General features: G+C 35.2%; 2 protein-coding genes across 2 annotated transcripts; one reads left to right on the top strand and one right to left on the bottom strand.

Moving 5' to 3' along the window:
• The first annotated feature begins 33,297 nt into the window (after positions 1-33,297).
• LOC135114419 (uncharacterized) lies at positions 33,298-36,800 on the top strand. Its single transcript, XM_064030322.1, has 2 exons — positions 33,298-36,524; positions 36,656-36,800. Exons 1-2 carry the CDS (start codon positions 33,298-33,300, stop codon positions 36,798-36,800), a joined length of 3,372 nt encoding a protein of 1,123 aa, XP_063886392.1.
• Positions 36,801-57,794: 20,994 nt separating this feature from the next.
• On the bottom strand, positions 57,795-67,621 carry LOC135114298 (uncharacterized). The gene is made up of 2 exons (XM_064030207.1): positions 67,250-67,621; positions 57,795-61,563 (listed from the first exon to the last, which is right to left on the bottom strand). Exon 2 carries the CDS (start codon positions 61,559-61,561, stop codon positions 59,894-59,896), a length of 1,668 nt encoding a protein of 555 aa, XP_063886277.1. The 5' UTR covers positions 61,562-61,563; positions 67,250-67,621; the 3' UTR covers positions 57,795-59,893.
• Positions 67,622-72,089: the final 4,468 nt, after the last annotated feature.

Raw genomic sequence — 72,089 nt, 5'->3', positions numbered from 1 at the left:
AACGGCAAAATGTATAAAAGCAATCTATATATATATATATATATATATATATATATATATATATATATATATATATATATATATATATATATATATATATATATATATATATATATATGTATATATAAACAAAACGAGATTACCAGAGAGTCTTTTAAGTGTTTTTCATCATGTTAGGTACGAAAACGCTAAAAAAAAATCATGTGAAAAAAAAAAACTTCCAGAAACAGGTAAAGACAAACATAAATAGAAAACATGTGAATAGAAAGCAGGTAGACAATCAGAATAACATTACAAAAAATGTGCATTTTGGGTGTTCTGAGCTTGTTATTTAAAGAAACAACAAAAAGTACGCATGCCATATATGGTGAAGAAGAAAAAAAAAAAAACGATATTACAGGAAACGTGCATTATGAGTGCTGTTGACCTTTTTAAGTTACAAAATGCTAAAATGCGTGAAGAGCACTTTCTTTCTAGAGACAGAACAACATTGCAAAAAACGTGTTTTTATTATTTTTCACATTGTTAGGTACCAAAACGAACAAATGCAAGGAAAGCACTCTCTAAGAAGAAACGAAACAACACTACCAAAAACGTGTCATTTAAATGTTTTTGAGCGTGTTAGGTACCAAAACGCTAAAATTCATGTGAAATAAAATTATTTTATGATTGTTTTTGAGATTCTTGAGTACCAAAAAAACAAACAAACATGTAAAAAGCACTCTATATAGGGAAACGAAACGATATTACCAGAAACGTGTCTTGTTAGAGTTTTTTGGGTGTTTTGGGCACTAAAACGCAAAAATGCACAGAAAGCACCCTATATTGGAATACAAAGCAACATCACCAAACTCATGTCTTTTGAGTGTTTTTGAACTTTTTACGTACTAAAATGCTAAAACGCATACACCTTTTATGGAAAAACAGAATAACATTGCCAAAAAAGGGCATTTTCATTGTTTTTGAGCTTCTTACGTACAAAAACACCAAAATGCAAAGTACCCTATGTGGGAAACAAACCGTTATTACGAGAAACGTGTAGTGTTTCTGAGCTTCAAAGGTAGCAAAATGCTAAAGCGTGTGAATAGGACTTTATAGGGAAAAACAGAACGTTACCAAAAACGACTGTCTTGAGTGTTTTTTTTTTTTTTTTTATAGGGAAACGAAAGGAAAGTGTTTTAGAGCTTCTTAGTTATCAAAACTCTAAAACGCGTGAATAGCACTTTATATGGAGAAACAAAACAGCATTACCAAAAATGTTTATTTTGAGTGCTTTTTTTTCACATTATTAGGAACTAAAACGCCAAAAGCATGGGAAGCACTTGATATGGGGGAACGAAACGAATTTGTCTTTTTTATTTTTTTTTTTAGCATTTTAGGCACAAAAAAAGCTAAAATGCATGGAAAGCACCCTATATTGTAATGCAAAACAACATTACCATAAACGGGTCTCGAGTGTTTATGAGCTTGTTAATTATCAAAACCTTAAAACTCATGAATAACATTCTATATGGAGAAAGAGAACAACATAACAAAAAAAAAAAAAAAAAAAGTTTTTGTGTTGCTCATATTCTTAGGTACTAAAACGCCAAAATGCATGCCAAAGACTTGATATGGGAAAACGAAACGACATTAACAAAAAGGTGTTTTTTCAGTGTTTTTGAGTGTTTTAGGCAAGAAAACGATAAGAAGTGCATGGAAAGCACCATAGATTAGAATAAAGAACATTACAAAAATCGTGTCTTATGAGTGTTTTGAGCTTCTAATCTACCAATACTTTAAAACGCATGCAAAACACTGTTTATTGAGAAACAAAATATTTTTGAGCTTGTTAGGTACAAAAACAGCAAAAGGCATGCAAAACACTGTTTTTCGAAAAAAAAACGTAATTACCAGAAAAGTGTATTATCAGTGTTATTGACCTTGAGAGAGTCATACTTAATTCTGCCGCCGTTCACCGGCGCTTGTTTACCAAGCAGCCGGCACCGGCGGCGAGAATTACCCCTTTGGAGGGGACGATAGGGTAGCGGGCTAAAGCCAGCACTACTCACGCCTACCGTCTTCAACGGCACAGGCGATGCGAAACCTACCTGCCGAGGTCGCCCCTGACAGGATTCCGGTTCTGAGGACGCCACCCTCAGCCAGACGGTTGGCTACCTGAGCTACTAGGCCCACCGCAGCATGACAAACCGTTCGCAGACTACGAGCTCTGCTAGGACGCTCTGGGTCCTAGAGGACGTGCACGGAGGCTCTATGCACGCCCCTCGGACCCGAGGGGGACTGGGACCGCATCCACCCCGTGTACCCCATTTCAAAGCCATGAACCCGCTGGCCCTTGGGGGCAGGAAGAGCGCTACCCCCCAAACCAGCGGGCCGTCATCCCGGAAACGCCAGAGTGACTACCGCTGTCGAGGGTTAGTGGGTTTAGCCCACCGACTCGGCAAATCACCCTGACGGCCCACCACCCAACGAGGTAGAGAACTCGAAGGAGCAGAAAGGACTCCGGACCAGTGAAGCTGTTCTGGGCTCCGAAGCCTGGCGGAGCCCCATTACTCTATGAACATTTATTGAGAAGGGAGGATGGAATATTTGTCCAACTCCCCGCCCCACATTCATCTCGCGGGGTAAGCACTTTAGCCGTAGGCCCAATCCCTCGGGCTTGTGCCTACGTTACCAGCGGGCGCCACTAGGAGGCAGGCTTCCCCTGTAACTAAGTCTCAAAGAGGTTTTTCACGTCACTCGGGGAGTCACGGCATGACACCATCCCGGGACCTCAGAGAGTCATAGTTACTTATTGACCTTAGGTCAATAACACTTAATAACGCTAAAAAGCCTAATAACAATCTATATATAGAAATTTAACAATATTACAAAAAAAAAAAAAAAACGTGTGTTTTGAGCATTTTTCACATTGTTAAGTAACAAAACGTTACAATGAATTAAAACACTTTTTATAGGGAAACAAATTGACATGCCTTTTCAGTATCCTTTTTTTTTTTTTTTTCTTTGCGTTTTAGACACCAACACGATAAAAGGCATGGAAAGCACTCTATATTGGAATATAAAACATATCCAAAAACGGTTCTTTTGAGTCTTTCCATCTTTTTTACGTACCAAAAACGCTAAAACACATGCGAAACACCATTTACGGAGAAACAGAATAATATTACCAAAAACGTTAATATTCAGTATTTTGAGCATCTTACGTGCAAAAATGCCAAAAATGCATGGAAAGAATCCTATACAGAAAACAAAATGACATCACAAAAAACCTGTATTACAAGTGTTTCTGAACTTAGTAGGTACCAAAACGGTAAAACGCGTGAATAGCACTATATATGGAGAAATAGAAAAACATTGCCTAAAATGTCTGTTTTTAATGTTTTTTACATTGTTATATACTAAAACACCAAAATGCATGCAAAGTGCTCTATATGGAGAAAGGAAAGGTCATTACGAGAAACATGTATTGTTAGTGTTTTTGAGTTTCTTAAGAACCTACACTCTAAAATGCGTCAATAGCGCTCTAAATTGAAAAACAAAATATTACCTAACACGATTTTTTTTTTATCTTGTTAGGTACGAGATCACTAAAATGCATGCAAAGCACTATATATATATGGGGAAACAAAACGACATTACCAGAAACATGTGTTTTGAGGGTTTTTGAGCGTGTTGGGCACCAAAACGCTAAAAATACATAGAAAGCATTATATAATGGAATACAAAAACACAGTAGAAAAAGACTGTCTTTTAAGTGGTTTTGAGCTTCTTACGTACCAAAACACATGTAAAACACCCTTTGTGGAGAAACAGAATGACATAAAAAAAAAAAAAATGTGTATTTTGAGTGTCTTTGAGCTACTTAGGTACAGAAACGCATTAAATGCATGCAAAGTATGGTGAAAGAAAATGATATTACCCGAAACGTGTAGTATAAGTGTGATTAGGATAAGGGGAAACGAAACGACATCACCAGTAAAGTGTCTTTTTGTATTTTTCAGTGTTTTAAGCATCAGAACGCTAAAATACATTGAAAGCAAAATATATATGTATACAAAACAACATTACAAAAAAAGTATCTTTTAAGTGTTTTCTGAATTACGTACCAAAGCGCTAAAAATTACGCAAAATATAGTTTATAAAGAACCAAATAGCATTAATAAAAACGTGTATTTTCAAGTTTTGAGCTTATAACGTACAAAAATGCCGAAATTGATGAAAAGCATCCTATTATGGAAATGAAACGATATTACAAGAAACGTCTATTATAAGTGTTCCTGAGCTTCTGAAGTACCAAAACGATAAAACGTGTGAACAGCACTTTATATTAAAAAAAAAAAAAAAAAAATAAATAAATAAATAGATAAATAAATAGAGTACTTTTTACTTTGTTAGTTACCAAAACGCCAATATACATGCAAAACACTCTTTGTGGAAACGAAATGAGAGGACCATAAACGCGTCTTTTGAGTGTTTTTGAGCGTGTTATTCACCAAAACACTAAAAAGCCTGTAAAGCACCCTATATGGGAATCCAAAATAAACATAGACAAAAACATTTTTTTTTTGTGTGTGTGTTTTTAAACATTCTTTCATTACAAAACGCTCAAACGCATGCAAAACACTCTTAATGGACAAACGGATTAACATTACCAAAATCGTGGATGTTCAGTGTTTGTGAGCTTCTTAAGTGGAAAACGCCAAAATGCATACAAAGTACCCTATACTGGGAAACGAAACGTGTTTAATGAGTGTTTTTGAGCTTCTGAAATATATATATATATATATATATATATATATATATATATATATATATATATATATATATATATATATATATATATATATATATATATATATATATATATATATATATATATATATATATATATATATATATATATATATATATATATATATATATATATATATATATATATATATATATATATATATATAACACTAAAACACGAGAAAAGTACTCTATATGGAGAAACAAAACAAAATTACATAAAACGTGTGCTTTGAGTTTTTCCACTTTCTTATAATATTATACCAAAACACCAAAATGCATAAAAAGGAAGTGATTTGTTAAACAGAAGAACGTTACCATAAACGTTCATTATAAATGTGTTTGAGCTCGTTAAGTAACAAAATGCGAAAATTCAATGAATCTACTCTATCTGGTGAAAGGAAAAGACATGATGAGAAACGTGTATAATAGGTGTTTTCGAGCTTCTTAGGTAACAAAACGCAGAAAAGCGTGAATAGTACTCAATATGGAGTAGCAGAACAATACAAAAAATTGTACTTTGAGAGTTTTTATATTGTTAGGAACGAAAACGCTAAAATGCTCTATATAGAAAAACGAAGCGACAGTAACAGAAACGTGACTTTTCATTGTTTCTGAGTTTGTTACATAGAAAAACAAAGCACCTTATATGGGGAAACGAAAAAGACATTATGAGAAACGTGTATTGTGATATATATATATATATATATATATATATATATATATATATATATATATATATATATATATATATATATATATATATATATATATATATATATATATATATATATATATATATATATATATATATTTTTTTTTTTAGATTTTTAGGTACCAAAACTCTAAAACGCGTGAATAGCTCTCCAAATAGAGAAATAGAACAACTTTACTAAAAACGTTTCTTTTGATTTTTTTTTTTTTTTTTTTTTTTTTTTTTTACTTTATTAGGTACCACAACACCAAAATGCATGCAAAGGACTCTATATGGTGAAACGAAATGACACTTGTCGTTTGAGTGATTCTGAACGTGTTAGGTATCAAAACACTAAAAAGCATGGAAACCACGCTATATAAAAACATAAAATAACAAAAATGTGTCTTTGGAGTGTTTAGGAGCTTCTTACATACCAAAATCCTTAAACACAATGCAAAAACATTCTAATGGAGAAATAGAATAACATTACCAAAAATGTGTATTTTGAGTATTTTTAACTTCTTAGGAACAGAAACGTCAAAATGCATGCAAAGTACTCTATATGATGAAACAAAACGATATTATCAGAAACTGTGTTTTTTGAGTGTTTTTTTTAGATTCTTAGATATGAGAATGCTAAAACGCGTGAATAGCATTTAATATGGAAAAACAGAACATTACGAAAAACGTGTATTTGGAAAGAATTTTACATTGTCAGTAACAAAAACGCCAAAATGTATAGAAAACACTCTATAAAGGGAAATAAACAACAAAACAAAACGTCTTTTGAGTGGTTTTGAGGATATTAGACACGAAAACGTTAAAAAGCATGGAAAACACCCTATTTGGGAATACAAATCAAGATTAACAAACATACCTTTTTAAGCTTCTTCCATATCAAAACGCTCAAACGTATCAACGCTTAAACCCTTTATGGTCAAACGAAATAACATTAACGAAATCGTGGATTGCAAGTGTTTTTTTTTAAGTTCTTACGTAGAAAAAGGCCAAAGTACATGCAAAGTATTGGCAAACAAAATTATATTACCAGAAACGTGTATAATGAGTGTTTCTGAGCTTCTTAGGTACCAAAACACTAAAACGCGTGAAAAAAAAAAAATTATACGGCGAAACAACATTACCAAAATCGTGCCTTTTGGGTGTTTTTCACCTAGTTAAGTATCAAAACACCAAAATGCATACAAAGCAAGTGATTTGAAGAAACAGAAAAGATGTTACCAAAAACGTGTACTGTAAGTGTGTTTGAGCTCGTTAGGTACTAATACAGCAAAATGCATGCACAGCACTCTATATGGGGAAACGAAAAAGACATTATGAGAGACGTGCATTATAAGTGTTTATGAGCTTCTTAGGTACCAACACGCAAAAGGCTTGAATATCACTTTATATTGAAAAGCAGAACAACATTATAAAAAAAAAATATATTTTGAGTGTTTTTTTTCACATTGTTAAGTACCAAAACGTAAAAAAAACGTGCGAAGCATTCTATAAAGGGAAACAAAGAGGCATTTCGACAAATGTGTCTTTTAGTGTTTTGAGCTTTTTACGAAAAAAAAAAAAAACTTCAAAATGCTTGCAAACAACCCTAGCTAGGAAATAAACAGATATCATAAGAAACATTTATCATGTGTTTCTTAGCTTCTTTGGTACCAAAACGCTTAAACGCGAGTATACCACTTAATAGGGAGAAACATAACAAAATTACCAGACAAGACTTTTTTTTTTTTTTTTTGGTACCAAAACATGCATAAAAAGTACACTAGGAAAGGAAATAAAAGAACATTACGAGAAACGGAAATTATGAGTGATTTTGAGCTTCTTAAGTACCAAAACTATAAAACACGTGATATGGAAAAACAGGACATCATCAAAAACATTTATTTATTTTTTCTTTTTATTTATTTTTTTCTTTAAATTGTTAGATACCAACACAACAAAATCCATGCAAAGCACTATATAGAGGAAATAAAATAACATTACCAGAAACGTGTCTTTTGAGCGTGTTTTAGTTTTAGTGTGTTAGGCATGAAAACACTTAAAACACTGTAAAGTACCATACATTAAAATAAAGCTTCTTACGTATCAAAGCACTAGAACGCATACAAAAGAGCCTTTATAACTGGACAGAATAACATCAGGAAAAATGTGTGTTCAATATCGTAGAGCTTATTAGGTAGGGAAACGTCAAAATGCATGCTTAATTGCCTTGTATGATGAAATAAACGATATTATCAGAAACGTGTATTATGAGTGTTTTTGAGATTCTTAGGTACGAAAAGTCAAAAACACGTCAGTAGTATTCTATATGGAGAAACAGAACACCATTACCAAAAACGTGTAATTTGATTGATTTATTTATTTTTTTCACATTGTTAGGTACCAAAACGCCAAAATCCATACAGCGAAACGACATTACCAGAGACGTGCGTTTCATTTTTTTTTTTTTTTTTTTTTTAACGTTTTATGCAACAAAACACTAAAATCCAAGGAGAGCACCCTATATTGGAATTCATAACAATATTTCCAAAGAGAGTCTTTTCATTGTTTAGCAGCTTCTTACGTATAAAAATGCTAAAAAAGCACGTAAAAAAAAAATTTATGAAAAACTGAATAACTACCAAAAATGCTTATTTTCAGTGTTTTTTTGACCTTATTAGGTAGAAAAGCGGCAAAATGCACGCATTGTACCCTATGTAATAAAAAAAAAACGTAATTACAAGACACATGTATTATGAGTGTTATTGACCTTCAGTAACTAAACTCTAAAACGCGTGAAGAGCACTCTATATGTAAAAACTGAACAACATTACAAATAACGTGTGTTTTGAGTGTTTTTTTCCACATTGTTAGGTATCAAAAAGCCAAAATGAACACAAAGCAGTTTTTGTTTTTTACAGAAAAACAAATCATTACCTGAAACGTACTTTTTCACTGTCTTTCAGCGTTTTCTGCACCAGAATACTAAAATGCATGGAAAGCACTCCATATTGAAATACAAAACAACATAACCAAAAACTTGTCTTTTAACGCTAAAATGAATACAAAACACCATAGCGAAACAGAATAACACGAACAGAAAACGTGCATATCCAGTGTTTTGAGCTTACGTACAAAAACGACAAAATTCAAGTGAAGTACCCTATATGGAAAAAGAAACGATATTAAAAGAAACATGTCTTTTCAGTGTTTTGAGCCTCTTAGGCACCAACCAAACCGCTAAAATACATGAAAAACAATGCAGAGAATAAAAAAAAAAAAAAAAACTACAAAAATCGGATCTTTTGAGTGTTTTTGAGTTTCTTACGTATTGCTCAGAAACACTTGTAATACGTAATTACGTATTACAAGTGTTTCTGAACTTCTCAGGTACCAAAAACCAAAAAATGCGTAAATAGTATTTTTTTTAATAAAAAAAAAGCAGAAAAAAACTTTATCTTGAACGTCTTTTTTAGGTGTTTGTTAAACCCCAAAAAGACCAAAATGCATGTAAAGCTCCCTATATGGGGAGACGAAAGGACATTAGGAAAAACGTGTATTTTTAGTGTTTTCAGCTTCTTCAGTACCAAAACTTTAAAATGAGTCAATAGGACGCTGTATGAAGGAACAAAACAACAATACCAATAAAGTTTACTTTGAAAATTTTCATATTGTTTGGTACGAAAGCGCCAAAATGCATCCAAAGAACTCTATATGAAGAAACGAAGCAATACCAGAAAAATGTGTTTTCAGTGTTTTTGAGCCTGTTAGGCACCAAAACGCTTTAATGCATGGAAAACACTATATACTGGAATACAAAAATGCTTTACAAAAAGTTTCTTTTGATTTTTTTTTTTATCTTTTTACGTACCGAAACTCTATGAAACATTCAAAACATCCTTTGTGGAGAAACATAATAACATTGCCGAAAATGTGTTTTTTTTTACTTTTTCAGCTTGTTATGTACAGAAACGGAAAAATGCATGCAAAGTACCTTATATGGTGAAATCGTAAATAACGTGAAACGTGTATTATATATATATATATATATATATATATATATATATATATATATATATATATATATATATATATATATATATATATATATATATATATATATATATATATATATATATATATATATATATATATATATATATATGTTACGGCCATTTTGGAAAATTGGTCGTTTTACAAAATTGCCGGTCATTATGCAAAGAGACCAAATTCGTGGTCACATTGCAAAATGACCTAAATTTCTCAACATTTTGCAAAACGATCAAGATTTTGGTCAGTTTACAAAATTATCGTTGGTCAGTTTGCAAAACGACCAAGATTTTGGTCAGTTTACAAAATTATCGTTGGTCAGTTTACAAAATGTCCATACAGCAAGCAGGCAGATGAAAAAAAAAGCGAGGGAATGATAAAACGTAGTGAACATAACTAATTTTATTGTGTGTCGACCTTGTTGGAGCAAGAGGCACTGCATTTGCATCTGCTGTTGCATAATACAGAGTTTTTTAAACACTTGCAGCGTCTGGTCATACATGACTTAGTGCAAGAGCATTTAGCGAATCCCTGACCTTGTCCCATTGATTCTGCAATTGCTACTTCCCGCAGACTTACTTCCCGCTCCTGTACAACATCATCAAGAGAAAGGAATTTTTCTAGACATGGAGTAAATTGGTTGCGAGTGTACACTTGTTTAAGCAGGCCGTGTTTTGTACCAAGCTTATATGTGCCATTGTCCAATGCCTGAAAAACAACTGCCTTCACATTAGGAAACTCTGCACGTCCGCGGTCAACTAATGGAACAGGAACCATCACAGTTTCCCCTACCTTGGCTGGTTGAAATCTCTTCACACTTTGTGTGTGTGTGTGTGTGTGTGTGTGTGTGTGTGTGTGTGTGTGTGATGATTAGCTGAACCTAAAATAAGGACAGTTAAGCATACTCATTGGTTATGTACTGCAACTGTAACGTTTTATCATTCCCTCGCTTTTTTTTCCATCTGGCTGCTTACTGTATGGAGATTTTGTAAACGGACCAACAAAAATACTGTTTATTTTGTAAACTGACCAAAATCTTGGTCGTTTTGCAAAATGTTGAGAAATTTAGGTCATTTTGCAATGTGACCACGAATTTGGTCTTTTTGCATAATGACCGGCAATTTTGTAAAACGACCAATTTTCCAAAATGGCCGTAACATATATATATATATATATATATATATATATATATATATATATATATATATATATATATATATATATATATATATATATATATATATATATATATATATATATATATATATATAAACTTAAACGCGCAAATAGCACTCCATATGTAGAAAATGAACAATATTACCAAAAACGTGTCTTGAGTATTTTTTTTTTTTTTTTAACAATGTAGGTACCAAAACGACAAAATGCATTCAAAACACTTTATATAAAGTAACGAAACATTACCAGAAAGGTCTCTTTTCAGTGTTTTTTGAGTGCTTTAGGCACCAAAATGTAAAAATACATAGAAAGAACCCTATATTCTAATACAAAAGAACATTACAAAAAAATGTGTCTTGAGTGTTTTGTGTTTATGACTTTCCTATGTAGAAAAACGATGAAAAAAAAACAAAAACATGCAAAACACAGCTTATTGTTTTTAAATTTATTATTTAAACAAGCATACCAAAACAAAAAAAATGTGTGAAAAGCACTCTATATATTACCAAAAATATGTGTTTTAAGTGTTTTCATCTAGTTCGGTACCAACACGTCAAAATGCATGCAAAGAACGTGATTGAAGAAAATTAAAAGTTACCAAAAATGTGTTTTGTGAGTGTTTTTGAGCACATTAGGCACTGAAACGCCAAAATGCACGGAAACCATCTTATAGGGGAAACGAAGGGACTTAATGAGAACGTGTATAATGAGTGTTTTTTTTTAGTTTTTAGGTACGAAAACTCTAAAACACATGAATAGCTCTTTATTTCGAGAAAAAAAAAAAAAAAACATTAGCAAAAACGTGTTTTTTGAGTGTAATTCACACTGTTAGGAATCAAAACGCCAAAATGCTTGTAAAGCCACCTATATGGGGAAATAAAAAGACACTACCACAAACGTATTCTTTTATGTGTTTAAAAGCGAGCTAGGCACCAAAACGATAAAAAGCATGGAGAGCACACTCTTTTTGGAAAACAAAACAGTTTTACCAAAAAACGTCTCTTTTTAGTGTTTTTGAAACGCATAAAAAATAAAAAAATAAAGAGAAAAAGTATATCTTTACCAAAAAAACGTGTATTTCGTGAATTTTTTACCTAGTTACATATAAAAACGCCAAAATGAAAGCAAATTTCCCTATATTGGGAAACGAAAATTCATAACGAGAAACGTGTATTATGAGAGTTTTGATATTCTTAGGCGTCAAAATACTAAGATATTTGAATAGCAATTTATAACGAGAAACAAAACAATATTAACAAAAACGTATTTTAAGTGCTTTTCACATTATTATGTATCAAAACACCAAAATGCATGCAAAGGAAAAGACATTACCAGAAACGTGTCTTTTGAGTGTTTTACAGCGTGGTAAGCATGAAATCTCTCTAAAAAAAAAAAATGGAAATCGCCGCATATGGGAATACAAAACAACATTACGAAAAAAAAAGTGTATTTTGAGTGTCTTTGAACTTATTATTTACCAGAACACTAAAACTGATGCAAAACACCCTTTATGGAGAAAACACAATAACATTACCAAACAAGTATGTATAATGTTTTGAGCTTTTTACATACAAAAACTCCAAAATGCATGCAAAGTACCCTGAATGGGGAAATGATAAAACATTACAAGTAACATTTATTATGAGTGTTTTTAAGCTTAGGAACAAAAACGCTTAAACGTATGGATAACACTCTATATAGAGAAAAGAACATTACTAACAACATGTATTTTGATATTGTTTTTTATAAATGAATGGAAAGCAACCTATATGGGAAAAAAAAATCAGAAAAGTTTCTTTTTAGTGGTTCTTAGCGTGTTATGAACTAAAACGTTAAAATTAATAAAAAACACCTTATTTGGGAAAAGTAAACATTACTAAAATTGTGTCTTTCGAGTGTTTTTGAGTTACTTGCGTACGAAAACGCTAAAACGCATATAAAATACCATTTATGGAGAAACACAATATCGCAAGAAAAAAAAAAAAAACTGAGTATTTTTAAGCTTGTTAGGTACTAAAACTCGAAAGTTCTATATGGAGAATCAGAATAACATTACTAAAAACGTCTATTTTAAGTGTATCTCTCATTGTTAGGTAACAAAACGTCAAAATGCATGAAAAGCACCCTTTACAGGGTAAGGAAACGAGGTTTCAAAAGCCTCATTAATTAATTTATTTTTTTTCGAATGTTCATGAATGTGTTAGGCACCGGAACGCTAAAAAGCAAGGAAAGCACATTACACGAGAAAATAAAAGTTTCAAAATTATTTCTTTTCAGTGCTTTTGAGCTACTTGCGTACAAAAACGGAAAAATACGTGCAAAACACCCTCAAATGGAAAAAATAAATAAATAAAAAAAGTGTCTTTTGAGTATTTTTTGACGTACTAAAATCTAAAATACATAGAAAAACATCTTTTATGGAGAAACAGGATAGCATTACCTAAAACAACTATTTTGAGTGTTTTTAAACTTGATACGTACAAAAACGAAAAAAAAAGCATGCTAAGTACCTTATATGGGGAAAGGAAAAGATATTACGAGAAAAGCGTATAATAGGTGGTTTTAAGCTTATTAGATAGCAAATCGATGGAAGGTAACAATGCGACTCTATATATCATGAGCGAAAATTTGTATTTTGAGTGTATTTCATAGTTAGGTATGAAAGCGCCAAAATTCATGCAAAACACTCTATATGGGAAAAGGAAACGAGATTTCCAAAAACGTGTCTTTTGAGTGTATATGAGCGTTCTAGGTACCAAAACGATAAAAAGAAAAAAAAAAAAAAACACCGAAAGCACCGTGTATGGGAAAAGAAAACAATGTTACAAAAAACTTTACTTTCATTTTTTTCAGCTATTTATGAACCAAAACTGAAAAAAAAACGTAAAAAAAACTTTTATGGAGAAACAGTATACCTTTACCAAAAACGTGTATTCTCAGTATTTTTGAGCTTGTTATGTACAAAAATCCCAAAATGCAATGCAAAGTACTCTAGAAACTGAAACGAAAAAAAAAAAAAAACATTACGAAAAAATGTATTATGAGAGTTTTGAGCTTCTTAGGTATCACAAACGCTAAAACGCATAAATATGACTGTATTTGGAGAAACTGAATAGAATAAGCAAAAACATGTATTTCGAGTGTTTACACATTATCAAGTACCAAAACGCCAAAATGCATCCAAAGCCTCCAATATTGGGAAACGAAACGACATTACGAGAAACGTGTATTTCGAGTGTTTTTGAACATTTTAGGCACCAAAACGCCAAAAAGCATGGAAGTCACTCTGTATGCGAGTACAAAACATTACAAAAAAACGTATCTTTTGAGAGTTTTGGATCTTCTTACGTACCAAAACTACAAAATGCATGGAAAACACACTTTATAAAGAAATATAATAACATTACCCAAAAACAAGTATTTAGAGTGTTTACAGCTTCTTACGTTGAAAATTGGCGCAAATATAAAATACTCTATGTGGAGAGAAAAAAAAAAAAAACTACGATTAACGTGTATTATGAGTGTTTTTCAGCATCTTATTTACCAAAATGTGAAAAAGAGTTCATACCACTCTATATTTAGAAAAAAAAGAACAATATTGTCAAAAAAAAAAACGTTTAATTTGAGTATTTTTTTACATTGTTTGATACCAAAACGACAAAATGCATACAAAAAGCGAAACGACATGTTAGGCACCAAAGTAAGGAAAGCGCCATGTAAGGAAGTAGAAAACATTACCAAAACCGTTTCTTACTTACCAAAACGCTAAAAGGCATGCAAAAACACCCTTTATAGAGAAACAGAATAATATTACAAGAAACAAGTATTTTGAATGTTTTTGAGCTTGTTACGTACAAAAACGCCAAAATGCATGCAAAGTCCTTAAATGGGAAAACGAAAAAACATTATGATAAACGTTTATTATAAATTTTTTCGAGATTTTTCGGTACCAAAACGCTAAAACACTTGAAGAGCACTCTATATCGAAAAACAGAATAACATTATAAAAAACGGGTATTTTCAGTGCATTTCACATTGTTAAGTGCGAAAACGCCAAGCACCCTATATGAATAAAAGAATCGACATTTCTAGGGACGTGTCTTTCGAATAAATATGAGCGTGTTAGGAACCGAAAGGCTAAAACGGAAGGAAAGCACCCTATATAGGGAAAAAAAGCAATTTTACACACACAAAAAAAAAACGTATTCTTAAAGTGTTTTTAGCAATTCAAGTACCAAAACACTAAAGCACATGCAAAACACCGGTTATAGGGAAATAGAATAAAAATAATGCTTGTTTTTAAGCATTTTGGGTGTTTTGAACTTCTTACATAAAGTAACGCCAAAATGCATGGAAATTATCCTATATGGGAAACGAAAGAACATTTCTATAAACGTGCATTATGAGTTTTTGAGCGTCTTAGGTCCCAAATACTAAAAGTAATGAATAGGACTCTATATAGAGAAACAGACGAACATTACCAAAAACGTGTATTTTGAGTGTATTTCACATTGTTATGTGACAAAACGCAAAAATGCATGCAAACCATCCTATATGGAGAAAGGAAAAGTGATTTCCAGAAACGTGTGTTTTAGTGTTTATGACCGTGCGAGGGTCAGAAACGATAAAAAAGGCACCCTGTATTGGAAAACAGAACAATATTACCGAAAACGTCTATTTGAAATGTATGCAGAAAACTCTTAATGAAGAAAGAGTATAATTAAATGAAAAACGTGTATCTTTATTGTTTTTGAGCTTGCTACGTAGAAAAATGCTAAAATGCATGCAATGTACACTATATGATAAAACGTAGATATGAGAAAAGTTTTTGTACTTTTTAGGTATGCAAATGCAAAAACGCATAAATAGCACTCTACATCGATAAAGAGAACATTATTAAAATCGAAAATTTTGTTTTTTGCATTGTTAGGTACCATAACGGAAAAATACATACAAAAGGACCTTATATGGAGAAAGAAAATGAAATTTCCAGAAACTTTTGAGTCTTTTGAGTGTTTATGAGCGTTATAGACACCAACAACGTTAAAATACATGGAAAACACCCTATAAGGGAATACAAAACAACATTAAGAAAAAAAGCGTGTCTTTTGAATGTTTTTTAACTTATTTTGTTCCGAAAGGTTAAAATTCATGCAAAACACACTTTGTGGAGAAAGAAAATTATGTTACCGAAAACAGGTATTTTGAGTGTTTGAGTGAACATGTTACATACAAAAAACGAACAATGCATAAAAAATACTTTATATAAAGAGCCAAAATGAAATTACCAGAGACGTGCATTCTAAGTATTTTGAGCTTCCTATGTACCAAAACGCTAAAACACATGAATAGCACTTTATATGGGGGAACAAAGCAACATTACGAAAATCGTGTATTTTGAGTGTATTTCACATAGGTTCCAAAAGGCCAAAAAACATTCAATAAACCCTACATGAGAAAAAGAAAAAAAAAAATTCAGAAACTTGTCTTTTGAGTGTTTTTGAGCGTGTTACACATTATAATGCTAAAAAGCATGGGAAAACAAAACAACTTTAGAAAAAAAATGTCTTGAGTGTTTTAGAACTTCATACGTACTAAATCGCTAAAACGCATACAAAATAACCTTTATAGAAAAACAGAATATTATTACCAAATATATATATATATATATATATATATATATATATATATATATATATATATATATATATATATATATATATATATATATATATATATATATATATATATATATATATATATATATACATTCTTATTGTTTTTGAGCTTATTATAAAAAGAAAAAAACACACCAAAATAGGGAAACGAAAGATCATTAACAGAGTTTCGTATAATGAGTGTTATTCAGCATCTTGGGCACGAAAATTCGAAAACGCATGGATACCACTTTATATGGAAAACCAGAATATTACCGAAAATGTGTATTTTGAGTGTTTTCACATCGTTAGCTACCAAAACGTAAAAATACATGCGAAGCCTCCTATATGGGGATAGGTAACGACATTACCAGATATGTGTCTTTTGAGTGTTTTTAGCATGTTCGGCACCAAAACGCTTGAAAGCATGGAATTCATCCTGTATGGCAATACAAAACATTAATACAAAAAACCTGTCTGTTAGGGTGTTTTTTTTTATCTTATTACGTACCAAAATGCTAAAACACATGCAAAACACACCAAAAATAAATATTTTTGAGCTTCTTGCGTACAAATGTCAAAAACCACGGAAAGTACCTTATATAAAGAAATGGAAAAAAAAAAAGTTACGAGAAACGTGCATTATGAGTTTTTTTGAGCATCTTAGGTACAAAAACTCGAAATCGCTTGAATAACTCTCTATATGTAGAAACATAACAATATTACCAAAAACGTGTATTTTGTGTGTATCTCGCTTTGTTGGGTGCCATAACAACAGATTATATGAGAGCACACTATATGAGGGAAAAAAGACATCCACAAACGTGTATTTTGAGTGTTTATGAGCGTATTATGCAAAAAAAAAAAAAATAAATAAAGAAAATTAAATAAAAAAAAACCTGTAAAGCACCCTACATACGAAAAGTGAAAAACTTGACCAAAAACGTGTCTTTCGAGTGTTTTCATCTACTTACGTAACAAAACGGTAAAACACAAAACCTTTTATAAGAAAATCATTAACATCACCAAAAACCAGTATTTTCGGTGTGTTTGAGCTTGTTACGTACAAAAACGTCAAAAAGCATAGAAAGTTCCTTATATGAGAAAACGAAAAGACTTTACAAGAAACGTGTATAATGAGTGGTTTTGATGAAAGGTAGAAAAACTCGAAAGCGCTTTAATAGCACTCTATAATTATGAAGAAAAAGGACATTACGAAAAACATGTATTTCGAGTGTATATATATGGGATTACAAAACAATATTACGAAAAATGTGTTTTCTCAGTTTTTGAACTTCTTACGTACCAAAACGCTAAATGGCATGCAAAACACACTTTATCGAGTAACACAATAACATTATCAAAAAACGATTATTTTTTTTTTAGAGTTTTAAGGTTATTACGTACAAAAAACACCAAAATGCATGCAAAGTACCCTATATGACGAAACGAAAAGAAATTACGAGAAACATGTATTACTCGTATGAGAGTTTTTGAGCAGCTAGGTAACAAAACACTAAAAAGGCATGAATGGTATTCTATATTGAGAAACAGAACAACATTAACAAAAACGTATATTTTGAGTATATTTAACATTGTTAGGTAAAACGCAAAAAATGCATGCAAAACAGCCTATATCGGGAAAGGAAACTAAATTTCAAGAAACGAGTCTTTTGATTGTTTATGAGCGTGTAAGGCACGAAAACGCTAAAACGCATTTAGAGCACCCTATATGGGAAAACGCAAGCAAAACACCCTATAGTAAAGTCTTTTAAGAAAAGACTTTACAAGAAACCTGCATTATGAGTGTTTTTGAGTTTCTTAGGTATTAAAAAACGAAAAAAAAAAAAAAAAAAAAAAAATATATATATATATATATATATATATATATATATATATATATATATATATATATATATATATATATATATATATATATATATATATATATATATATATATATATATATATATATATATATAACTTGTATTTTAAGTGTATTTGTCACTGTTAGGTACCAAAATGCCAAAATGCATGCAAAACATCCTATATGGGGTAAGGAAACAAAATATCTAAAAAGAAAAAAAAAAACTTTTTTTGAGTTTATGAGCGTGCTGGACACCAAAATGCTGAAAATCATGGAAAACACTCTATATGGGGAAAAATATCAGAAAAGAGTCTTTTGAATATTTTTGAACACATTACATAGCAAAATGCTGAAAGTCGTGTAAAACACCCTCTATAAAAAAAAAAAAAGAATATTATTTTTGAGATTCTTATATAGATAAACGTCAAAATGCATAGAAATTACCTTAGATGGGGCAACGAAAACACATTATGAGGAACTTGTATTAAGTGTTTTAGAGCTTCTTAGATTTCAAAAGACTGAAAAGCATGAATAATACTATAAAAAGAAACAGAACATGGCCCAAAACGTGTACTTTGAGTGTTTTTCACATTATTAGGTACCAAAACGCCAAAATGCATGCAATTCCTCCTATATGGGAACATGGAACGACATTACCAGATATGTGTCTTTTGATTGTTTATGACCGTGTTAGGCACCTAAACGCTGTAAATCATGGAGTTCTTACATGGAAATACATTAGGGAGAACGTGTCTTTTGAGTGTTTTTGAACTTCATACGTACAAAAACGCTAAAACACATGTAAAACACACCTTATGCAGAAACAAAATAACATTACCAAAAACAATTATGTTTGAGTGTTTTTAGAGTTTTGTTACGTAGAAAAGTAGCTAAATGCATGTAAATTACCCTAGATGTTGAAACGAAAAGACATTACCAGAAACGTGTATCATAAGAGCTTTTGAGCTTTTATGGTAGCGAAACCCAAAAAAACAGTTAATATCACTTTATTTGACGAAGCAAAATAATATTACGAAAAAGGTGTAATTCACGTTGTTTTGTACCAAAACGCCAAAATTCATGTAATATATTCTATATCTAGAAAGGAAGTGAAATAAAAAAAAAAAAATATATATATATATGTTTATGTGCGTGTTAGGCTCCAAAACACTAAAAATCAAAACATTACAAAAAACGTGTCTTTTGAGTGTTTTTGAGTAACAAAACGCTAAAACAAATGCAAAACACCCTTCATGGAGAAACAAAATAACACTACAAAAAAACAAATATTTTGAGAGTTTTTGAGCTTCTTTCTTACCGAAGGCATAGATTGCACATATATGGAGAAAGAGAACAAAAATAAAAACGTGTATTTGAGTGTATTTCACATTGTTAGATACCAAAATATGAAAATGCTTGCAAAGTTCCCTTCATGATGAAATAAAACAATAATACCGGAGAGTTTTTAAGATTCTTAGGTACCAAAATGCTAAAACGCGTGAATAGCATTCAATATGGAGAAACAGAACATTACGAAAATTGCTTATTTTGACTGTTTTTCATATTCTTAGATACTAAAACACTCTATGTAAGGAAACGAAATGGCATTACCAGAAATATGTGTTTTGAGATTTTTTGAGCGTGTTAGGCACTAAAGCGCAAAAAAGCATGAAAGGCACCCATATGGGAATACAAAATTAAAACATTAACAAAAACGTGTTTTTTGTTTTTGTTTTTGTTTTTAGGCTTCTTCCATAACAAAACGCTCAAACGTACGCAAAACGCCCTTCATGGACAAACGGCATAACATTAACAAAATTGTGCTTTTTGAAAGTTTTCAACTTATTACGTATAAAATGCCAAAATTCATGCAAAGTACCATATATTGGGAAACGAAACGAAATCGTATATAATGATTGTTTTTTAGCTTCTTAGGTAGGAAAACGATAAAACAAGTGAATAGCAATTTACATGGAGAAAGAGAACATTTCCAAAAGAACAGAATCGTATATAATGGTTGTTTCTTAGCTTCTTAGGTAGGAAAACGATAAAACAAGTGAATAGCAGTTTATATGGAGAAAGAGAACATTACCAAAAACCTGTGTTATAAGTGTTTTTCACTTATTAGGTACCAAAACAAAGAAAAAAAAATTTTGCAAAGTACGTCATTTGAAGAAACAGAAAAAAAGTTACCAAAAACGTTCATTGTAAGTATGTTTGAGCTCGTTAGATACCAAAACGCCACAATGAATGCAAACCACTATGTACGAGGAAACGAAAGGACATTATGAGAATCATGTACAATAAGTGTTTTTAAGTTTCTTAGGTATAAAAACGCAAAAAAAAAAAAGCATGAATAGCACTCTGTATGAAGAAACAAAACAAACAAAAAAAACTAAAAATGAGTATTTTGAGTGTTTTCACAATGTCACAATGTATATGAAAGTAAACTATATGGGAAAACTATACACCATTACCAAAAAACGTCTCTTTTTATTGCTCTTTAGCAAATTATGTACCAAAACGCTCATATGCATGCAAAACACGCTTTATGGAGACATAATAACATTAGCAAAACAAGTATTTTAAAATTTTTGAGCTTGTTACGTGCAAGAAAAATACGCTATATGGGAAAACGAAGGGATATTACGAAGAAAAAAAAAAACATGTATTTGGAGTGTTCGTGAGCATCTTAATACCACTCTATGTGGAGAAACAGCATAACATTACCAAAAACGTATATTTTAAGTGTTTTTTTTTTTTGGCATTTTTTAGGGACCAAAACGCCAAAATGCATGCAAAATGTACTATGTGGGAGAACTAAACTTATCTTTTGAGTGTTTTATGCATGTTAGACAACAAAACGCTAAGAAGCATGGGAAGCACACTATATGGGGAAAAGAAAAAAAAAAAAAACGTCTTTTAAATGTTTTCAGCTAATTACGTAAAAAAAAAAAAAAATCATGCAAAACACTCTTTATGATGAAAAGAATAACATTACCAATAACAAGTATTTTGAGTGCTTTTAATTTATTATGTACAAAAATGTGAAAATGATGCAAGCCACCCAATAAGGAGAAACAAAAAGGTACTACGAGAAACGTGTACCATGAATGTTTTTAAGCTTCTTAATTACCAAAACGGTAAAACACATGAACCCCTCTCTATAAGGAGAAACAGAACAACATTACCAAAAATATGTATTTTTAGTGTATTTCACATTGTAAGGTGCCACAAAGCCAAAATTGATGCAAAACGAAATTTTATGAAGAAACGAAAACACATAACAAAAGCGAGTTCTATAAGTGTTTTTGAGCCTCAAGTATCAAAACGGTAAAACGCATAAATAGCGCTGTATATGAAGAAACAGAAAAAAAAGTATTTTGTGTGTATTTCACATTGTTAATTGCAATATCGCAAAAATGCATGCAATTTACACTATATGGGAAAACTAAAAGTGATTAAGAGAATCGTGTATGATTTTTTTTTTTTTACCTTCTTAGGTGCCAAAACGTTAAAAGGCATGAATAGTAACCTATATAGAGAAACGGAACAATTTTACCAAAAACGTGTATTCTCAGTGTATTTCATAAGAAGTCATAACGACAAAATGCATGCAAATCACCCTATACGGGAAAAATAAACGATATTTCCATAAATGTGTCTGAGTTTTTATTAGCATATTAAGCACTAAAACTCTAGAAAGCATAGAAAGCAATACGGTAAAAGAAAACATTACGAAAATGTGTCTTTTAAGGGTTTTTTTTTTTTTTAGCTATTTACGTATGGAAATGCTAAAACGCATGCAAAACGTCTTTTATGCAGTAAAACAATAACATCACCTAAAACAAGTATTTAGAATGCTTTTGAGCTTTTTACGTACAAAAAAGCAAAAAAAAAAAAAAAAAAAGCATGGAAAGTGCCCTATAATGGACGACGAAAGGATATTACGAGAAGAGTGTATTATCAGTGTTCTATCTTAGGTATCAAAACGATAAAACCCACTCTATATGGAGAAACATAACATACACAAAAAGGTGTATTTTAAGTGTATTTCACATTGCTAGGAAGCAAAACACAAAAATGTCCGCAAAACACCCTATTTGGTAAATCGAAACGAAATTACGAGAAACGTATTTTTTTATGTGTTTTTCACTAAAACGCTAAAAATCATGGAAATCATCCTGTATGGGAAAAGAAAACTACCAAAAAATTGTTTTTTGAGTGTTTTGAAATTCTAACGTACCAAAACACTTAAACGCATGCAAAGGACTAAAACACTCGAAAATAGTTGTTTTTCGTAATGTTATTCTGTTTCTACATAAAGTGTGTTTTACATGCGTTTTAGCGTTTTTTTGTACGTAAAAAAATAATCAAAAGATACGTTTTCCTTGATGTTGTTTTGTATTTCCATATAGGGTGAAAATGTTTTATAGCTTTTAGGTGCCTAACACGCTCATCAACTCAAAAGACACATATCTGATAATGTCGTTTTATTTCCCCACATAGGCGGCGTTGTTTGCATTGTGACGTTTTGGCACTTAATAATGTGAAAAAACACTCAAAGTACACCTTTTTGGTCATGTTCTGTTTCTTTTTACAGAGTGTTATTCATGCGTTTTAGCGTTTTGATACCTAAGAAGCTCAAAAACGCCCATAATGCACGTTTCTTGTAATGTGTTTTCGTTATCTCATGTTGAAGTACTTTTTTGATGTTTTTGTACGTAGCAAGACGAAAAACACAAAAAAATGCCTGTTTTTGGTAATGTTATTGTCTTATTCCTAGGGTATTTTGCATGCGTTTTAGCGGTTTGGTATGTAAGTAGTTCAAAAACACTGAAAATACACTTTTTTTTTTTTCATATAGGATAATTTAGATGCTTTTTAACGCTCTGGTCCCTTACACGCTCAAAAGACTCGTTTCTTGAAATCTAGTTTCCTTTCCTTGTGTAGGGTGCTTTGCATGCATTTTCTGCGCTTCAATACCAATGTTAAATATACTCAAAATACACGTATTTGGTAATGTGGTTCTGTTTCTCAATATAGAATACTATTCATGCCTTTTAGCGTTTTGTTACTTAAGAAGCTCAAAAACTCTCATACGAGTAATACATTTTTCTCGTAATGTCTTTTCGTTTCCCCATATAGGGTATTCTGCATGCATTTTAACGTTTTTGTACGTAATAACCTCAAAACTCAAAAAGTAATTGTGTTTGATAATGTTATTTTTTTTTTTTTATCCATAAAGTGTTTTGTATGCGTTTTGTTGCGTAAAAAGTAAAAAAAAAATAAAAAAATTGTAATGTTTTGTTTACCAATATAGGGTAAATTCCATGCTCTTTATCTTTTTTGTGCTTAAGACTCAAAATCACTCAAAAGACATTTTTCTTGCAATGTCTTTTCGTTTTCCCATATAGGGTGTTTTGCATGCATTTTAGCGTTTTTGTACCTAATAATGTGAAAACACTTAAAATTCTCGTTTTCTGGTAATGTTTTGTTTCTCCATATAGATTCATACATTTTAGCGCTTTGATTCCTAAGAATTTCAAAAACACTCATAATACATGCTTGCATGCGTTTTAACGTTTTGGTACGTAAACAGCTCAAAAACACTGAAAAGAGACGTTTTTGGGAGTGTTGTTTTGTTTTTTTCCACATAGAGTGTGCTTTTCATGCTTTTTATTATTTTGTTGCCTAGTACGCTAACAAACACAAAGATACGTTAATGAAAATCTCGTTTCCTTTCCACACATAGGGTGCTTTGTTTGTATTTTTGTGTTTTGGCACCTGTCACTGCGGAATTCACACAAAATACAAGTTTTTGGTAATGTTGTTCTTTCTTTCCATATAGAATTATTCATGAGTTTTAGGGTCTTGGTAATAAAGAAGTTAAAAAAACACTAATAATATACGTTTCTTGTAATGTGTTTTCGTTTAATCAAATAGGGTACCTTGCATGCATTTTTGCGTCTTTTTTTTTTTTTTACGAAACAGGCTTAAAACAATAAAAATACTGCTTTTTTTTGTAATATTATTCTGTTTCTGCATAAAGGGTACTTTTTTTCAGGCCTTTTACCGTTTCCTTACGTAAGTAGCTCAAAAACGCTAAAAGGAAACATTTTTGTTAATGTTGTTTTGCTCTCTCATATAGGGTGCTTTTCATGCTTTATAGCGTTTTAGTGTCAACCAAGTTCGTAAGCACTCAATTGACACATTTCTGAAAATCTCATTTTCTTTCCCAATATAGGGTGCTTTACGTACATTTTGACGTACACTCGAAATACATGGTTTTGTTAATGTTGTTCTGTTTCCTCATATAGATACTTTCTCGTTTTTTTTTAATGTTTTTCTAGGTAACAAGGTCAAAACACTTAAAATACTTGTTGATGGTGATGTTTTGTTTCCTTAAACCGTTTTTTTATGCGTTTTACTGTTTTGTTACGTAAAAACAAAAACATTCTTTTTTTTCTTTTCGTATATAGGATAGTTTATATGCTTTTTAGTTTCTTTTTCTGCATAATACGCTCATAAAGACTCAAAATACATGCTTGTGGATATTTTTTTCTCCATATACTGTGCTCTCATGCATTTTGGCGTTATGGCACCCGACAATGTGAAATGCACTCAAAATACATGTTTTTTGGTAATATTGTTCTGCTTTTCCTTATAGAGTGCTATTGAAGCGCTTTCGAGATTTTGTACCTAAGATGGTCAAAAGACACTCATAATACACGTTTCTACCATATTTTTTCGTTTGCTTATATGAGGTATTTTCCATGCTTTTTTTTACTTTTTTCTACGTAACAAGCTCAAAAGCACTCAAAATACTTCTTTTTGGTAATATTTAAGCGTGCTTTGCATGCGTTTTAGTGTTTTGGCACGCAAGAAGATCAAAAACACCCAACAGACACGTTTTTCTTAATATACAGGGTGAATCCCATGCTTTTTAGCGTTTTGGTGCCGAACATGCACAAAAACACTCAAAAGATACTTTTCTGATAATGTATTTCACATTTTTTACGTTTTGGTAGCTAACGGTATGAAAAATGCTCAAAATACACATTTTCGGTAATCGTATGGTTTTCCATATAGAGTGCTATATATTCATTTTAGATTTTTGGTACCCAAGATGCTTAATAACACTCAATAAGTGTCTCTAATAATGAATTTTCGTTTCCCATATAAATTTTTTTTTTTCGCAAGCATTTTGGCATTTTTTTTTTAAATAATAATCTGAAAAACACTCAAAATACTTATACTTGGTAATATTGTTATTTTATTGTCATCATTTTTTTTTTTTATATTATTTTGTATGCGTTTTAGTGATTATGAAATTCAAAAACAATCAAGACACTTTTTTCCTAAAGATGTTTTGTTTTCCCATATAGGTTGATTTCATGCTTTTTAGCGTTATACTGCATAATACTCTCAAAAACACTGAAAAGACACGTTTCCGGAAAATTTGCTTCCTTTCCTCATGTAGTGTTTATTGCATGCATTTTGGCATTTTGGTATTTAACCATGTGAAATACACATTTTTCATAAGGTTGCTTTGATTCTCCTTATAAAGTGTTATTTAGAAGTTTCAGCGTTTTGGTGCCTAAGAAGCTAAAAATACTTATAATGCACTAATGTGCTAATTTCATTTTGGCTCTTCATATAATACTCTCAAAAACAGTGAAAAGACACGTTTCCGGAAAATTCAAAGTACATGTTTTTCACAAGGTTGTTCTGTTCCTCCATATAAAGTGTTATTCAGAAGTTTCAGCGTTTTGGTGCTAAGGAAGCTCAAAATATTTACAAAGCACGTGTGTGGTAATTTCATTTTAGCTCCATATAGAATATTTTCCATGCATTTTTTTGTGTTTTTGTACGTAACATGTTCAAAACCACTAAAAATACATGTTTTTGGTAATGTCATTCTCTTACTTCCAAAAAAGAGTGTTTTGCATGTGTTTTGGTGTGTATGTGTTTTGGTACGAAATAAGTTCAAAACACTCAAAAGACACGTTTTTCGTAATATTGTTTTGTATTCCCTAATAGAGTGATTTCCAGGGATTTTAACATTTTTGGTGTTCATAACGCTCATAAACACTCAAAGGACAAGTTTCTTTTTTTTATGCATTTAGGCGTTATGTTCTTTAACAGTTTAAAAACACTTCAAATACACGTTTTTTATAATGTTCTATTTCTGGATATAGATTGCTATTTATGAGTTTTTGCACTTTGATACCTAAAAAGTGCAAAAATTCTCACAATAAATTTTTCTCATAATGTCTTTTCGTTTCATGTAGAGTGCTTTGGATGCATTTTGGCATTTTCTACGTAACACGATCGAAAATAATCAAAATACACGTTTTTTATTAAGTTATACTCTTTCTTCATTAGGGTTTTTTTTTGGGGGGGGATGCGTTTCATCGTTTTGGTACGTAAATAACTCAAAAACAATGAAAAGAGACATTTTTAGTAATATTGTTCTGTTTTCCTATATAATGTGCTTTACTTGTATTTTTTTTACCCTTGCACGAACATAAAACTAAAATAATTTTCTGAAAATTTCTTTTTCTTTCCCTATAGAATGGTTTGCATGCATTTTGGTGGTTTGATACCTAACAATGTGAAATAAACTCAAAGTCCACGTTTTCGGCAATGTTCTTCTGTTTCTTCTTATAGAGTTTTATTCATTACTTTTAGCATTTTGGAACCTAATACGGTCAAAACTCATAATGCACGTTTCTCGTAATGTTCTTTCGTTTCCCATATACGGTAATTTCCATGTATTTTGGCGTTCCTTTACGTAAAAAGTTCAAAACATCCAAAATACTTATTTTTATTAATGTTATTCTCTTTCTCCATAAGCTGTGTTTTGCATGTGTTTTAGCGTTTTGGTATGTAAGTAGCTTAAAACCCTTTAAAGGCACTTTTTTGTGAGCTTGTTTTGTTTCCCAATATAGGGTGCTTTCCTTTCTTTTCAGCATTTTGGTTCCTAACATGCTCATAAACACTCAAAAGACACGTCTCTAGTAATGTCGATTCTTTTACCAATATAGATTGCTTTACCTGCAACTTGGCGTTTTTGCATCTAATAATGTGAAACACACTGAAAATACTCGTTTTTTTTATAACGTTATTCTGTTTCTCCCTATAGAGTTTTCTTTAAGAATTTTAGCATTTTCGTACCGAAGAATCTCTAAAAAGACATAATACACGCTTCTCGTAATGTCTCTTTGCTTCCCTATTTCGTGACTTTGCATGCATTTTGGCTTTTTGTATGGAAAAAGCTCAAAAGCACTTGAAATGCTTGTTTCTCGTAATGTTATTTTGTTTCTCCTTAAAGGGTGTTTTTTTGCATGCGTTTTAGCGTTTTGTTCCGTAGGAAGCTGAGAAAAACTCAAATGACACGTTTCTGTTAATGTTGTTTTCTATTTCTATATATGGCACTTTCCATGATTTTTAGCGTTATGGTGCTTAACGAGACAAAAACACGGAAAAGATACGTTTCTTGAAATGTCGTTTCGTTTTTCAATATAAACGGCTTTTTGTACATATTTTCTCGTTTTGGTATCTAACAATGTAAAAAAAAAACACTTAATTTATACGTTTTTGGTAATGTTCCGTTTCTAAATATAGAGTGGTATCAACGCGTTTTCGCGTTTTGGTACCTAAGTTGCTGAAGAACACTCATAATAGATGTTAATCGTAATGTTTTTTTCTTTTTTGTTTTATATATATATATATATATATATATATATATATATATATATATATATATATATATATATATATATATATATATATATATATATATATATATATATATATATATATATATATATATATATATATATATATATATATATATATATATATATATATATATATATATATATGTTCCTACGGAACAAAACGCTAAAACGCATGCAAAAAAACACCCTTTAAGGAGAAACAAAATAACATTACGAGAAACAAGCATTTCAAGTGCTTTTGAGCTTTTTCCATACAAAAAGCCAAAATGCATGCAAAGTCACGAAATAGGGAAGCAAAGAGACATTACGAGAAGCGTGTATTATGTCTTGAAATGTCGTTTCGTTTTTCAATATAAACGGCTTTTTGTACATATTTTCTCGTTTTGGTATCTAACAATGTAAAAAAAAAACACTTAATTTATACGTTTTTGGTAATGTTCCGTTTCTAAATATAGAGTGGTATCAACGCGTTTTCGCGTTTTGGTACCTAAGTTGCTGAAGAACACTCATAATAGATGTTAATCGTAATGTTTTTTTCTTTTTTGTTTTATATATATATATATATATATATATATATATATATATATATATATATATATATATATATATATATATATATATATATATATATATATATATATATATATATATAGAAGCTGACTAAAAAAAAATATTCTGAATACTTATTTTTGGTAATGTTATCATATTTCTTTATAAAGTGTGTTTTCCATGCGTTTTATCGTTTTGGTACGTAAGAAGTTCCAAAACTCTCAAAAGATGTATTTTTCGTAATGATGTTTTGTATTCGCATACAGAATGACTTCCATCCTTTTTTAGCGTTTTGGTGCCTAACACGCTCAAAACACTCAAAAGACACGTTTCTGTTAATGTCGTTTCGTTTCCCAATAATGGATCCAGGCTTTGGCATTTTGGCATTTTGGTACTTAATGTGTAAACACTCAAAATACACGTTTTTGCTTATTTTATTCTGTTTCTCCATATACAGTGATATTTATGCGTTTTAGTGTTTTGATACCTGAAAACTCTCATAATACACGTTTTTGTAATGTCTTTGTTTCTCTATGTAGAGTAGTTTGCATTGCATCTTGGGATTTTTCTACTTAACAAGCTCAAAAACACTGAAAATACACGTTTTTGGTAAATGTATACTGTTTCTCCATAAATGGATTTACATCCTTTTCAGAGTTTTGGTACAGAAATAGTTGAAAATACTGAAAAGTGGCGTTTTTTTTGTACCATTGTTTTCTTTTCCCATATAAGGTGCTTTCCGTGCTTTTTGTCGTTTTGGTGCCAAGAGCGCTCATAAACTGTCAAAAGAAACGTTTCTGGAAATCTAATTTCCCTTATAGTGTAGAGTGCCATATTGAGAGAAGGTAAAAAACAATAATACACGTTTCTTGTAATGTCGCTTCTTTTCAGCATATAAATAAAAATTTTTGGTAATTTTATTCTATTTCTCCACAATGGATGTTTAACATGCATCTTAGCGTTTTGGTACGTAAGAAGCTCAAAACCACTCAAAAGGCACGCTTTTCGTAATGTGCTTTTGTATTGCAATATAGAGTGCTTTTCATGCATTATAGTATTTTGGTGCCTAACACTATAAACACTCTAAAGATGTTTCTGGTAATGTCGTTACATTTCCTCATATATAGTGCTTTAAATGCGTGTTATCCCTTTGTTACCTAATGATGTGAAGAAAAAATGACAATAAACGTTTTTGATAATGTTTCATTTCTTCTTGTAGGGTAACATTGACGTATTTTAGAGTTTTGGTAAAGTAGCTAAAAAACATTCACAATACACGTTTCTCGTAATGTCCTTTCTTTTCCCATAAAGAATGTTTTGCATGCATTTTGGCATTTTGATGCATAACAATATAAAAAAAAAGGAAGTATTTATCCAATGTTGTTCTTTTCTTTCCAGAGAAAGTACTATTCACGCTTTTTACCGTTTTGTAAATAAAAAAAAATCAGAAAGACTTGTAATACATGTTTCTTGTAATATCGTATCGTTTCCCATACAGGGTATTTTACATGTATTTTGCCGTTTTTTTCTGCATAAGAATCTAAAAAAAAAAAGTTTTTGGTAGTGTTATTCTGTTTCACCATAAAAAAGTATTTTTTTGCATTCGTTTTAGCGTTTTGGTACGTAAGCAGCTCAAAAAAAAAAAAAAAACTAAAAAGACACGTTTTTAGTAATGTTGTTTTGTATTCCAATATAATGGCTTCCATGCTTTTTATCGTTTTGGTGGCTAAAACGCTAAAAACGCTAAAAAAGCATATTTCAGGTAATGTTCATTAGTTTATAAAAAAAAGTGCTTTTCATTCATTTTCGCGCTTTGGTACCTTACAATATGAAAACACTGAAAATTTACATTTTTTGTAAAGCTGTTCAGTTTCAACATACAGAGTGCTATTCATTCGTTTTAGCGTTTAGTTACCTAAGTTCATACACGCGTCTGGTAAGTACGTTTTGTTTCAACATGTAAGGTTCTTTCCATATATTTTGCCGTTTTTGTAATTAACAAGCTCAAAAACAATCACAATACACATTTCTGGTAATGTAATTATGTTGTAATGTAATATTATTATTATTATTATTATTATTATTATTATTATTTCTTTTTTTCTTTTTTTTTTTTTTTTTTTGTATTTTAATATAAGGTGCTTTCCATGCAATTTATTGATTTGGTACCTAAAACACACACACACAAAAAAAAGAAAAGCTTAAAAGACACTTTTCTGATAATGTAGTTTTTTACTTCATATACAATGCTTTTCATGCACTTTGGTAATTGTATCTAACAATGTGAATAACACTCAAAATATACGTTTTTGGTTATGTTGTTTTGTTTCATTTTATAGAGTGGTATTCACTTTTTTTTTTTTTGCGGTTTGGTAACTACGAAGCTCAAAAATAAATATTATTAACTTCTACTGTAACTTATTTTCGTTTTCTTATTTGGGTTATTTGCATGGATTTTCAAACACAGTCACAATACACGTTTTTGATAAGTTCTTTCATCATTGAACGTGCTCTTAATACATTTTTTGAGTTTTGGTACCTAACAGGGTGAAAAATACTCAAAATACACGTTTTTGGTAATGTTCTGTTTCTCCATTTAAAGTGCTTCTCACAAGTTTTAGTGTTTCGGTACCTAACAAGCTGAGAATACACATTTCTTGTGAAAACGTTTTGTTTTCCATATACTCGTAGGGTACTTTTCTTCCATTTTGGCGTTTTTGTACGTAACAAGCTCAAAAACACAAAATAAATGTTTTTAGTAATTTTATTAAGTTTCTCATTAAAGGGATGTTTTACATGTGTTTCAGCGTTTTGGTACGTAAGGCACGAAAATCAGAAAAAAGACATGTTTTTACTAAAGTTGTTCTGTGTGAGAGCACAGGGACACTAGATTTTGAGAGGGCAATAAATTACCGCCCCGTCATAGGAGAGAACCATCCGCCATGCGGGCAGGTGGGCGGAGCCTGTATCAATGCGCGCGGGCCGAGGTGAGCGGGGCACGACCTTGCTCGGCCTCACTCCCAGCCAGGTCACCCAGCGCCCAGGACGTGCCCTCCTCGACTCCTCCCGAACCAGGCTGCAGAAAGGACAGCGTGGTGCAGCGGTAAGCCGAAGCCCTGACCAACGAAGCTGGCTTTCATCGAAGCAGACTGGAGGAGTGAGTACACCAGTGGAACGCCTGGGGTGAGTTATTTGTGGTAAGGCCTGTTAACAAGATTTCATTTCCAGTCACCCAGCGACCACGTGGTCGTCGCCCCTTGCCCGGCATAAGTGATACAGCGCATAGTGCCGACTAATTACCTCCGTGACCCAGTAATTTAACGTCAGGCTGTGCTCTCACAACCCAAAAGGACCGGGCATTGGCCTCACTTCCGAAGGAATAGGTATTTCTTTGTGTGCGGCCCACGCGCCACTGAGTGTAGCCATAGCTAGCCAGGCCTTTGTTGTAATTACTGTGTAAATATAAGTCAAATATTTACGACTGTGCTTTCTTTTGAGTGTCCCACCCTAGTCTACCTGGAGACTCAACCAGGAGTCGCATGTGATCGGCAGGGGTAACGTAAAGGAAACACCGATCCATGACAATTGGCGCCCGAACAGGGACCTCATACTAAGCGCAGTCACGGTAGAGTAATTCTTTGGTGCCGAGTACCTTGCTGATATCTTTTGCTGCAGACAATGGCGTCCGAGGGTCACAGTGAATCTTTCGATCCCTTTGCGAGATTTAGGCCTGAAATCACGGCGCTGAACATAACAGCAGCGACGAAGGTTAGTGAGTATATACAGAAGCGGCTAGCTGAGGAGAGAGAGGACCGCTTACGTGCCGAGGAACGTGAGAGAGAGGACCGCCAGCGGGAGGAGGAAAGGCAGGAACGTGTGAGGCAGGAAATGATTCGTGGCGAGGAACGGGAACACGAGAAGGCGATGGCTGAAATGGAGCTTCGCCGTGTGGAGGCAGAAGAGACTCGATCTCGAAGTTCTGAGGGAAGCACTCTTCGTGCCTTACATAGGGTGAAACTAAATGCTTACCGTGAAGGGGAAGACATTAATGCTTTAATTTCCCGTTTCGAGAGGCTGGCCAAGTTGTATCAGATGGAGTCTGAAGAGAAGGCCATCGAATTTTACAGCCTGTTTACAGGCAAAGCCTTGTCCATCGTACATGGGCTAGGGCCTGAAGATAACTCGTACGAGCACATGAAATGCGCTCTTTTGAAGGCGTTTGGCAGAACGGCGGAGGCAGCCAAGCAGGCATTTCGCAGTGCCGCTATCAGTGATAACGAAACCGCCGTTCAGGCTCACGCCAGAATTTCTCGTCTCTTTGACGAGCGAGTGCAAAAGGAAGGGATTTACCTCACGTATGAAGCGCTACGGGAGTTAGTCATACGCGATAGGTTTGAGGAAATGTGCAACAAGGCGCAACCCAACGATCCGGAGCCAGTAAGGAAGGAGCAGGCACCGCCTCCCTTCCGGCAGAATAAGCCACAAGGACACCCCAGGGAGGGTAGTAAGTTTCAACCACCACGTGGGTGGAATACCGGCTCATGGCGTCCCACACCACCTATGAGAGCTGCCTCACACACAGGCAAATATGCTGCCGCGCTACTCGATGCGCCGGACGATATTGTACCAGCGGCAGACACTACCCCAATTACAGCTGTCCAGAACCACCCATTTTGACTAGCGGCCACCTCTTCAGTACTAGGAGGTTCACCGCGGGGATTGATAGTGAAAAACGGTAGAGTAGGGGGCAGGTTGGTAAGGGTAATGAGGGACAATGGTTCTACCGGCTGTGTAGTGAAAGAAGCCCTGGTTACCCCTGCTCAGTTCACAGGAGAACACGTGAGAGTCGTCATGATTAACGGCTCTATGGCTACTTGCCCGATAGCTGTAGTCGACGTGGAGACGCCATTCCTCACTGGCAGAATCCAGGCCGCTGTGATGAAACAGCCTATCTATGAATTGATAATCGGTAACGTTGAAGGGGTGAGGGACGTTCGGAACACGGACGCCGCGACCCAAACCGAAGATCAAGTAGGTGCCGCCCTGACGCGAGCCCAGGCACGAGAGACACGGCCCGTGGTCCCTCTCAAGCTCACATCACCTGACGAGCTGCTCAATAGCGCTAACGTCACTGCCGCACAAAAGACCGATCCCTCCCTTGCAAACATTCGGAAGCAAGCCGCTGAGGGGGTATCGAGGGTAAATAAATACGGAACGACTCGCTTCTGCCAACACAGAGGAAAGTTGTATAGGGAAGTCATCTCCGACCTCGGTGAGACTCGGTCGCAATTCGTGGTGCCTGCACAGTACCGCCACGCGGTGATGGAGATGGGGCACAGCGCGGCCTTGGGTGGTCACATGGGGCGACAGAAAACACAAGACCGCATTAGTCACACATTTTTCTGGCCTGGCGTGATGGCCGATATCGCGAGATTCGTGAGATCCTGTGACGTGTGTCAAAAAACTGTAGACAAGGGCCGTGTGAAACCTGCGCCGCTAAGACCCATGCCCCTTATATCCGAACCATTTGAGAGGGTAGCCGTAGATATTGTTGGGCCGATCACGCCACGCGCGACTGACGGATCAAAATATCTACTCACGTGTGTGGACTTCAGCACCCGTTGGCCTGAAGCAGTACCTCTGAAAAATATAGAGGCCACCACAGTGGCTGAAGCGCTGGTAGGGATATTCTGCCGTGTGGGCATTCCCAAGGAGGTGCTGAGTGACCGAGGCACTCAGTTTACGTCTGCCATGATGGACGAGACGTTTAGGATTCTTTCTGTGAAGGGCCTTAACACGACACCCTGGCATCCCATGGGTAACGGTCTGTGTGAGAGGTTCAACGGCACACTGAAAAAAATGCTCAAGCGGCTGGCCGCCGAGCAACCCAAGGAATGGCCGAGATTTGTGGCTCCTCTCCTGTTCGCATACAGGGAAGCACCGCAGAGTACTCTGAAGTTCTCGCCTTTCGAGCTACTCTATGGAAGAGCAGTGCGCGGTCCACTCCAAGTGCTGAGAGAGCTATGGGACGAGGACGTGCCAAGTCCGGAGGTACGTACGACATACGAGTATGTTATAAACCTGGCTGGCAGACTTAGGGAAACCTGTCGTATGGCCAAGGAAGAACTCCTGAAGGCCCAGGAGGTACAAAAGGCCCATTATGATCGCAATGCGCGACTACGCACACTGCAGCCTGGCCAGGAGTGCTTAGTACTCCTACCCACTGCTCATAATAAGTTGCTGGCGCAGTGGAAGGGGCCTTATGAGGTCCTAGAGCGCGTCTCCGACTTAAATTATGTAGTATTGATTGATGGGAAACGGAAACGTCTTCACATTAACATGCTTAAGGAGTATCATGCGCCTACCATCTCTGGTAGCGCTGGCGCTCAGGAACCAGCATATGCTGAGGATAGGGCCACCTGTTTGAAAGCCGTGCGTGATATTTTTTCCCTCTCAACAGCTGCGAAGGAGGGTGAGATCAAATGTAGTGCAGCTGTGATTCACGATGCAGAGGACGTAGGAGATGGTCCTCTCACTGTACAAAAGCGTCAGACGGAAACCGTAGATGACGTCACATTATCTGAAAGGCTAACACCTGAGGAAGTATCGATAATAAAGGATCTTCTAGGTGAATACGCGGAGGTCTTTTCTGACAAGCCTCGCGTGGCCCGGGTGTCGCCACACAAGATCACCCTAACGAACCGAAAGCCAGTGAAGGTGAAACACTATCAGGTCCCTCTGCAGCTTAGGGACGCTGTGGCTGAGGAAATACAAGAAATGGAGGACTTAGGCATTATCGAGAGATCCGATTCTCCGTACTGTAGTCCTATGGTCGTCGTACGCAAGAAAGGCGGTAGTGTTAGGATCTGCGGTGACTTCCGAAGGATTAACGCAGTAACACAAATAGACGCAGAGCCCATGTTCGACCAACAGGAGATATTTAGCCGGCTGTCACACTCGAGGGTGTTTAGCAAACTGGACCTCACGAAAGGATTCTTTCAGATCCCGCTTGACCCCGAGTCAAGGAAAATAACGGCTTTTGCCACCCCCAGCGGCCTCTATCAATATCGGGTCCTTCCTTTCGGCCTTGCCAATTCTCCCGCGGTCTTCAACCGCCGAATAAGACAGGTACTAGGTGACCTGAATGGGGTCGAGGTTTTCGTAGATGACGTACTGATTCATTCTACGGATTTGGAGGACCACGTAAGACTGTTACGTATGGTCCTTGATAAACTCAGAGACGCCAACATGACGGTTAAGCCGAGCAAGTGTGAGTTGGCCAAGGCAGATGTCGAATTCCTAGGCCACAAGGTGAGTCAAGGACAGTGCCTCTGCTTGGAGGACAAGGTTCAGAAAATAAAGGAAGCTCCTGTTCCCCACACCAAAAGACATGTCCGATCGTTCCTAGGGTTAGCAGGGTATTACCGCAGGTTTGTCCCCAACTTTGCCGCGGTGGCGCTGCCGCTCTATGAGCTTGTTAAGAAAAGAGCACCAAATAAGGTTGAGTGGGGTCCCCACGAGGACAGATCATTCAAGGCACTGAAGTCCTTGCTGTGCAAGGACCCTATCCTCCAGTTGCCTGACCCTACAAAGCCCTTTGTGCTTAGGACCGATGCTTCCTGTGAAGGTTTGGGTGCTGTGTTACTGCAGGAGAAGGACGGCGACATCTTCCCCGTGGCCTATCACAGCAGGAAGCTCAAACCGGCAGAGAAGAACTACAGCACGGTAGAACGTGAACTACTCGCCGTAGTAGATGGGATAAAGAAATTCTACTTCTACTTATACGGGGATGAGTTTGTATTGCAGACAGACCACATGCCCCTGGAGTCACTGCGTACCTCTAAGAATGCAAACTCCCGAATAATGAGATGGGCTCTGTATTTGCAACAATTTCAGATGCGAGTTCAGTACATCCGTGGCCGAGACAATGTCGGGGCCGACGTGCTGTCTCGCCTTTTAGAAGGGACTAGCGCATCGGCTGAGACGAGCGAGTAGTACCTCTTCACCTCAGTAAAGAGATGATCTTGCCATGCGTCTGGTTAGGTAACTAAGTTATATTCTAGATCGGTCTGAAGGAGTGTGCCTATGTTTACATGTCATGCATAATGCCTACCCATTCCAGCACCAGGTGTCCCTACTTTGTGGGGTACCTGCACATAATCACCCCAGTTTCGCCCCTAGCAGCAGCATCCTTAGGGAGGACGCCTTGGGTGCCTGGAGAGGAAGAGTGTGGACCAGGTTATGTGGTGGCCCAGAGAGACGAGTAACCACCCACACTACTACACCCCAACTACAGGATGAGTTGTCACTTGTGTTCTGTGTTTGAATATGGGATGTATATGGTACTATGAAGACACTAAACTTTCTCTTTGTTGGCAGAGGGGCTCTGAGGGCAATCCTGACCTGAAGGCCGTTCAGAACACGCTCGTGTCTCCCAGAGAGGGGTGACACCACGCTGCGTCTTCCCCAAGATGAATCCGAAGACACCGCTCCGTGTTCGTGTAGCGTCTGCGTATCTCTTACACATATATTACGTACGCTCGAACACCTACACTCCGTTATGTTATACGCAGACATACATAACAATGGGAGGGCGGTTTAAGTCTGACGATATTTCGTCTTGCAAAAGGAACGGGAAGGTTCAGCTGGTTCAGGAGTTTTCCCCCTAAGCGAGATTCTTAACGTAAATACGGGGTTTTACCCTCATGAGCCACCTGAGCTTCCACCCGAAGACCCCTTTTGGTCTACACACACACCGTTAGTAGCTAGTAAGGCTTAGAATTTTTTTTTTCCGAAAAAAAAATCCTCGTTTGTATGGGGTAATGTGAGAGCACAGGGACACTAGATTTTGAGAGGGCAATAAATTACCGCCCCGTCATAGGAGAGAACCATCCGCCATGCGGGCAGGTGGGCGGAGCCTGTATCAATGCGCGCGGGCCGAGGTGAGCGGGGCACGACCTTGCTCGGCCTCACTCCCAGCCAGGTCACCCAGCGCCCAGGACGTGCCCTCCTCGACTCCTCCCGAACCAGCCTGCAGAAAGGACAGCGTGGTGCAGCGGTAAGCCGAAGCCCTGACCAACGAAGCTGGCTTTCATCGAAGCAGACTGGAGGAGTGAGTACACCAGTGGAACGCCTGGGGTGAGTTATTTGTGGTAAGGCCTGTTAACAAGATTTCATTTCCAGTCACCCAGCGACCACGTGGTCGTCGCCCCTTGCCCGGCATAAGTGATACAGCGCATAGTGCCGACTAATTACCTCCGTGACCCAGTAATTTAACGTCAGGCTGTGCTCTCACAACGCAAAAGGACCGGGCATTGGCCTCACTTCCGAAGGAATAGGTATTTCTTTGTGTGCGGCCCACGCGCCACTGAGTGTAGCCATAGCTAGCCAGGCCTTTGTTGTAATTACTGTGTAAATATAAGTCAAATATTTACGACTGTGCTTTCTTTTGAGTGTCCCACCCTAGTCTACCTGGAGACTCAACCAGGAGTCGCATGTGATCGGCAGGGGTAACGTAAAGGAAACACCGATCCATGACATTCTGTTTCTCGATATAGAGTGCTATTTATGCGTTTTAGCATTTTTCTACCTAAGAAGCTCAAAAACTCCTATAATACCCGTTTTTCGTAATGTCTTTACGTTTTCCCAGGCACACATGCATTTTGGCATTTTTCTACGTAACAATCTCAAAAACCCTCAAAATACACGTTTTTGGTATATTTATAGTGTAAATTAAAAAATGTGTAACTTATTCATTCGTTTTAGCGTCTTGGTACCTAAGAAGCTCAAAAACACTCATATTAAAAGTTTCTCTTAATGTCTTTTCGTTTCCCCATATAGGGTACTTTTCATGAATTTTTGACATTTTTGTATGTAACAATATCAAAAACACTCAAAAATATTTATTTTTTAGTAACGTTATGATGTTTTTCCATAAAACGTGTTGTGCATGCGTTGCAGCGTTTTCGTGCGTAATAACAATATTAATAATAAACACAAAAAAATAATAAATAAATAAAATTTCGCAGTGTTGTTTTATATTTCCATAAAGGGAGACTGACATTGTATTCAGCGTTTTGATCCCTAAAATGTTCATAAGAACTCATTAAACTGGTTTCTGGAAATCTCGTTTACTTTGCATGCATGTTGTTGTTGTTTTTTTTTTACGTATCAAGCTCAAAAACGCTCAAAATACTTGTTTTTGGTAAAGCTATTCTGTTAAGTACCAAATTAACAAAGTGCATGCAATGTGTCCTATATGGGAAAAAAGAAACTACATTAAAAGAAACGTATCTTTTGAGTATTTGTGCATGTTAGACAACAAAAAAAACTAAAAAGCTTGGAAAGCCCCCTATATGGGAAAACAAAACGAGTCTTTTTTAATTTTTTAGCTACATACGTTCCAAAATCATAAAAAAAACGCATGCAAAACACCCTTTATGAAGGCACAGAGTAACATTACCAAAAACAAGTATTTTTAGTGTTTTTGAGTTTCTTACGTACATAAACGCCAAAATGCATGTAAAGCAACCTGTATGGAGAGACAAAAATCCATTACGAGAAAAATGTATTATGAATGTTTTTTTGTGCTTCTCAAGTACCATAACGCTAAAATGCGTTTCTCTATATGGAGAAACAGAACAACACTACCAAAAACATGTATTTTGCATTGTTAGGTACCAAAAGCCAAAATGCATATAAGGCTTCTTACGTGAAAAAAAAAAAAACGCAAAATTGCATGAAAAGTACTCTATATGAAGAAATGTAAATACATTACGAAGAACGTGTATAATGAGTGTTTTTAAGCTTCTCAGGCTCCAAAATGCGATAATACATAAATATGTATATATGAAAAAAATAGGACATTACCAAAAACGGATATTTTGAGTGTATTTCACATTGCTAGGTACCAAACTGATAAAATGCATTCAAAAGCATCCTTCATGGGGAAAAAAAAAAAAAAACGGGATTTCAAGAAACATGTCTTTTGAGTGTTTATGAATGTGCTATGTACCTAACTGCCCCCCTAAAAAGGTATGGAAAGTCATATATGTGAAAAAAAAAAATCAAAACATCTATTTTCACTACTGACGTATTAAAACTCATACAAAACACCCATTATGGAAAAAAAAAGAGAATAACATTACCAAAAAACAAGTATTTTTAATGTTTTTCAAGCTTGTTGCAATGAAACCTATACAGAGAAACGAAAAGACATTACAAAAAACGTGTATTATGTGTGTTTTTTGAGGTTCTTAGGTACAAAAAAGCTAAAAAGAATGAATAGCACTCTAAATGGAGAAACAGGCAAATATGAAAAAAAACGAATTTTTTTTTATACATCACATTGTTACTTATCAAAAAAATTAAAATTGCCTTTAAAGCATATACAAGGGGAAAAAAAAAACATATATAAAGGAAAAAGAAAAAAAAAACGAAATTTCCGGAAACATGTCTTTTGAATGTTTACGAGCGTGGAAGGCACCAAACCGATAAAAAACATGGAAAAAAGCATCATATATGGGGAAAAAATAATCAAAAAGTCTGTCATCAGTGTTTTTCAGCTACATACCTACCAAAACGCCGAAACGCAATAAAAACACTTTATGTAGAATCAGAGTAACATTACCAGAAATATGTAATTTAAGTTTTTTATGATTGTAGAAAAGTAAAAAAAAGCATGTAAAATACTGTATTAGGGAAACAAAAAGAAATTACGTGAAACGTATATTACGAGAGATTTACAGCTTCTTAGGTACCAAGTGCTAAAAATAATGAATAGCACTCTATATCGAAAAACAGAACAACATTAAGAAAAACCCTTATTTTGAGTGTACTCCACATTCTTAGGTGCCAAAACGCCAAAATGCTCGCAAACCACCGTATATGGAAAAGGAAATTAAATTTCTAGAAATGTGTCTTTTAAGTGTTTATCAGTGCTAAGCGCCGAAACGCTAAAAATACATGGAAAACACCCTGTGCTCGAAAACATTACAGTACAAAAGAGGTCCCATTTTCAGTGTTTATGAACGTACTCTTAAAGTATTTGGTACTTACGTACCAAAACGATAAAACACAAGTAAAACACCGTTTATGGAGAAGTAAAATAACATAACTAAAAAAAGCATTTTTGGGTGTTTTGAACTTCTTACATAAAGGAACGCCTAATTACAAGGAAATTATCCTATATGGGAAACGAAAGAACATTACGAAAAACGTGCATTATGAGTTTTTGAGCGTCTTAGGTACCGAAATGCTAGAAGAAATGAATAGTACTCTTTATGAAAAAACCGAAGAACATTACCAAAAACGTGTAATTTTAGTGTATTTCACATTTCAAATTTCACATTTCACTTTTCACCAAAACGCCAAAGTACATGCAAACCACCTTATATGGGGAAAATGGAAAGAGATTTCTATAAAAGAGTCAAAAACAAAAGCAAGTATATGGGAAAAGAAAACAATATTACCAAAAACGTCTTTTTTCAGTGTTTTTGACTTATTTACGTACTAAAACGCTGAAATGTACCCAAAAAACTTCTAATGAACAAAGAGTATAACTTAATGAAAAACGTGTATTTTGATTGTTTTTTAGTGTTACGTATAAAAATGCCAAATGTGCATCTAAATTACCCTACAAGAAAAGACATTATGAGAAAAGTTTATTGTAAGAGTTTTTATACCTTTTAAGTATCAAAGTGCAAAAACGCATAAGAAGCATTCTATATCGAGAAATAAAGCATTATCAAAAACGTGTATTTGGAGTGTTTTTTTTTTTTTATTGTTAGGTATCATAACGTCACATTACATATAAAGCACCTTATATGTCTTTTGAGTTTTTATGAGCGTTATAGACAGCAAAAAAGTTAAAATGCATGAAAATCACCTCGTAAGGGAATACAAATAATTGTTACGAAAAACGAGTTTTTTCAGTGTTTTTAATTTCTTTCGTACCAAAACGTTAAAACGAATACAAAACACCCTTTGTTAAGAAAAAAATACAAGTTATTAAAAATAAACATGTATTTAAAGTGTTTTTGAACATGTTACGTACAAAAATACGAAAAAACACATGAAAAATACTCTATATAAAGAGCCAAAATGAAATTACCAGAGACGTGCATTATAAGTATTTTGAGTTTCTTAGTCACCAAAACGTTAAAACACATGAATAGCACTTTATATGGAGGAACAGAGCAACCTTGCGAAAAACGTCTGTTTTGAGTGTATTTCATATTGTTAGGTACCAAAGAGCCAAAATGCATGCCATAAACCCTACATGAGGAAAGGAAACAAATTTTCCAAAAACGTGCTTTTTCTGTTTTTTATTTAGCGTATGCACAACGCATAAAAGAGAGAGAGAGAAAAAAAAAACGCACGGAAAGAAAAAAAAAGTGTCTCGAGTGTTTTTGAGCTTCATACGTACTAAATTAGTAAAATGCATACAAAATAACCTTCATAGAGGATTAGTATATTACAAAAAAATAAGTATTTTGAGTATTTTTAAGATTGTTATTAAAAAAAAATAATGCCAAAAATGCATCCAAAATACCCTGTATGGGGAAACGAAAGGGAATTACCAGACACGCGTATTATGAATGTTATTAAGCATCTTGGGTACCAAAACTCTAAAATACATGAATATGCATTTTATCTATATGGAGACCCGGACCATTACCGAAAATGTGTATTTTGAGTGTTTTTCACATCGTTAGCAACCAAAACGCAAAAATTCATGCGAAGCCTCCTATATGGGGAAAGGTTTTCCCATTCCCATAATTTTCATTCTTTTTAGCTTTATAGTGCGTAACACGCTCTAAAACACTCAAATAACACGTTTCTGGAAAATTTGTTTCCTTTCCTCATGTAGGGTTTATAATTTTTGGCGTTTTGGTACCTTACAATGTGAAATACATTATCAGAAAAGTGTCTTTTGAGTATTTTGGAGCACGTTCGGCACCAAAACAATAAAAAATCACCCTGTTTAGTAATACAAAACAATATTACGAAAAACGTGTCTGTTGAGTGTTTTTGATCTTCTTACTTGCCAAAACACTAAAACCCATGCAAGCACATTACCAAAAAAGAAGTATTTTGAGTGTTTTTGAGCTTGTTACAAAAAAGTAAAAAAGCATGTAAAATACCTTATGAAAAAAAAAAAAAATACGAGAAATGAGTTTTTTTTGAACATCTTACGTACAAAAACTTGAAGGGGCTTGAATAGCACTCTATATGGAGTAACAGAACAATATTACTAAAAATGTGTGTTTTGAGTGTATTTCATATTGTTGGGTGCCATTATGCCAAAATGCATGACAGCACACTATATGAAAAAAAAAAAAGACATATCCAAAAACATGTATTTTTAGTCTTTATAAGCGTATTGTGCAGAAAAGTAAAAAAAAAAAAAAAAAACAACACCCTATATACGAAAAAAAAAAAAAAAAAATACCAAAAATGTGTCTTGAGTGTTTCTGATCTACCTGTGTAACAAAACAGTAAAATGCATGAAAAACACCGTTTCTGGAAAAAAAGATTAACATTAACAAAAGCAAGTATTTTAAGTGTTTTTGAACACGTTACGTACAAAAACGTCAAAAGACATAGAAAGTATCTGTATGAAGAAACTCTATATGAAGAAATAGAACAACATTACCAAAAACATGTATTTCGAGTGTATTTAACATTGTCATGTTCCAAAATGTCAAAATGTACGTAAAGCTTCCTATATTGGGAAAGAAAAAAATGAGATTTTTAAAAATGTGTCTTTTGAATGTTTATCAGTGTGCTAGACACAAAAACGTTAAAAAAGCATGAAAAAGCACCCTATATGAGAGAGCAAAACAACATTACCAAAAAGGTTTCTTTTTAGCGTTTTGAGCTAAGTACGTACGAAAACGCTAAAACTTTATGCAGAAACATAATATTACCAAAAACAAATATTTTTTTTTTATTGTTTTGAGCTTTTTACATAAAAAACGCAAGAATGCTTGCAAAGTAAACGAAAACACATTACAAGAAAAGTATATTATTAATGTTTTTGAGCTTCTTTATTAACAAAATTCTAAAACCCATAACTCTCTATATGGAGAAACAGATCAACATTACCAAAAACTTGTATTTTGTGTGAATTCCTCAATAATAGGTGCCAAAACACCCTACATATTGAAAGGAAACAAGATTTCCAGAAACGTATCTTTTTTTATGTTTATGAGCGTACTAAGCACCAAAACACTGAAAAGCATGAAAAGCACCCTATGTGAGAAAGCAAAACATTACGAAAAACGTCTCTTTTCAGAGTTTTTAGCTTTTTATGTACCAAAACTCTAAAACGCTGCATGCGTTTTAGAGTTTTGGTACGTAAACACCTTTTATGAAGAAACAGAAAGACATTACTCAAAAGAAATATTTTGAGTGTTTCGGAACTTCTTAGGTACCTTCCATACATTTTGGCTTAGGAAAACGCCAGAATGTATGGAGAAACGAAAATACACTACGAGAAACATGTATTATGAGTATTTTTTAACTTCTTAGGAATAAAAACGCTAAAACGTATGAATAGCTCCCTATATGGAGGAACAGAATATTACCCAAAAAATGAATTTTAAGTGTTTCCACTATATTAGGTGCAAAAAAGCCAAAATGCATGCAAATCTTACTATATGGGAAAACGAAGAGACATTGCAAGAAACTTGCCTTTTGAATGTTTTTGAGAGTCTTAGGCACAAAAAGCTAAAAAGCATGGAAAAAAAAAAAAAATGACCAAGCACTTTTCCGGAAAACTTGTTTCCTTTCCTCATGTATTGTTTATTGCATGCATTTTAGAGCTTTATAACCTAACCATGTGAAATACAGTCAAAATACACGATTTCCGCAAGGTTGCTTTGTTCCTCATTATAAAGAGCTATTCATGTGTTTTAACGTTTTGATGACTAAGAAGCTCAAAATACTTATGATGCACGTCTCTGGTAATTTCATTTTGGCTTTATATACAATATTTTTCATGTATTTTTCGTGTTTTTGTACGTAACATGTTCAAAAACACTCAAAATATATTTATTTTTTTTGAGGGGTAACTTATAGTTTCTTTATTTACAAAGGGTGCATTCGTTTTAATCTTTTGGTACGAAATAAGTTGAAAAACACTCAAAAGACTCGTTTTCTTTTTTTTTTTTTGTAATAATGTTTTGTATTCAGCTATAGGGTGATTTTCATCTTAGCGTTTTTACTGTCTATAATTCTCATAAGAAAAAGACAAGTTTCTAGAATTTTTTTTTCTCTTCATATAAGGTGCTTTGTATGTAATGTAACGTTGTGGTACCTAACAATGTAAAAAAAAAAAACTAAATACACGTTTTTAATAATATTCTTTTTCTCGATATAGAATGCTTTTTATGCGTTTTTGCACTTTGATACTTAAAAAGTACAAAAACTCTCTCAATAAACTTTTCTCATAATATCTTTTCGTTTCATCATATAGAGTAATTTGGTTGCATTTTGCAATTTTTCTACGTAATACTCAAAGAAAATGAAAATACACGTTTTTCATTAAGTTATACTCTTTCTTCATAAAAGTTTTTTTGGGATGCATTTGAGCGTTTTCGTACGTAAATAACTCAAAAACACTGAAAAGAGACGTTTTTGGTAATATTGTTCTTTTTTCTTATATAGGGTGCTTTACTTGCTTTTTATTGTTTTTGACCCTGGAACGATATATAAAACAGACACGTTTCTGGATATCTCTTTTCCTTTCCCCATATAGGGGGGGGGGGGCGTTTGCTTGCATTTTGGCGTTTTGGTACCTAACAATGTCAAATACACGTTTTTGATAATGTTCTTCGGTTTCTCCATAAAGAGTACTATTCATTACTTTTAGCATTTTGGTACCTAAGACGCTCAAAAACTCATAATGCACGTTTATCGTAATGTTCTTTCGTTTCCCATATAGGATAATTTCTATGTATTTTGGCGTTCCTTTACGTAAGAAGTTCAAAACACCCAAAATTTTTTAGTTATGTTATTCGTTTTCTCCATAAACGGTGTTGTACATGTGTCTTATCGTTTTGGTACTTAAGTACCAAACAATTTAAGAGCACGTTTTTTTTTTTTTTTTTTTTTTGTAGATTTAATTTCTTTCCATATATAGGATACTTTCCCTTATTTTTATGACTTTTGGTTCCTAACACGCTTATAAACACTCAAAAGACACATTTCTAGTAATGTAGATTCTTTTACCCATATGCTTTACCTGCATCTTTGCGTTTTCGATCTAACAATGTGAAATACAATTAAAATCGTTGTTTTTTTTATAATGTTATTCTGTTTCTCCATATATAATGCCCTTCAAGGGTTTTAGCGTTTTGGTAGTGAAGAATCTTAAAAAATAAAAACACATTTACGTTTCTCGTAAATGTGTTTTCATTTCCCCATTTCGGGACTTTGCATGCATTGTGGTGTTTTTGTACGTAACAAGCTCAGAAACACCCAAAATACTTGTTACTCGTAATGTTTTTTCTCTATTAAAGAGTGTTTTTGCATACGTTTTAGCGTTTTGGTGTGTAAGCTAAGAAAAACTCGACACGTTTTTGGTAATGTTGTTTTCTACTTACATATATGGCACTTTCCATGCTTTTTAGCGTTTTGGTGTCTAACAAGCACAAAAATATGCAAAAAATACGTTTCTTCAAATGTCGTTTCGTTTTTTTCTTTTTTTTAATATAAATGACGTTTTCCTATGCATTTTGACATTTTGTTATCTATTAATGTGAAAAACACTCAATTTACATGTTTTTTTTTTGGCAATGTTGTTTCTAAATATAGAGTGGTGACAACGCGTTTTCGCGTTTTGTTACCTAATATGCTGAAGAACACACATAATACACGTTAATAATAATGGCTTTTTTTTTGAGTATTGAGTATTTTGAGTATTTTGTATTTGCGGCAATTTTCTACGTAAAAAGCTGAAAAACACTCTTAAGACTTGTTTTTGGTAATGTTATTATATTTCTTTATAAAGTGTGTTTTCCATGAGTTTTCTCGTTTTGGTACGTAAGAAATACCAAAACTCTCAAAACAAACGTTTTTCTTAATGTTTGTTTATTCGCATACAGATTTACTTCCATGCTATTTTAGCGTTTTGGTGCCCAAGACGCTCAACAACACTCGAATCACACATATTTGGTAATGTCATTTTTGTTCCCTATGTAAAGTGCTATGAATGCGTTTTGGCGTTTTGGTACCTAACAATGTTAAAAAAAAGAAAAAAAATTCAATCAAGACATGTTTTTGGTAATATTCTTTTTTTTCCATGCAGAGTGCTATTCACCCGTTTTAGAGTTTTTTGTACCTATTAAGCTCGAAAACAGTCATAATATATATTTTTTGTAAGATCCCCATACAGGATGCCTTCCTTTCATTTTGGCGTTTTGGTAATGTCATTTTGTTTCCCTAAATAGACTCATTTAATTCCATTTTGACTTTTTGGCTCATAAAAATGTAAAAAAATATATATAAATAAAAAAATAAAACACTTTTTTGGTAGTTCTATTTTTCCACATAAATTGCTATTCACGGTTTATAGCGTTTTGGTACATAAGAACCTCACAAACATATATAATACACGCTTCTTGTAATATCGTTTCGTTTCCAATTTAGAGGGCTTTGTATGCATTTTAAAGTTTTTGTACGGTACAGTTTCAAAAACATTGAAAGTATACGTTTTTCGTTAATATTATTGTTTCTCCGTAAAGAGTATTTTGTATGCGATTTAACGTTTTGATACGTAAGAAGCTGAAAAAAACAGTGAAAAAACACCTTTTTTTTTTAATAATGTTGCTATGTATTCCAATGTAGGATGTTTTCCATGCATTTTAATGTTTTCGTGAGTAAAACGCTGAAAACACTGAGAAATCACATGTCTGATGATATCATTTGGTTTCCTCATATTAACAGCGATGTATGCATTTTTCGCGTTTTCGCACTCAACAAAGTAAAAAAAAAAAAAATCAAAACACCTTTTTTGGAAAAGTTCTTCTGTTTCTACATATAGAGTGCTATTTACGCGTTTTAGCATTTTGTTACCTAAGGAGGTTAATAACATTTATAATACACGGTTTTTGGTAATATGTTTTTGTATCACAATATAGGGTTCTTTGCACTGATTTTCGCGTTATTATGTTATTAGCTAAAAACACTAAAAATACTTTGATAGTTATTCTGTTTCTTCATATAGGGCGTTTTGTGAGCGTTTTTGCGTTATGTATTCCCATATAAAATTATTTCCATATTTTTTTGTGTTTTGGTGCCTAACACGCTCAAAAACACTCAAAAGACACGTTTCTCGTAATTTCATTTCGTTTACCCATATAGAGTGCTTTGCATATTTTCTGGTCTTTTAGTAACTAACAACGTGAAAAGCACAAAAATAAAACTTTTCTGTATTTTTCCCCCCATTTAGAGTGTCATTTACACTCTGTAGAGTTTTGGTACCTAAGAACAAAAACACTTACAATTCACGTTTATGGTAATGTCATTTTATTTCTCCATAAAGAGTACTTTGCATGTATTCTGGTGTTTTAGTACCTAACAATATTAAAAAAAAAAAAGAAACTAAACAGACGTTTTCGGCAAAGTTGTTCTGTTACTCTAAATAAAGCGCCATATAAGTGTTTTAGCGTTTTATTACCTAAGATATTCAGAAACGCGTAAAAGACATAATTCTTGTAATATCGTTTCGTTTCCCATATCTTTCTTTGCTTTCATATTGGTGTTTTTTGTAAGAAGCTCAATAACACACTTTTTGCATACATTTTAGCGTTTTGGTACGTAAGAGGATCAAAAACACTCAAAAGACACGTTTTCGGTTAAGTTTTGTATTCCCACTATATGGTTCTTTCCATACATTTTATTGTTTTCGTGCCTAAAACGCTGAAAAAAAAATAATATAAACACTGAAATGGCACGTTTCTCTTAATGTCGTTTTGTTTCAACATATATCGTGCTTTGCATATATTTTGGCGTTTTCGTGTGTAACAAGCTTAAAAACACTCAAAATAATTATTTTTGTTAATGTTATTCTGTTTCTCCAAAGAGGGTGTTTTGCTTGCGTATTAGCGTTTTTGTACGTAAGAAGTCCAAGAAACATTCAAATGATATGATTTTCTTATTGTTTCTTGTATTTCCATATAAGACGATTTCCATGCTTTCTAGCGATTTTGGAGTCTACCACGCTCAAAAAAAAAAAAAAAAAAAAAAACGCGTTTTTGGTAATTCAGTTTTGTTTCCCCATATAGGGTATTTGCATGCATTTTGGTGTTTTAGTACTTAATAATGTGAAAAGCAGTCTCATAAACACTTAAAAGACACGTTTCTGGATATCTCGTTTTTCTTCTATGTGTGCATTTTTGGTGTTTTGATGACTATCAATTAAACTGAAAATTACGTTCCTGGTAATATTGTTCTGTTTCTCCATATTGAGTGTTTTTCATGTGTTTTAATGTTTTGTCGCCTAAGAAGCTGAAAAATATTTTTTGTCATATTGTCTTTTCAAGCTCAATAACACTCAAAATACTTCTTTTTGGTAAAGTTATTCTTTTCCTCCATAAAGATCATTTCGCATGCGTTTTTAGCGTTATTTTGCACACAAAGGACACGTTTTTTTGTAAATTCGTCTTTTTTTTTTTTTTGTTTCTATATAATCAGACTTCCATACTTTATTTTTAGCGTTTTAGTGTTTAACTGGCTCATAAACAATACACAGGCACTTTCTGAAAATCTCGTTTCCTGTCTTCATAAGGGATGCTTTGCATGCTTTTTTGGGTATTTTTTTAAGTAACAAAATAAAAAAAACACTAATGTATTATGTAAAATATAATATTTGTTTTACGCGGTCATTCTGTTTTTCCATGAAGGGTGTTTTTCACGAGTTTTAGCGTTTTGGTTAGGTTAGGTAGGTTAGGTAGGATTTTTTGCGTAAAAAGCTCAAAAAAATTGTTTTTTGTTTTTGATAATATTGTTTCTCAATAAAATAGTATTTGGATGCATTTTAGAGTTTCGCTCCGTAAATACCTCAAAAACACTCCAAATACACGTTTTATGTTTTTTTTCTTTTTCCATTCCCATATAGGGTGATTTCCAATTTTTTTTGTGTCGTGGTGTATAACATTGTCTTAAATAATGAAAAGACACGTTCTGGAAATTTCCTTTCCTTTCCATATGTAGCATTCTTTTTGTAAATTTTGTCGTTTTTTATACCTAAGAATGTGAAATACAATTAAAATACACGTTTCTCTTAATGTTTTTCGTTTCCCCATTAAGGTTACTTTGCATGGGTTTTGGCGTTTTTTTTACATAACAAGCTCAAAACTAAATACTTCTTTTTGGTAATGTTATCATGTTTCTCTATAAAGATGTTTTGCATGTGCTATGCTTTTTGATACGTAAGAAGATCAAAAACAATAAAATACATGTTTTTTGTTATATTTTTTATGCATTCTCAAACGGTGAATTCATGCTTTCTATCGATTTGGTGCCTAACACGGTCAAAATACTGAAGAGAAACGTTTCAGGTAATGTCGATTCGTTTCTTTATATGGGAGGCATTACAAGCATATTCGTGTTTTGTCACCAAACAATGTGAAAAACACCCAAAATGCACTTTTTTCTTTAAATATTCTGCTTTTTCTTATATAGTGCTATTCATGCGTTTTAGCGTTTTATTATCTAAGAAACTCAAAACCACTTATAATACACGTTTCTCGTAATGTCGTTTTTCCATATAGAATACTTTCAATGCATTTTGGTATTTTTCTGTGTAACAAGCTAAAAAAAAAAAAAAAAATCGAGTTGTTTTTGGTAATGTTATTCCCGTTCTCCTTCATGGGTGTTTTGCATACGTTTTAGTGTTTTGGTACTTAATCTCAAATACACTCAAAAGGCATTATTTTTCGTTTTTTTTTTTTATCAATATATAGTTGTATTCATGTATTTTAACGCTTTGTTATATAAGAAACTGAACAAAACTCATAATACACGCTTGTGTTAATATCATTTTGTTTCCCATACTGCGAACTTTGCATGCATTTTAAGCGTTTTATTACCTAACAAGGTCAAAGACACTCAAAAACACGTTCATCATAATGTTCTGTTGATCAGTAAAGAGTGTTTTGTATGATGTTTTTAGCGTTTTGGTACGTAACGAATCTACAAGCACTCAAAAGACACGTTTTCGGTAATATCTTTCGATGATGTTTTGTTGTCCCACATAGGGTGTTTTCTATTTTTTTTTTTTTTTTTTTTGGTAGCGTTTTTGCATAAAACGGTTATAAACACCCAAATGACACGTTTCTGGTAATATCATCTCTTTAACTCATATAGCGAGGTTTGCATGTATTTTGGCATTTTGATACCAAATAAGCTAAAAAAAAAAAAAAACATAAAACACACCTTTTTGGTAATTTTGTTTTGTTTCTCCATGAAAGGTGGTTTGAAAGTGTTATCGTTTTTGTACGTACGATTTTGATCAAGTTATTTTGTTTTTCAACATAACTTTTTTTCCATACTTTTTAGCGTTTTGGTACGTAGGAAGGTGAAAAGCTCTCAAAATACACATTTTTGTTAATGATGTTTTCTTTTGCTATATAAAGTGCTTTCCATGCAATTTATTGTTTTCATACATGAAAAGCACAAAATCCCTCGATACACGTTTATAGCATTGTTGTTCTGATTCCTCTTAAAAGGTGGTTTCCATACTTATTTTGCATTTTGGTCCGTTACATTGTTGCAATAACTCCTAATACACGTTTTTGGTAATGTTGTTATTTTTCGATACAGAGTGCTCTTTATGTGTTTTAACGTTTTGGATGCACCTTTACCGTTTTGATTTCTAAGAAATTCATTTTTACCGTTTTGATATCTAGAAAGTTCAAAAACACACACACACACACACACACACACACACACACACAACACACTTTAGAAAAAAGTTATTTAGATTTTCCATATGGGATCTTTTTCATACCCTTTAGCGTTTTGATGCTTAATACGCTCACAAACACCAAAATGACACTTTTATTGGCATATCGTCTCGTTACCCCTTATGGGGTCCTTTGCATTAATTTTGTCGTTCACTTCTTCCACTTTTTATGCTTTTTGCCGTTTTTGTACAAAAGAAGGTAAAAAACAAAACAATACCACTTTATATGGATAAACAGAACATCATTAAAAGAACGTGTATTATGAGTGATTATCATGTTAGAGAGAATAACGCCAAAAAACATGGAGGGCACACTATAAGAAGAAACAGAATAACATAATTAAAACGAGAAATATGATTGTTTTTTGAGCTTGTTAGGTACTAGAACACAAAATCGCATGGAAAACAACCTTCATGGTCAAAGGAAAGAACATTAAGAAAAAACGTGTATTTAGATTGCTTTTCAGCTTCTTACACACCAAAAAGCTAAAAAAAAAGCATCAAAAACACGCTATATCGAAAAACTAAAATTTATCAAGAAAGTGTCTTTTTAATGTTTTTAAGGTTCTCACGTATAAAAATGCGAGAACGCATATAAAACACCCTTTCTGGAGAAACAAAACAGTATTAACAAAAACGTGTGTTTTAAGTATTTTTGAGCTTGGTAGGTAGCAAAACACCAAAATGCACGCTCTTCATATGCAAAATGACATTACCATAAACGTATAATTTGGTTGTTTATGAGAGTATTTGGCACCAAAAACGTGTTTTTCCGCTTTGGTACTTAAAGAAGCTCAAAACATTCAAAAGACACGTTTTCAGAATTTTTTTTCCCATATAGGGTATTTTCCATGATTTTTAGCGTTTTGATGGTTAATATGCTCATAAATTCCTAAATGACACTTTCTGGTATTCTTATCTCTTTACGCTATACAGAATGATTTTCATCCATTTTTTTTTTTTTTACGTTTTGGTACTTAACAAGATAAAAAAAAAAAAATTAAAACACACGAATTTATTAATATTCTATTTCTCCAGGAAAGGTGATTCATATGCATTTTAGCGTTTTTGTATGTTTCAAGTTCAAAAGCACTCAAAAGACATAATATTGCCGAAGTTGTTTTGTTTTCCAGTATAGTGTGTTTTAAGTGCTTTTTTTTTTTTTGCTAGGTAAAAAGCTGAAAGGCACTAAAAAGTCCTTTTTCGTAATTATGTTTTTTATTCCTATATAGAGTACTTTTCATGCACTTTAACGTTTTGGAACATGACAAGCCCCCCAAAAAACTCATATTACGCATTTTTCATCAGATTCTTCTCATCCATTTTGGCGTTTTGGTCCCTAACATGGTGATAATCAGTCATAATAGACATTTTTTTGTAATGTCTTTCTCTTTCTCCATATAGAGTGCTATTTATATGTATTAGCTTTTTGGTACCTAAGAAGCTAAAAAAAAAAAAAACCTCATATGTTTTTGTTAATATAATTTTGTTTCCCATAATGGGTTTTTTCCATCCATTTTTAGCGTTTTGGTACTTAAGAAGCTCAAAGACACTCATAATAGACGTTTTTTTTCGTAAAGAGTGTTTTCCATATAATTTAGCGTTTTGGTACTTAAAAAGCTAAAAAAAAACACTCAAAAGATATGCTTTTGATAATGTATTTTTTTCACATATTGGATATTTCCCGTTCTTTTTAGAGTTTTGGTACCTAACAAGCTCAAAAACACTTACCTTTCATATTTTTACCAATGTTGTTCTCATTTTTCTTATAGGATGGTCTGTATGCTTTTTGGTGTATTTGTCCATAAGATTGTGGTAATTGCTTATAATACATGTTTTTGATAATGTTGTTCTCTTAATCCATACACAAATGCTATTCATGTGTTTTAGACTTTTGGTAGATAAGAAAAAAAAAGAAAAAGAAAACATATTACAGGAGGAGGCAGTAGACACCTGCCGAAACGATAATTACTCCCAGTGAGGTCTAAAGCACTGTTCAGGGGGTGCTGTGAACTTATCATTAAACCCAGCTGTGACACTGAACGTTTCCCTTTGTGTGTCACAACACAAGGGGGCAGTCACAGCCTGCTTTCTAGAGACAACTCTCTTCCTCCACACAAAACTACAAATCAAAACCTACAATCACTACTAATCACACACACCCTTCACTCAAAAATTTTAAAATCATCAGCGCGACTCCTACACCACCCTCGGAGTCCCCATCTGGGGAGGGGATCATAAATGTCCCCTGGTCGGTCTGCCTTTCTGTCGACGACCCTAAGTGTCTTGACGTCCCCCCCCAACTTTTTCTTCATTAGCCTGCAAAATTCGCGGTCTAAGATCTAATTTTCAATCTCTAGAACACCACTTCTCCTCTTCTAAACCTCATCTTCTTTTCCTCACTGAAACTCAGGTGTCTGAGGCAACTGACAGTAGCCCCTTTTCTGTTCCCTCCTACTTTCTCTATCCTCATTTTCGATCCAAAGCTGGATGCTTCGTTTATGTGCGCAATGACTTAACCTGCTCTCGTCCCCACGCTCTTGAATCTTCTGAGTTTTCCATCATCTGGCTACGACTACAGAGCCAATCTCATACTAAATTAATCAATGCTGTATAACTCTCACCTAACTTTTCTGACTATAAGAAATTCTTTGACTACTTAACTTCCAAAGTGGAGCACATTTTGACAATCTTCCCTTTTGCAGAGATCTCCATTCTTGGAGACTTCAATGTTCACCACCAGCTTTGGCTTTCCTCTCCCTTCAATGATCATCCTGGTGAACTAGCCTACAACTTTGCTATCCTCCATGACCTAGAGCAATTGGTGCAACACCCTACTCGTATTCCTAACCGTCTTGGAGATATGCCCAACATTCTTGACCTTTTCCTGACCTCTAATCCTTCTGCTTATGCTGTCACCCTTTCTTCTCCGTTGGGTTCCTCCGATCACAATCTCATATCTTTATCTTGTCCTATCGCTCCAATCCCTCCTCAGGATCTCCCTAAGCGAAGGTGCCTCTGGCGTTTTGCCTCTGCTAGTTGGAGGGACATAAGAAGATATTTTGCTGATTTTCCTTGGAATGACTACTGCTTCCGTGTCAGACACCCGTCTTTGTGTGCCGAGCGCATAACAGAGGTGATAGTGTTTGGTATGGAGGCGTACATACCTCACTCTTTTTCTCGTCCTAAACCTTCTAAACCTTGGTTTAACACAGCTTGTTCTCGTGCTATACATGATAGAGAGGTGGCCCACAAAGGGTATTTAAGCCTTCCATCACCAGAATCTCATGCACTTTATATTTCTGCCAGGAACCATGCCAAGTCTGTTCTCCAACTAGCCAAAAACTCCTTCATTAACAGAAAATGTCAAAACCTTTCAAGATCTAACTCCCCTCGTGACTTCTGGCATCTAGCCAATAATATCTTCAATAACTTTGCTTCTTCTTTCTCTCCTCTATTTCAACCAGATGGCACAACTGCTATCATATCTATTTCTAAAGCTGAACTCTTCGCTCAAACCTTTGCTAAAAACTCTACCTTGGACGATTCCGGGCTTGTTCCTCCCTCTCCTCCACCCTCTGACTACTTCATTTCACCTATTAAAATTCTTCGCAATGTTTTCCATGCCCTCGCTGGCCTAAACCCTCGGAAGGCTTATGGACCTCATGGGGTCCCTTCTATTGTTCTCCGAAACTGTGCCTCCGTGCTTGCACCTTGCCTAGTCAAACTCTTTCAACTCTGTCTGTCAACATCTACCTTTCCTTCTTGCTGGAAGTTTGCCTACATTCAACCTGTTCCTAAAAAGGGTGACCGTTCTAATCCCTCAAACTACCGTCCTATTGCTTTAATTTCCTGCCTATCTAAAGTTTTTGAATCTATCCTCAACAGGAAGATTCTTAAACATCTATCACTTCACAACATTCTATCTGATCACCAGTATGGGTTCCGTCTAGGCCGCTCTACTGGTGATCTGGCTTTCCTTACTGAGTCTTGGTCATCCTCTTTTAGAGATTTTGGTGAAACTTTTGCTGTTGCCTTGGACATATCAAAAACTTTTGATAGAGTCTGGCACAAAGCTTTGATTTCCAAACTACCCTCCTACGGTTTCTATCCCTTTTTTCTGTAACTACATCTCAAGTTTCCTTTCTGAAGATTCCATTGCTGCTGTGGTCACTGTTCTTCTCCTAAATCTATTAACAGTGATGTTCCTCAGGGTTCTGTCCTGTCACCCACTCTCTTCTTATCATTCGTTAATGATCTTCTAAACCAAACTTCTTGTCCTATCCACTCCTACGCTGATGATACCACCCTGTACTTTTCCACGTCTTTTCATGGACGTCCAGCCCTTCAGGAGGTAAACATTTCACGCAGGAAAGCCACAGAACGCTTGACTTCTTATCTTTCTAAAATTTCTGATTGTGGCAGAGCAAACTTGGTATTATTCAATGCCTCAAAACTCAATTCTATCAACTCAACTCAATCAATCTATCAACTCGACACAACCTTCCAGACAACTATCCCCTCTTCTTCATTGACAATCAACTGTCCCCCTCTTCTACACTGAACATCCTCAGTCTGTCATTTACTTATAATCTGAACTGGAAACTTCACATCTCATCTCCAGCTAAAACAGCTTCTATGAAGTTAGATGTTCTGAGACGTCTCCGCCAGTTTTTCTCACCCCCCCCAGCTGCTAACTCTGTACAAGGACCTTATCCGTCAATGTATGGAGTGTGCTTCACATGTCTGGGGGGGTTCCACTCATACTGCTCTTCTAGACAGGGTGGAATCAAAAGCTTTTCGTTTCATCAACTCCTCTCCTCTAACTGACTGTCTTCAGCCTCTCTCTCACCGCCGCAATGTTGCATATCTAGTTGTCTTCTACCGCTATTTTCATGCTAACTGCTCTTCTCATCTTGCTAACTGCATGCCTCCTCTCCTCCCGTGGTCTCGCTGCACAAGACTTTCTTTTTTCTCTCACCCCTATTCTCTCCACCTCTCTAACGCAAGAGTTAACCAGTATTCTCAATCATTCATCCCTTTCTCTGGTAAACTCTGGAACTCCCTACATGCTTCTGTATTCCCACCTTCCTATGACTTGAATTCCTTCAAGAGGGAGGTTTCAAGACATTTATTCATCAATTTTTGACCACTGCTTTGACCCATTTATGGGACTGGCATTTCAGTGGGCATATATTTTTTTTTATTGGATTTTTGTTGCCCTTGGCCAGTGTCCTTCCTACATGAAAAAGAAAAAAAAATCGTTTCCGTTTCCCATAATGCATATTTAGCGTTTTAGTGCTTCAAAAGATCAGACACAATATATGTTAGCACATAGTGTAGGGAACCATTGTAACTGTAGATTCGAACCTTCTAGAAGCATAAGTGGAAATTTCCTATTCTGACGCCCGCTGGGAGTAGTGTCTAATTACTGTTTCTTCTCCTAGTTTACTGGTAAATATTAAGATAGGAATAACTATTATATGCAATAATAAAATAATAATTAATAACTGTAAATGTTAAACTATATAAATAGGCAATAGCTAGATAGAATAACTCATATGTGAAATATGATCCTGTGAAACCTATCACCTACGATGTCACGTGATCACAAGCGCCGCACCTTGAGGAACGCCGCATTGCCCCGGGCAGTTGGGTGGAGAGCTCCGATCTGGCCAGCTGGGTGTGCGCGGTGCGCTGTGTCCTGTGTGCGTGTGAACTCTGCCACGAACAATTGCACTAAGACTACACCCTGAGTCTTTCCCACAAGTGTGTACCTTTTGTGTATAAGGCAGGGAAATAAGTGCAAGTGACAGTGTATAAGTGACTTTATTGTGGTGACAAGAACAGTGACAGACAGACTACATATCCTTGTGCTGAGATTCAGTTTCTTGGGCTCAGTACTTAAGTGGTATTGTATGTAAACTGTAAATATATATGTACAAACTGTAAAAGGGGGTTTTCCTAATTACCTGGGTATCAAAAGACAGTGATTTGCCTTTTACCGCTCGAAGGCTCTACCAATGCGGTGTTAAATAAACAGTAACACTACGCCCTGCATCCTAAATAGCATTCCATAAATGGTGATGCTAATAAAAAGAACAACATAAAAATGGTGGCAGCGGTGGGATTTTTATGTTGTTCTTTTTATTAGCATCACCATTTATGGAATGCTATTTAGGATGCAGGGCGTAGTGTTACTGTTTATTTAACACCGCATTGGTAGAGCCTTCGAGCGGTAAAAGGCAAATCACTGTCTTTTGATACCCAGGTAATTAGGAAAACCCCCTTTTACAGTTTGTACATATATATTTACAGTTTACATACAATACCACTTAAGTACTGAGCCCAAGAAACTGAATCTCAGCACAAGGATATGTAATCTGTCTGTCACAACTACCTACCTTTTTTTTTACCTACAACTTCAGTTGTAGGTAAAATGTTAGAGTCAATAATAGCCAGGAACATTAGGGAACATTTAGACAAACATAACTTGATAAATCAGTCACAGCATGGCTTCACGAAGGGGAAGTCTTGCCTGACAAACTTGTTAAGTTTTTACAGTAAGGTGTACGAGGCAGTAGATAATGGTGATAGTTATGATATCTTATATCTGGACTTTAGTAAAGCATTCGACAAGGTGCCCCATCAAAAGCTCCTGAGAAAGGTTAGGGCGCACGGGATAGATGGGAAGGTGTTAGGTTGGATAGGGTCATGGCTTGGTAACAGGCGACAGAGAGTGCTAATAAACGGCTCGAAATCCGAGTGGGGTCATGTCATTAGTGGGGTGCCACAGGGATCAGTATTAGGGCCATTATTATTTCTAATATATATCAATGACTTGGATAGTGGAATTAGTAGCGATGTTAGTAAATTTGCGGATGACACAAAGATAGGTAGATTAATTAGGTCAGAAGCGGATGCCATCGCCTTGCAGACAGACTTAGATAGAATGAATGAATGGACGGATAGATGGCAAATGCAATTTAATATCAATAAATGCAAAGTGCTTAGCGTAGGTAGAGGAAACCCACACAATAGGTACACATTAAACACCCAAACTCTGGTAGGTACAGGGTACGAGAAAGATTTAGGAGTTATAGTTAGCTCTGAACTCCGTCTAGGGAAACAATGCATAGAAGCCAGAAACAAGGCAAATAGGGTACTAGGATTTATTTTTAGGAGTGTTAAAAGTAGAAGGCCGGAAGTAATATTAAAGTTATACTTGGCGCTGGTCAGACCTCATCTAGACTACGCTGTGCAGTTCTGGTCCCCACATTACAGGAAAGATATAGGTCTATTAGAATCAGTACAGAGGAGAATGCCTAAAAGGATACAGGGGATGAGGAGTATTCCTTACGAAGCGAGGTTGAAGCGGTTAAATTTACATTCTCTAGAGAGACGTAGGTTAAGAGGGGACCTGATAGAGGTCTTTAAGTGGTATAAGGGTTATAACAAGGGAGATGTAAGCAAAATTCTTAGGATCAGCAACCAGGGTAGAACAAGAAATAACGGGTTCAAGCTTGAAAAATTTAGGTTTAGGAAGGAGATAGGAAAAAATTGGTTCTCAAATAGAGTGGTAGATGAGTGGAACGGACTCAGTAATCATGTAGTTAGTGCTAGGACACTAGAGAGCTTTAAGAGAAGATTAGACAAGTTTATGGATGGGGATAGCAGATGGAAATAGGTAGGTGTGTTTCATACAGGGACTGCCACGTGTAAGCCTGGTCGCTTCTTGCAGCTTCCCTTATTTCTTATGTTCTTATGTTCTTATGTTCACTGTTCTTGTCACCACAATAAAGTCACTTATACACTGTCACTTGCACTTATTTCCCTGCCTTATATACAAAAGGTACACACTTGTGGGAAAGACTCAGGGTGTAGTCTTAGTGCAATTGTTCGTGGCAGAGTTCACACGCACACAGGACACAGCGCACCGCGCACACCCAACTGGCCAGATCGGAGCTCTCCACCCAACTGCCCGGGGCAATGCGGCGTTCCTCAAGGTGCGGCGCTTGTGATCACGTGACATCGTAGGTGATAGGTTTCACAGGATCATATTTCACATATGAGTTATTCTATCTAGCTATTGCCTATTTATATAGTTTAACATTTACAGTTATTAATTATTATTTTATTATTGCATATAATAGTTATTCCTATCTTAATATTTACCAGTAAACTAGGAGAAGAAACAGTAATTAGACACTACTCCCAGCGGGCATCAGAATAGGAAATTTCCACTTATGCTTCTAGAAGGTTCGAATCTACAGTTACAATGGTTCCCTACACTATGTGCTAACATCGCTCGGCACACCTACCCGGCGCGTCCTCGTGCCGTACGACAAACCTATATGTATGTACCTACCCATGTCATTGTCATGTGTATTACTGACTCATGTTATTGTGCTTGATTCTTCCACTGAGGTAATTATATAACTCCAGGGCTTTTCGAACACAGCAGTACAAAGGAATCAGTAGGACAAGTGAGATAATGATGGGTATGATGATTGTAGGAAAATGCACATAGGGACTAAGATACACTGGTAAAGAGTCATGAACCGCATTTTCTAGTTCTGAGAGATTAGAGAAATTAAACTCAGATAAGGTATTGGTCACAAATTTGATATTTGCAAGATTTACTTTACTCAAAGTATCAATAAGAACGATTCTGGAGGTAAGATTAGACACAAAACCTTCATGTAATTTTTCAGGGAAAGTGTTCAGTTTGTCAGATCGCAAGGAACATGCATTTAAGATTGCAAAATGACCTGAAACTTCCTTATATTCAGAACCATCAGGACAAACCACAGACACATAGTAAGCTTGTGTGAAAAAGAAATAGTGGTGTCCATAGAAACTTGTGTGAAAGAAAGGTTTAGGGACCAAATGTTTGTACGGACATAAGGTAAGGGACTTGGAAGCATCTTCTTGAGTAAGCACTACTTCGCAAATTCCGCCACTAGTAACAGGCAAGAAGGCAAAGAGAGATGCTGGACAAAAATATAAGTGAAGATACTCAGTTTGGCATCTGTCTAAATCTGACAATTTACCTGTAGCGTACATCGTAAGGTCCTTATTGATCAATACTACTGAACTGGGTTGATCAAGTGTCATGACAGTTCCATTCACCTGAAATGGGAATGGCTCCACTCGATGAACCTCAAAGATATGTTCTGATCTGAATGGAACATGAATAACAATGGATTCAGACGTCAGCACTGATTCCAGTAGTGGATAATAATGATGAATTCCATATACATCAAACAGGGGTTTCAAGTTATAATCTGTTTTTCCCACTGCCAAAGCATGAAGAAAATCCTTCACGGGAAACAAAGATGAAGTGACCCTTCCACGAGCTGCGTCTACTACATTCCTTATTAGGTGTTCATTCGTATGCAAAAGAGAAGCTGCTGTACTTTCAAGCGCTGATAATGCTTCACGAATGACTGCAAAAGCTTGTAAATTCTTTATATTAGTTAAAGCTTCGTTAAGCTGAATTCTTAGGAGTTCAGCATGCCTGCCTAGATCATTTATATGCTGTTCCAGCTTGGCAATGTTTCTGTTATGTAAGTGAATAGCTTTGTTGTTGGCTGAAGCTACATAGGTTAGTTGATTATACTGTTCTCTTAGCTTTTCTATATCTTCATTCATTGCGGTACCAAAGAGCATGCGAGATAATTGACCGATACCGTCGATAAGACCTCGTTTCTTGCGATTACTATTATGAATTCCATCATAGTTTTCCAAGGCCAGGGTAACTGTGTCGTTTATATATTTAATCCTACTGTACAGAAGGGGTAACAACTCATTCGAAAGTGGTGAATCCTTCGGAAGAACCTCCTGTAGCCGCTGTAGGGCTTCATTCAGACACTCCACTATACTTTTTAGTTTGCCAGGAATTTTCACCAAACTTGCGTAAGGATACCGCACCCAGAGTACATCCTCGACCAGGGCAACTCGGCCAAGATGAGCAGCGAGGGCTCCCGGTTTAAGGTGTGCTGGCTCCATAGCAGTGGTGGCATGCAGAGTGAAGAGAATTAGAAGAGCATGCATCTCTGCAACAAGGTAGAAAGGTGTTACTTTCGAGAACGTAAATTGTAAGAATGTGTTTGATTAGTGGTTGCATCAAGCCGTGTAGCATTGCACAGATTGGCTGTATCTACTAAGGCTAAATCAGGTTTGGCATTAGTCCGTTTGAGACGATCACAATGCACGGTTTCTAACGTGTTTAACCATGGATCTAGGATATCAAATTTATTACCATGTAGCTGCTTTACTACCAGACGCGGGCCCACGAATTTAGGAGCTAATTTGGAATTCCTTTCTGGGACCTTAACCATTATGGTGTCTCCTACCTTGATCTGAACTGGAGACGAGCGTCGATGCTGTTGAGAACTCATAGCAGTTTTAGAAGTTGTCAACTTGTCTGTGACCCTTTTATAGGTATCAGAGAAAACCTTTAATTGACTTTTAGCATAATCGTCAACATTATATGTAGGACTTTGAGGGCTATTCAAGACACTTATCCACCAATTTTTGACCACTGCTTTGACCCTTTTAGGGACTGGCATTTCAGTGGGCATTTTTTTTTATTAGATTTTTGTTGCCCTTGGCCAGTATCCTTCCTACATAAAAAAAAAAAAAAAAAAAAAAAAAAAAAATACGGGAGCCTTTTCTTTAAGCCAAATACTATGTAATGAGGAGACTCTCCCGTAGACTCACAGACATGGCTATTAATGCTTGCTGCTACATGTGGTAACCAATCTTCCCAATTTTCAAGGAAGTTGCTAATGGCTGGACGCAACACTTCCAGGATTTTCCTGTTTGCGCGTTCAACGAGGCCATTACTAGCAGGATGATAAGTTACTGTGAATGTCTGTTTGATGTTAAATTGTTTGCATATTTCTTCCATGAGCGTGTTGCGAAATTCTCCCCCATTGTCACTTAGTAACACTCTAGGTGTGGTGTAAGGACAAATTAGGTGGGTTATTAATGCATGTGCAACTGTCGCTGCAGATTTATCCTTCATTGGGGCTAAGACAACATATCTACTGAAATGATCCACCATTACCAGTACATGCCTCGACCCTTGATGGCTGGCTGGAAGTGTTAGGACATCTATTGCAACTACATCCCAAGGTTGTGCAGGAGGAGGATATTCCAGAATTGGTGCTGGTTTTGACACTGTCCCTTTATTTTGGGCACACTTGACACAGCGATCTATATGTGCATCTATATCTATGCGCATGCTGGGCCAATAATAGTTTGTGCGTGCAGCATGAAGAGTACGCTCCTTCCCTGGGTGACCGGCTATTACTGCGTCATGAACTAGATGCAAGACTGCAGGTACCAGTGATTCTGGTATGATGTATTGTTCTACACTTTCCGTTTTGTTAGGCCAGTATCTACAAAGCACCTTGTCATGTGACAAGTAAAACTGCGAGTAAGGTATTGGCAATTTTGGTAAATTAGATTCATCTCCTGACTCAAGAGCATGTATCACCTTATTCCATACGTCATGTTGACGCTGAGCACACGCGAGTTCAGGACGGGAAAAATTTTGAACCACAGGTGCTTTGTCGGTTACTGTTCCAACAGGTACATTACGGGAAAGAGAGTCAGCTACTACATTAGCCCGACCTGGTAAGTACCTGAAGGTTGGTTTAAATTCCTGTATTACTAAATACCAACGGGCGACTTTACCGGTGAGATTTCTTCCTTTGAAAAGCTCGGTAACCGCTGCATGGTCTGTAAATACAGTGATATCATATCCCAAGATGATGTCCCTAAAATGTTTAAGAGCCCAGACAACTGCGAGGGTTTCCTGATGTGTAACTGAGTAATTAGACTCCGCAGGATTCAAAGTTCTACTCGCATATGCAATAACACGATTTTTACCGTGCTCATCTGGCTGCATTAACACTGCACCTAGTCCCAAAGCGGAAGCATCTGTGTAGAGAACAAAAGGAGCTTCATAGTTTGGAAAAGCTAAAATAGGAGCATTGGTGAGGGCATTTTTGAGATCTTGGAAACTCTTTTCCTGAGCAGCATTCCAATGAAATGGTACATCCTTCTTTAATAATTTGGTTAAAGGCGATGCGATAGCTGCAAATTTGTTTATGAATTGCCTATAGTAACCAGACAAACCGATAAATGATCGTACATTGTCTGCATTTTGAGGTCTTGGGAATTCTTTGACGGCTTTGATTTTATCATCCATAGTGTGGATACCGTCACCATCTACGGTGTGACCTAAAAATGTAATCTTGGATTTCAAGAATTCACATTTGGTTAGTTTTGCTTTCAAGCTAGCCTCTCTCAGCCTCCTAAGCACTGCTTCCAAGGTAGTAAAGTGAGTCTCAGCGTCTCGGCTGTAGATGATCAGATCATCCAAGTATGCATAGACATTTTTGCCTATCATACCAGCGAAAAGAGTATTTATCATCCGCTGAAAGGTAATTGGAGCTGATTTTAACCCAAAAGGCATTCGTAAGAATTCATAATGAGCACTGGGGGTACTAAAGGCTGTTATCTCCCTTGATTCCGGTGCCATTGGTACTTGCCAGTAGCCACTTAGAAGATCAAGGCTACTGAAAATTTTGTTTCCCTGTCCTAATGACATTAAGAGATCCTTCAGAACAGGCAAAGGGTATCTTTCATCCTTTGTTACTTCATTTACCCGCCTAAAATCAATGACAGGTCTAAATTGTCCATCCTTCTTTGGAACAAGGAATAAGGGTGAATTCCAAGGTGATCTAGAATGTTGAATAACTCCCTGTTTTAGCATGTCTTGGATTTGTTCATCCACTACTTCCCTCTGACTATGAGAAAGTCTATATGCTGGAATATACACAGGTTGAGTATCTGGTTTCAGATTAATATGATGCTCTGCTTTATCAGTTGCACCTAATGATTCTCCAGGCAAGGCAACAACATCACGATACCGTTTCAACAGTTCTACTAGTGAGGGCCTTAGCTCAGGGTAATCTTTTATAATAACAAGGGATTCAAGCGCCTGATCATGGACTGCATCGTCGTCATTTCTTGACGAATGCACTGATGTGATACAGGTGTCAGGTAAGTCCAGTGGTTCGGATACTACCTTCCTATCAAAGGCTAACGCTTGAGTTAAAAGTACTCCTTGTTTTAACTTTATGGGACCACCAGTAGTATTCACTACAAGAGCGGTAGTTTTATGTCCATCTCGCACCGTATTAAGAGTTGGTTCCACAGCTAGTTTGTTTACTCGACTGGCGCCTTCGAGGCAAATATCACAACCTACGGTGGCTTTTGGTACGGACACAGGAATGTGAATTGCCATACGATTAGGTATTTCATGATTCCCTATTACCGTGGCATTAACCATTTTCCATTCCTCTTGATAGTTTCCATTTTGGATTTTCAAACTTGAGGCAGTAGCCTGGTTTATTTCAGACTCTACTTGACTCCGGTTTGAATCGTTTGGTGTTTTTCTTTTGTTCTGTCCAACAGTAAAATCCTGAACAGAAGGAACAAGTTGAACATCATTTGTCAGAGGAGGTTGAGATTGATTTGTACTGTGAGAGGAAGTTATTAAGCATCTAGGATGATCCATTGCTCTGAAAGTCTTTCCTTGGAATCTCACTGTACTAGTATCTGTGTGAATCACCATCTTATTAGCCTGCATTGATTTCAAACCCAGTAATCCATCTGATGGTAAACTGAAGTCGGAAACAACGTAGAAATCCAAACGAATGGTTGCAGTACCTTTACCTAATCTAACAGGAAGGCGAACAATTCCCAGAATTTTGAGAGGTACGCGAGAAACTCATACTAGATTTTTATCATTTTGCCTGAGAGGCCATCGGCTTCCACGTGACGCGCGTTTTAATGCCAAATACGCTCTTTCAGAGAGGACATTTACAGAAGCGCCCGTATCTACCGCAAAAGAAGCCTTCACAGGTCCTTCTTTTGTAGGTAGAACCATTACGCTGGTCTGACTGCAAGCAGCTATTAAAGACTCACGTAGAGCACTATTATCTGCCTGATCTGTAGTCTTTTGATTCCTGCGATGGTTTTCTATCCTGGTTTGTGTTTCATGGGGCGCGCGGCTTCCCCCGACTGTGTTGCGCTAGCTCCACGAAGTTTTCTCATTTTTTTCTGAAGACTGAGAAATGAGTAACACTCTTCGGTGGAGTGTCCAGTGCACTGATGAAGAGTACAGAAAGGAGCACTACTTCCGGCGCCTCGCGACAACTCGCTATCATTGTTGTTTCGTGAAGCGGTGTTGGCCATTTGGGTTGGTTTTCGCTGATTTCGCGACAAGTTTTCAGACTGCCGCCCCTTATTACTATTACTTTTGTAATTTTCTTGGCCATCAACGGCTTCAGATTTCTTTCTTTGACGTTTCTCCTTCCTTTTGAGATAATATCTGTTAATTGTATGTCCCTCTCGCTGACAGTATTGGCAAGTAACGCCCCCTTTATGAGTGGCTGCCACTGCTGCGTAAGAAGGTTCACCTTCATCTGCTCGTTCTGCTTGAGTTGCACCTATAGTAAGAGCCTTGTTGCCCTTTTCTTCAAGCTTTGTTTTGTGTCTTTGTACAAAGTCAAGCAGGTCTTCGGTAGGTTTGTAATCAAGGGATGTTGCGCTTTCTCGGCACTCTCCTTTTACAGACAGCATGTAGATGAAGAATTCAATGAACTTATTATGGTTTTCCATTGAAATGTACCCTCCTTCATTCCACCCATTGTCTCTTAGATACTTGTCGAAGTCCTCCGTGATACGATAAGCAAGCACTTGACTCTCAAGCAAGTTTAAGGAAGCTACATCGGCTATTAAGCTCCTCACAGCATTACTGACTCCTTTTACGAGACTACGATAGGCTTCTCCTGCAAAGATTATCAAGAAGTTGGTACGGAAAGAACCATAGTCATTTTTCCGGATGGGTTTAGCGAATGCACTTGCGACCATTCCTCTCCCTGTTGGAGATCCTGGTTCAAGACGTGAACGGACAAATGCAATCTTATCCGCGTCGTCTACGATGCATGAATTTCTCATTACATTTTCACAGTGTTCGATAAAATCACGTGCACTGTAATCACCTTCTGTGCCTGTGAACGCTCGAACCGATACCGAGGTTTGTAACAATTTGATTGGTGCATTAGTGTGAGTTTGAGGTACGGGCGGTGGTGAAGATCCACCCGTACCAGATGCGGTTGGATTACTCATGATTAGTTGAAGGGAAGAAGAAAGCTGCGATACAGAAGGATTAGTATCAGTAGGTGAAACTCTCGGGTGCTGAATACCACTTCTCAGTGTCCGAAGATTTTCTTCACCTGAATTCCCGCTATCATCACTACTGTCATCAGCGCCTTCTATTTTAATGTTATTATCCAGCTCGCAAAGCTTCTCATATTCTTTATTTAGTTTATCCCTTTTGCTTTCTGCCATGAATAATCATTAATCATTTAACAAATGTATATTATTATTATATTTATTTTATGTTTTCTACACTGCCCTTAAAGATGCTTTCAAAGTTCCTTAATTAAGGGAATAAGTAGAGGAAGAAAACATAATGATATGAGACATACAACATTAATTAAGAGCTGCAATTTTACACTTGACTTTACTCACATAGCCCATTAATCAAGCTAAGAAAACGTGAGAGTCACATTCACCATCCCAATATAATTAAAGGATGTAATTTATATTTTAATTATGTAGTGTATAATGTAATGTCAGCTCAGTGCATGGTCTCACCTAAGGTGTGAGTGTAATTTCTTCTGCAATGAGGGGAAGAATAGTCGTCTTCTCCGTCCCTCTCCAGGTTACAGTTGGCTACTCAGGGCAGACCTTGACGGCGTCAGACCGTCTGTTAAGGAAGTTCCGACGTCACGGCACCTCTGTAGTCTCGAGCCGTTAGTACATCGCTACTTGCAGTCCCTGCAACCGCTGCGTGTCTCTGGAATTATGCAGAAATCTGAGAGCTACTCCTTGACTGAGTGATATATAATCAACTCCTCAGTCGCGGCCAGTGATTAAGTAGAGGGTGTGAATATAAGACGTGCGTGCGCGTGTGTGCGTTATGGGTTGTGGTTGTAGTGACAAGTTATACTTCTCTGTGAACGTGACGAGCGGTGAGGGGACTTTGGGGAGCGAGTGGTGAGGCGCCTTGGCGGTTGTTGTGTCTTCCGGCTGCTGCTCCTGGCTGCTGGTTGCTGACCTCAGCAGGGCGACCCTCCGGTGTTTTCTGCTGAAGTGTGTAAACATCCACGTCCAAGCGCTCTCCACTACCACTTCGCTCTACCCTTTAGCCACAAGAATTCGCTCACCAGAATGTTTCGTCTCGTTTCACTAAAGAAATTTTTTTAAGGGTTTTCTGGGTATTATGACAGCTTATTTGTAGTTTTCGTATCCCATTAGCTGTGACACCATTTTTATGTTGTTCTTTTTATTAGCATCACCATTTATGGAATGCTATTTAGGATGCAGGGCGTAGTGTTACTGTTTATTTAACACCGCATTGGTAGAGCCTTCGAGCGGTAAAAGGCAAATCACTGTCTTTTGATACCCAGGTAATTAGGAAAACCCCCTTTTACAGTTTGTACATATATATTTACAGTTTACATACAATACCACTAAGTACTGAGCCCAAGAAACTGAATCTCAGCACAAGGATATGTAGTCTGTCTGTCACTGTTCTTGTCACCACAATAAAGCCACTTATACACTGTCACTTGCACTTATTTCCCTGCCTTATACACAAAAGGTACACACTTGTGGGAAAGACTCAGGGTGTAGTCTTAGTGCAATTGTTCGTGGCAGAGTTCACACGCACACAGGACACAGCGCACCGCGCACACCCAGCTGGCCAGATCGGAGCTCTCCACCCAACTGCCCGGGGCAATGCGGCGTTCCTCAAGGTGCGGCGCTTGTGATCACGTGACATCGTAGGTGATAGGTTTCACAGGATCATATTTCACATATGAGTTATTCTATCTAGCTATTGCCTATTTATATAGTTTAACATTTACAGTTATTAATTATTATTTTATTATTGCATATAATAGTTATTCCTATCTTAATATTTACCAGTAAACTAGGAGAAGAAACAGTAATTAGACACTACTCCCAGCGGGCGTCAGAATAGGAAATTTCCACTTATGCTTCTAGAAGGTTCGAATCTACAGTTACAATGGTTCCCTACACTATGTGCTAACATATACACGTTCTTTTTTTTATCATGTTCTGTTTCTTGCTAAAGAGTGTTTTTTATGTATATTTTTTTTTTGCGTTTTTGGTACGTAAAAAAGCTGGAAAAGCACTCACAAGACATTTTTTTTTAATGTTTCTTTCTTTTCCCATGTATGGTGTTTTCATGCTTTTTTAGCGTTTTGATGTCAAATGCATAAACATCGAAATGACACGATTCTGATAATGTCTTCTTACCCCATATAGTGTGCTTTGCATACATTTTGGCGCTTTGGTAGCTAATAAGCTGAAAAAAACACTCAAAATACATGTTTAATACATAACAAGCTCAAATATTGTTTTGTTTCTCCATAAAGTGTCTTTTATATGCTCTTTTGCTTTTTTTTTATTTTTTTTTGTACGTATGAAGCTTAAGAAAAAAAACTCACACATGTTTTTGACGAAGTTGTTTTGTTTTCCAGTATAGCGCGTTTTCCTTGTTTTTTTACCGTTTTGGTGCGTAAGAAATTGGAAAGCACTCGAGACACGATTTTGATAATGGTGTTTTCTTTTCCCACATACGGTGCTTCCCATGCATTTTAGCGTTTTGGTACCTGACAAGCCCAAATAGTGCCTAATACCTTCATAAACACCCATATGACTCGTTTCCAGTAATGCCATCTTGTTACCCCATACAGGGTGCTTTGCATGCATTTTAACGTTTTGGTACCTAACAAGTTCAAAAACACTCAAAACATATGTTTTTTTTTTTCTTAATAGTGTCCTGTTTCTCCAGAAAGGGTAATTACACGTAATTAGCAATGTTGTTTTGATACTTCTTACAGGGTGCTTTGTATGCATCTTGGTGTTTTGGTCCATATTATGGTAGTAATCACTTATAATATTTGTTTTTGGTAATGTTCTGTTTATCCATATAGAGTGCTATTGATGTGTTATAGGGTTTGTATACCTAAGAAGCTGAAAAAACACTCATACACTCTTAATATTGTTTTGTCTCCGATATTGGGTACTTTTTTCACTTTTGTACCTTTCTATCTGAAAAACACTCAAAATACACTTTTTGGATAATGTTAATTTGTTTTTCCATATAGGCTGTTTTCCTTGCTTTCAGCATTTTGGTTCCTAATTTGCTCAAATCAACACATACGTCACGTTTGTGGTAATATCGTCTCGTTACCCTATATGTAGTGCTTTTGCATGCATTTTGGCGTTTTGATAACTAACAACGTCTAAAACTAAAAAAAAAACACAAGATTTTCGTGTTTCTTTTTCTCTAGAAAAGTGTTTTGTATGCGTTTTGGTGTTTACGTACGAAAGGAGCTCAAAAACACTTAAAAGACAATACTTTGACGAAGTTGTATTGTTTTTTAATATTCAGTGATTTCGATGCTTTTTAGAGTCTTGGTAAGTAAGAAAATCCAAAGTTATCTTTTCAATATTGCGTGTTCCCTATGATTTTTAGAGTTTTCTTGCGTAAGAACCAGAAAAGCACTCAAAAGACATATTTTCTGGTATTTTTGTTACTTTGCCCATATGCTTTCAATGCAGTTTAGCGTTCTGGCACCTGACAAGCCAAAACAATACTCATATTACACTTTTTTTTTTTCATTATTGAATAACGATACGACATTACCAGAAAAGTGTCATTTGGGCTTTATGTGCGTATTAGGCACGAAAACGCTACTAAGCATACAAAGCGAAAATAAAACAACTTTATCGAAAACATGTCGTTTGTGTGTTTTAGAGTTTCATTAAGTTACAAAATGTAAAAAGACACGCAAAACACCCATAATGTAGAAACGGAACAATATTATGAAAAACGTTTATTTTTTTGTCATTGATCTTGTTAGATATTAAAACTCTAGAAAATGCATGCAGAATACCCATTATGGAAAACAAAACGATATTAACAGAAACGTGTAATATGAAACGTAAAAAAAAAAAATAATAATAATAAATAAATAAATAAACGCTAAAATGTATACAATTACCCATTCTGTAGAAACAGAATATTATTAAGAAAAAAAAACATATTTTTGAGTGTTTTTGAACTTATTAGGTACCAAAACGTTAAAATGCATGCAAAGCACCCTATATGGGGTAACAAGATCACATTACTGGAAATGTATTATTAGGGTGTTTATAAGGGTATCAGGCACCAAAAGGCTAAAATGCATAGAAATTAAGCTGTATGGGAAAATAAAACAATCTCATCGAAACAGTGTCTTTTTCATTGATTTTTTTTTTTTTTTGTGTGCTTCTTTACGTATCAGAACGTAAAAATACGTGTAAACATATATTACGGAGAAAGAAAATCAGTAAGAAAACGTGTAGTTTGCGTGTCTTTCAGCTTTTTAGGTACTAATTTGCTAAAAAATGTATGCAAAAAAACAATATTAACAGAAACGTGTAATATGTGTTTTTCACTAAAAGGCTAAATAAGATGAATCCCAGTTTATATAGATAAAGAGAACATTACCACAAACGTGTAAACGTGTGTTGAACGTTCTTTGTATGTATTTTGGCGTATTGGTTATTAACATGCTGGTAGTCGTCCAATATACACGTTTGTGGTAATGTTCTCTTTATCTATATAAATTGGGATTCATCTTATTTTCTTTTCCTCATATAGAGTGTATTACTAAAAACAAGTATTTTGAGTGTTTTTGAGCTTGTTACATACGTCACAGTGGATAAAAAGTTTCCGATATGAGGAAACGAAGAGACATTACGAGAAACAAGTATTATGAGTGGTTTTGAGATTCATAGGAACTACGAGTATAACTTAAAAACTCTTGGATAGCACTCTATGTGGAAAAATAGAGCAATATTACCAAAAACCTGTATTTTGATTGTTTTTCACTTTATTAGGAACCAAAAAGCAAAAATCCATGCGAACCACCCTTTATGGGATATGGAAATGACATTTCCAAAAAAACATATCTTTTCAGTGTTAATGAGCGTGTTAGGGACGAAAACACTAAAAAAGCATGGAAAGCAACTTATATGGGAAAACAAAACAACATTACCAAAAACGTGTCATTTGAGTGTTTTATTTTTACTTTTTTACGTACAAAAAACGTTAAAACGCATTGACCCTTTGTGGAAAAATAGATTATCAAAAAAAAAAAAAAATCTTTTAAGTGTTTCTGAGCTTGTTACATACAAAAAGGCCAAAATGCATGAACAATACCGTATATATTGAAAAGAAAGGGCATTACCAGAGATGCGTATTATGAATGTCTTTCAGTTTCTTAGGTACCAAAATGCTAATACGCATGAATAGCACTCGATATGGACAAAAGAGCATTACCAAAAACGTGTTTTTTTTTTATTGTTTTTCACATTTAGATAATAATAAATGTCAAAATGCACATGTATTTTGAGT

This window comes from Scylla paramamosain, chromosome 27 (assembly GCF_035594125.1).
Source record: "Scylla paramamosain isolate STU-SP2022 chromosome 27, ASM3559412v1, whole genome shotgun sequence".
Classification (NCBI taxonomy): Eukaryota; Metazoa; Arthropoda; class Malacostraca; order Decapoda; family Portunidae; genus Scylla; species Scylla paramamosain.
The sequence above is the reverse complement of the archived record's forward strand: the minus strand, read 5'-3'. Positions and strand labels throughout refer to the sequence as shown.

Bases quoted from the DNA above. Each gene is read 5' to 3' on its own strand.
- LOC135114419 (XM_064030322.1), top strand. From the start codon at position 33,298: ATGAGGGACAATGGTTCTACCGGCTGTGTAGTGAAAGAAGCCCTGGTT. The intron at 36,525-36,655 runs GTAGTACCTCTT...TACCCATTCCAG, and splicing joins GCATCGGCTGAGACGAGCGA to CACCAGGTGTCCCTACTTTG.
- LOC135114298 (XM_064030207.1), bottom strand. From the start codon at position 61,561: ATGCATGCTCTTCTAATTCTCTTCACTCTGCATGCCACCACTGCTATG.